Source organism: Salmo trutta, chromosome 13 (assembly GCF_901001165.1).
Source record: "Salmo trutta chromosome 13, fSalTru1.1, whole genome shotgun sequence".
In the NCBI taxonomy this organism is placed as follows: domain Eukaryota; kingdom Metazoa; phylum Chordata; class Actinopteri; order Salmoniformes; family Salmonidae; genus Salmo; species Salmo trutta.
Genome location: NC_042969.1, coordinates 10004708 through 10076796, shown reverse-complemented (window position 1 = coordinate 10076796; position 72089 = coordinate 10004708). Strand labels below are relative to the sequence as shown.

Sequence of the window (72089 nt, the reverse complement as noted above, 5' to 3'; positions counted from 1 at the left end):
TTGCGTATTTTTAGGTTTGGTCAAGTTGTTTACATTAAGAGTAAAATAATTTAGACTCTAATTTTAACTAGTAACACCAACTCGAATGGTACAATATAGACCTGGCGGGATTTTCCATGCACCGGCAGAGCAGAGATGCTACCTCTGGTAAGACGATGGGTGGGGATATGTTATTCTGTCAATAACAGCTGGTCTAATATTAAAGAAGTCTTGAGGTCTTGCTCGCCTGAGGTAGAGTACCTTATGATAAGCTGTTGACCACACTATCTACCAAGAGAGTTCTCATCTGTATTATTCGTAGCCGTCTATTTACCGCCACAAAGCGAAGCTGGCACTAAGACCGCTCTCAACCAACTCTATAAGGCCATAAGCAAAGAAGAAAATGCTCACCCAGAAGCGGCTCTCCTAGTGGCCGGGGACTTTAATGCAGGCAAACTTAAATCAGTTTTAACAAATTTTTACCAGCATGTCACATGTGAAACCAGGGGAAAAAATCCTAGACCACCTTTACTCCACGCACAGAGATGCATATAAAGCTCTCCCCCGCCCTCGATTTGGCAAATCTGACCATAATTCTATCCTCCTGATTCGTGGGAAGTAGGAAATATCAGTGACTCACTCAATACGGAAGTGGTCAGATGATGTGGATGCTACACTACAGGACTGTTTTGCTATCACAGACTGAAATATGTTCTGGGATTCATCCAATGGCATTGAGGAATACACCACCTCAGTCATCGGCTTCATCAATAAGTGCATCGATGACGTTGTCCCCACAGTGACTGTACGTACATATCCCAACCAGAAGCCATGGATTACAGGCAACATCCGCATCAAGCTAAATGCTAGAGCTGCCACTTTCAAGGAGGGAGAGACTAATCCGGACGCTTATTAGAAATCCCGCTATGCCCTTAGACGAACCATCAAACAAGCAAAGCATCAATACAGCATTAAGATTGAATCCTACTACACCGGCTCTGATGCTCATCGGATGTGGCAGGGCTTGAAAACTATTACAGACTACAAAGACGCGAGCTGCCCAGTGACGCGAGCCTACCAGATGAGCTAAATGCCTTTTATGCTTGCTTCGAGGCAAGCAACACTCAAGCATGCACGAGAGCACCAGCTGTTCTGGATGACTGTGTTATAACACTCTCGGTAGCCGATGTGAACAAAACCTTTAAATAGGTCAATATTCACAAAGCCGCTGGGCCAGACAGATTACCAGGATGTGTACTCAAAGCATGCGCGGACCAACTGTCAAGTGTCTTCACTGACATTTTCAACCTCTCCCTGACCGAGTCTGAAATACCTGCATGTTTCAAGAAGACCACCGTAGTCCCTGTGCCCAAGAAAGCGAAGGTAACCTGCCTAAATGATTACCACCCCGTGGCACTCACGTTAGTAGCGATGAAGTGCTTTGAAAGGCGGGTCATGGCTCACATCAACAGCATCCTCCCAGAAACCCTAGACCCACTCCAATTCGCATACCGCCCCAACAGATCCACAGATGACGCAATCTCAATCGCACTACACTGCCCTTTCTCACCTGGACAAAAGGAACACCTATGTGAGAATGCTATTCATTGACTACAGCTCAGCGATCAACACCATAGTGCCCACGAAGCTCATCACTAAACTAAGGACTCTGGGACTAAACACCTCCCTCTGAAACTGGATCCTGGACTTACTGACGGGCCGCCCCCAGTTGTTAAGAAAGAGTAGGCAACAACACATCTGCCATGCTGATCCTTAACACTGGGGCCCCACAGGGGTGTGTACTTAGTCCTCTCCTGTATTCCCTGTTCACCCATGACTGAGTGGCCAAACACGACTCCAACACCATCATTAAGTTTGCTGACAACACAACAGTGGTAGGCCTGATCACCGACAGCGATGAGACGGCCTATAGGGAGGAGGTCAGAGAACTGGCAGTGTGATGCCAGGACAACAACCTCTCCTTCAATGTGAGCAAGACAAAGGAGCTGATCGTGGACTTCAGGAAAAGGCGGGCCGAACAGGCACCCATCAACATCGGTGGGGCTGTAGTGGAGCGGGTTGAGAGTTTCAAGTTCCTTGGTGTCCACATCACCAACGAACTATCATGGTCCAAACATACCAAGACAGTTGTGAAGAGGACACGACAAAACCTTTTCCCCCCCCAGGAGACTGAAAAGATTTGTCATGGGTCCCCAGATCCTCAAAAGGTTCTATAGCTGCACCATGGAGAGCATCCTACCCGGTTGCATCACCGCCTGGTATGGCAACAGCTCACTGTAAGGCGCTACAGAGGGTAGTGCGAACAGCCCAGTACATCACTGGGGCCAAGCCTCCTGTCATCCGGGACGTATATAATAGGCGGTGTAAGAGGAAAGCCCATAAAATTGTCAGAGACTCCAGTCACCGAATTTATAGATTGTTTTCTCTGCTACCACAAGGCAAGCGGTACTGGAGTGCCAAGTCTAGGACCAAAAGGTTCCTCAACAGCTTCTACCCCCAAGCCATTAGACTGCTGAACAATTCATAAAAATCAATTTACATTGACCCCCACCCCCAATTTACATTGACCCCCACCCTTGTACACTGCTGCTACTCGCTGTTTGTTTGTTACCTATGCATAGTCACTTTGCCCCCACCTACATGTACAGATTACCTCAACTAGCCTGTACCCCAGCACATTGACTCGGTACCGGTGCCCCCTGTATATAGCCTCATTATTGTTACTTTTATTGTGTTACTTTTTATTATTACTTTTTATTTTAGCCTACTTGGTAAATATTTTCTTCTCGAACTGCACTGTTGGTTAAGGGCTTGTAAGTAAGCATTTCACGGTAAAGTCTACACGGCGCATGAGGCAAATAAAGTTTGATTTGATTTGCAACACAATAGGGGAAGGGAAAGTGGCAAGAGAAAGTTAGCTAACTTTAGATAGGTAAACAGACTGCATGTGTAACAGTGTAGGTTCCGTCCCTCTCTTCGCCCGGGCTCGAACCAGGGACCCTTGCACACATCAACGACTGACACCCCACGAAGCATTGTTACCCATCGCGCCACAAAAGCCGCGGCCCTTGCAACGCAAGGGGAAACCCTACTTCAAGTCTCAGAGCGAGTGATGTCACTGATTGAAATGCTATTAGCGCGCACCACCACTAACTAACTAGCCATTTCACATCGGTTACACATGCAGCTAGTAAAACACACTGCATGCAGCTAGTAAAACAGACTCATCAACAGAATGCACAAATAATAACTTGGCTAGTAAGCCTCGACTGAACAGAACACAGCTGCCTGCATTTCCTAAGCTTTTCATCAGATGTTGTTTAAATGTCACCTAAAAAATGAGTGTGGTAGGACTGTTTTCTCCCACCAAGCCAATGCAATGGAGTGAAAGGCGATCAGGTGCCGACTTTAGTCCCTGAAAACAAATGGGGGAAAAACTATTTGCCATATGTCTTTAGCTGGCTAGCAAGTCCACTGATTCATGATTTAAAAACTGTCCGTGTCTTGACAATTGACACATTGCAGAAACTCTGATTAGTTAGTTTAGTTGTTGATCTGTAAAATGCCAATTTTCACGATGATATTGACTTAGCTAGCTAGCTAGCTAGCTAGCTATCTTGGGAACGGGCTGATTAACACCAGTTGCTCAACATTTGAATTCAAAATTCATACGAAAGTAATTTGAACATAATTTGTTGAATAAATACGCATTCTACTTACATTTCACAAAGTTATTCCTTATTCTTCTGGAAAATAGTTTTGCATTTTTGCTGCGCCGCCAGGTGTTACGGGATAGCCTAATCGGCAAAGGATACATGGCCAATTATGACGTCCTGCCTAGAAATTTGAGAAGTGTGCAATTGCCGCCAGCAATTTCGGGCTTTCCTGCATGTGGGCATTCCTGCATCTGCAGGAGCCCCTCTTTATACTTCTATTGGTCCATTTTTAAGCTAGGACTCTGGTACACAGGCGAGAGGCAAGGATGCTCAAGTACAGTAGGTGACGGTAATGCACCATAACGTTAGATACCAACCACAATAAACCCCACACAAGAAGAGGCGGGGTGAGCTAGCTAGGACAACGGTAGACAGTTTTCTTCGCTCCTGTTGTTGACGAGGGCGAGGGCAGTAGTTTGGCAGGCTTTTAGGACTCCAGTACACAGTAGGTGGGATAGGTAGCTAGCGAGCTTAAAAACCTCTTAAGGATCCGCCCCTTCTTTTAAAATTTTCGCCTAAAATAACATACCCAAATCAAACTGGCTGTAGCTCAGAACCTGAAGCAAGAATATACATATTCTTGATACCATTTGAAAGAAAACACTTTGAAGTTTGTGAAAATGTGAAATGAATGTAGAAGAATATAACATATTAGATCTGGTAAAAGATAAACTCAGCAAAAAAAAGAAACGTCCTCTCACTGTCAACTGCGTTCATTTTCAGCAAACTTAACATCGGTAAATATTTGTATGAACATAATAAGATTCAACAACTGAGACATAAACTGAACAAGTTCCACAGATATGTGACTAACAGAAATTGAATAATGTGTTCCTGAACAGGGGGGTGGGGGTCAAAATCAAAAGTAACAGTCAGTATCTGGTGTGACCACCAGCTACATTAAGTACTGCAGTGCATCTCCTCCTCATGGACTGCACCAAATTTGTCAGTTCTTGCTGTGAGATGTTATCCCACTCTTCCACCAAGGCACCTGCAAGTTCCCGGACATTTCTGGGGGGAATGGCCCTAGCCCTCACCTTCCGATCCAACAGGTCCTAGACATGCTGAATGGGATTGAGATATGGGCTCTTCACTGGCCATGGCAGGACACTGACATTCCTGACTTGCAGGAAATCACATACAGAATGAGCAGTATGGCTGGTGGCATTGTCGCTTGGATTGCGTCCTACCTGACAGGTCGCTCCTACCAGGTGGCATGGCGAGAATCTGTCTCCGCACCACGTGCTCTCACCACTGGTGTCCCCCAAGGCTCAGTTCTAGGCCCTCTCCTATTCTCGCTATACACCAAGTCACTTGGCTCTGTCATATCCTCACATGGTTTCTCCTATCATTGCTATGCAGACGACACTCAATTAATCTTCTCCTTTCCCACTTCTGATAACCAGGTGGCGAATCGCATCTCTGCATGTCTGGCAGACATATCAGTGTGGATGACCAATCACCACCTCAAGCTGAACCCCGGCAAGACGGAGCTGCTCTTCCTCCCGGGGAAGGACTGCCCGTTCCATGATCTCGCCATCACGGTTGACAACTCCATTGTGTCCTCCTCCCAGAGTGCTAAGAACCTTGGCGTGACCCTGGACAACACCCTGTCGTTCTCCACTAACATCAAGGCGGTGACCCGATCCTGTAGGTTCATGCTCTACAACATTCGCAGAGTACGACCCTGCCTCACACAGGAAGCGGCGCAGGTCCTAATCCAGGCACTTGTCATCTCCCGTCTGGATTACTGCAACTCGCTGTTGGCTGGGCTCCCTGCCTGTGCCATTAAACCCCTACAACTCATCCAGAACGCCGCAGCCCGTCTGGTGTTCAACCTTCCCAAGTTCTCTCACGTCACCCCGCTCCTCCGCTCTCTCCACTGGCTTCCAGTTGAAGCTCGCATCCGCTACAAGACCATGGTGCTTGCCTACGGAGCCGTGAGGGGAACGGCACCGCCGTACCTTCAGGCTCTGATCAGTCCCTACACCCAAACGAGGGCACTGCGCTCATCCACCGCTGGCCTGCTGGCCCCCCTACCTCTGAGGAAGCACAGTTCCAGCTCAGCCCAGTCAAAACTGTTCGCTGCTCTGGCACCCCTATGGTGGAACAAGCTCCCTCACGACGCCAGGACAGCGGAGTCAATCACCACCTTCCGGAGACACCTGAAACCTAACCTCTTTAAGGAATAAAGGACAAAGTAATCCAAAATAGGACAAAGTAATCCTTCTAACCCCCCCCCTAAAAGATTTAGATGTACTATTGTAAAGTGGTTGTTCCATGGGATATCATAAGGTGAATGCACCAATTTGTAAGTCGCTCTGGATAAGAGCGTCTGCTAAATGACTTAAATGTAAATGTCATGCTGGAGGGTCATGTCAGGATGAGCCTGCAGGAAGGGTACCACATGAGAGAGGAGGATTTCTTCCCTGTAACGCACAGCGTTGAGATTGCCTGCAATGACAACAAGCTCAGTCCGATGATGCTGTGAGGTGACACACCTCCCCAGACCATGACGGACCCTCCACCTCCAAATCGATCCCTCTCCAGATTACAGGCCTCGGTGTAATGCTCATTCCTTCGACAATAAACGCGAATCCGACAATCACCCCTGGTGAGACAAAACCGTGAAACGTCAGTGAAGAGCACTTTTTGCCAGTCCTGTCTGGTCCAGCGACGATGAGTTTGTGCCCATAGGCGATGCTGTTGCCGGTAATGTCTGGTGAGGACCTGCCTTACAACAGGCCTACAAGCCCTCAGTCCAGCCTCTCTCAGCCTATTGCGGACAGTCTGAGCACTGATGGAGGGATTGTGCACTGGTGTAACTCGGGCAGTTGTTGCAATCCTGTACCTGTCCCGCAGGTGTGATGTTCGGATGTACCGATCCTGTGCAGGTGTTGTTACACATGGTCTGCCACTGCAAGGACAATCAGCTGTCCATCCTGTCTCCCTGTAGCGCTGTCTTAGGCGTCTCACGGTACGGACATTGCAATTTATTGCCCTGGCCACATCTGCAGTCCTCATGCCTCCTTACAGCATGCCTAAGGCACCTTCACGCAGATGAGCAGGGACCCTGAGCATTTTTTTTTTAGTTTTTTTGAGAGTCACTAGAAAGGCCTCTTTAGTGTCCTAAGTTTTCATAACTGTGACCTTAATTGTCTTCCGTCTGTAAGCTGTTAGTGTCTTAACGACCGTTCCACAGGTACATGTTCATTAATTGTTTATGGTTCATTGAACAAGCATGGGAAACAGTGTTTAAACCCTTTACAATGAAGATCTGTGAAGTTGTTTGGATTTTTACGAATTATCTTTGAATGACAGGGTCCTGAAAAAGGTATGTTATTTTTTTGATGAGTTTAGAAAGAAAAAAACAACAGCTTTCTGTATTTGAAATCTTTGAAATGCAAGAGAAACGCCATAATGTATTATTCCAGCCCAGGCACAATTTCGAATTTGGCCACTAGAGGGCAGCAGTGTATGTGCAACGTTTTAGACTCATCCAATGAACCACTGCATTTCTGTTCAAAATTTTGTATCAAGAATGCTCAAATGTGTAAGGTTTCTGCCAAAATCAGATATGTCTGTCCTGGGAAATGTTCTTGTTACTTACAACCTCATGCTAATCGCATTAGCCTACATAAGCTCAACCGTCCCACGGGGGACCCACCGATCCTGTACAGGTTTTAATTAAATGCAAGCTGGTCCATTACTTTCTGGTGTGCTGCCCATATGTTGTATTATGTTATCTATGTGATGCTTTGCCCTTACCATGTAAAAATAGTATGTTCAACAAAAATTTGCGTCTAACGTTAAGAGACATGTTTTTTTTCCTCTCTGAACAACCTCAATGAGGAGGCAGCTTCGGCGTTTCTCATGGGCACTATCAGTACATCTGAATCAGTTAACCCCTGTTTACAGCCAAGTCCTTCTGATCGAGAACGTGTCAGCTGGCGGACCTCTACTGCTCTCCATTTCCCAGCACCGTGCTTATCTCTACTAGGAAGTTTTGTTTGACACTCACTGCAGCCAGGCTAGTTTGACACAAACTAACTTCTGACAGCAGATGTTTATGAACTTCTGGAACCGATTAGACTTGCAAGAATTAGAGTGGACAAGAACATATAGAGTAAGGCTTTGTGCTGGTGTTGCAGGAAGAGAAATGCCAAGATGGATTTGCTTCCTTACAGGCCTAGTGTGTTTTGCTATGACTCTAGCTTACAGTACTGGCCTAGAAAATACACTTGGAGATACATCATTTCAGATTTTGGACCAAACCAAAAACGTTACTTCGGCCTGTAAACCAGACCAGTGTTTTTCCAGAAATGTCCTTAGAAAAATGTTTTGCTTCCTGTTGCCCTACTTCTGTCTACTGTCCGTAATAGTGAAATGACAGAACACAGAGAATGCCCTTAATGGCTATGAACTTAGCGCGCGCACGCACACACACATACACACACAAACACACCACCCTTTGCCTGACAGGATGGAGTTTGATTCAGAGCTGGATGGAGAGAGGCAAACTCCTGTCCTCCAGTATACTGGGGATTCAGTGGAAACATAATAGCTTTTCTCTGTGGGAGATGGACGCCTTTGGCTCATCAGCAGAGCAGCAGACGAGATTTAGGGCCTTCGACAGTGCTGGGCGGTACTGCTGCAAGGCAGGTTGGGAAGGACGTCTGCAGACGGCCACTGACAGGGCTCTGCTCTCATTATACAGCCATCCATGATCCCCCTATTAGTGAGCCAATGACATGCTTCATTGCTGCCTACCGTTGACGGGCATGTATCCAGAGGCCACCAGAAGACTACTTTTATACCTGCATACTGAAGTATTTTATAAATACTGTATGTAGGAAATATAGGGACACATATTGTAAAGTGGGACGCAGATAAACTACATGACCAAAAGTATGTGGACATGCTTGTCAAATATCTCATTCCAAAATCATGGGCATTAATATGGAGTTGGTACCCCCTTTGCTGCTATCATAGCCTCCACTCTTCTGGTTTTCCACTAGATGTTGAAACATTGCTGAGGGGACTTACTTCGTTTCAGCCACAAGAGCATTAGTGTGGCCAGGCACTGATGTTGGGCGATTAGGCCTGGCTCGCAGTCTGCATTCCAATTCATCCCAAAGGTGTTCGATGGGGTTGATGTCAGGGCTCTGTGCAGGCCAGTCAAGTTCTTCCATACCAATCTCGACAAACCATTTCTGTATGGACCTCGCTTTGTGCACTGAGGCATTGTCATGCTGAAACAGAAAAGTGCCTTCCCCAAACTATTGCCACAAAGTTGGAAGCACAGAATTGTCTAGAATGTCATTGTATGCTGTCACGTTAAGATTTCCCTTCACTGGAATTAAGGGGCCTAGCTCGAACCATGAAATACAGCCCCAGACAATTATTCTTCCTCCACCAAACTTTACAGATGGCCCTATTGTCACGGTTGTTGGGATAGACGGACCAAGGCGCAGCGTGATTCGAGTTCCACAGCTTTTATTAATGAAACTTAAACAAAACAATAAACAAACAACGACCGTGAAGTAACAGCGCACACATCAGCACTCAACAAAACAATATCCCACAAAGCATGTGGGAGAAAGGGCTTCCTAAATATGATCCCCAATTAGAGGCAACATTACCAGCTGCCTCTAATTGGGAACCATACAAACCACCAACATAGAAATACAATGACTAGAACACCCCCCTGGTCACGCTCTGACAACTATGCATAGGGGCAAGTAGGGTTTTCCTGGCATCCGCAAACTCAGAATCCTCCGTCGGACTGCCAGATGGTGAAGTGTGATTCATCACTCCAGAGAACATGTTTCCACTGCTCCAGAATGGCGGCGAGCTTTACACCACTTGAGCTGACGCTTGGCATTGCGTATGGGGATCATAGGCTTGTGTGCGGCTGCTCGGCTATGGAAACACATTTCATGAAGCTCCTGACAAACAGTTCTTGTGCTGACGTTGCTCCCAGAGGCAGTTTAGAACTTGGTAGTGAGTGTTGCAACCGAGGACAGACAATTTTTACGCACTACGCGCTTCAGCACTCGGCAGTTCCATTCTGTGAGCTTGTGTGGCCTACCACTTTGCGGCTGAGCCGTTGTGTGCAAAGCTGTCATCAAGGCAAAGGGTGGCTACTTTGAAGAATCTCAAATATAAAATATATTTTCATTTGTTTAACACTTTTTTGGTTACTACATCCATATGTGTTGTTTCATAATTTACTGGTTAGAAAATAGTAAAACATTTGAATGAGTAGGTGTGTCCAAACTTTTGACTGGTACTGTATAGTGTAACATTATTGGGCTGTAGCCTGCAAAACATTTTAGAAAAATCTATATATGTGCATTATGGTGATTCAGTACTCTCGCCACGCTTTGTAACACAGGGGACAGTCTCAGGTGAAGCCTGACCTATTGCACTACCAGTGGGCGAGTGTGTTTGTTTTGACAGTGACGGCCTGTGTGCGTCAGGGTTGGGCTCAATTCATAATTGAACTGTGAATGCCTCATAAATTCAAATTCAATTCTATAAATAACGCATTTTCTTCAAACGTGGTTTTGACATAAATATGAGATGACCTTTTTATTTGACAACTGTCACATTTCTGATGTAGAGTGCTAGATACTCTTCTTAGCATCCAGGATTTTTTTCTCATATCAGTATGCATACTGTAAAGTAAACAAAAAAGTGACAACAGACTAAATAAGTGTGAAGGCTAAAAGTTTCTAACCTTGACCGGCGCTGACAAGGACAGCTCACAGGCAACCCTGAGGCTACTATCAAACATTTGTTGGATCTATTGTATATCTGTCTCAATTCCAGTATTTATTTCTATACTCAACAACAACAAAAATAACAGACTCAATCAAATTTCACAACTGTTACAAAGTTGGAAAACTACTTTTTGATGTTAGTAACAGCATGATATAACACCGAATTATATAACAAGCAGATAAACAAAAACACATTAACATAATTGGCAATGCTGAAAGGTCATGCTATTCCAAACTGTCCTCTGGCTACTCAGTCAAACAAACATCCTCTGACTCCATCATCCACACTTGGGCTGTAGTTAAACAATACACACTTGTGAGCTCGACGTCCACTTACGGTTCCCTACTTCGTCATGCATAGTTCACATGCCTCCGAGATGTGACGGATAGCTGGTGAAACTTGGCTTCTTTTGTATTGTGTCAATATTCAGCGCTGGCGCTAACGCACTCCTCCAGTCGAGGTGACCTCTCGCTCCACATTCATGTGACACAATGTCGCCAACTAGTAATGACGTGTGGCCACCGGAAAACGTCTAGGCTTGCTTAAGATACAATGACGTTATTGAATGGTCATTGTGTGGCAAAACAGGAAAATGATCTTCAGTTGAAGCATTTGACATAGATTCGGCCACACTAACTCTTTTCCGGGAATTTTGTTGGCTTGTAGCTAGAAAAAGCCTGGAAATCAAATGATCCATGAACACGATTTGCATTTGTTAACTCTTCACAACACCACAGAAAACAAAATGACGGTGAGAAATCCTTCATTTAACCATCTTTCCATTTCTTCTCTCTTTTAACGAGCAGGAGAACACGTTTGAATAGGCTTGAAAGCCTGACATCACAGCATTCATAGACCCCTATTGGTGAGGTTCACAAGCCATATGTTCTCTTTCTTCCACCTATGCAGCACAGCACCACCATACGACTGGCTTCCATATATCTCCAGATGGTCCAGAGAACAACATGGATCTAGGATCTCACTTCCTCTGCCAATACCAAGCCTGGTTTCCACGTAGTCATGTTATGTTCCACAGCTTTGAGGCCCCCCTATTCCTTGTCGTCCTCTCCCACTCAGAATGGACGGTTCATATAAATGAGGGTGATCGGTTCTGCAATAAGTCTAAATGAATAATAAAAAAAACATGTTTGAATTAAAATGACTCTTTCTGGTTTACGTGATGAACACTGTTTTGTTGAGTACACAACATTTTCTAAGTAAAAATGTTCCCGCACATAGAAAATGACTGAAACCACCCTTCTTTCACTCTCAACGGAGACTGTTCAACGACATGGCATGGCCATCTGGACATGAAGCGAGCTTTTCTGTAGCCAACATGCTTTTGCCCCTTTTGAGGGGGAGGTAAATAAGTCACGGAAGAGCTCCAGTAGACCTGGTCCATTTGTCAACAGGCCATTCTTAACGCCACTGTACAGTGAAGTATTGTGCCAGGGCCAGATGGGTAGCTTACACTGTGAATGCAGTTTGGATCCACTGAGATAAAATGGCATGGATTCATGGCCACATTCATGACGATATACAGTATGTTCAGCCATGGCCTAACAGTGCATTTAAAATATTCAATATGACCCTTTTTCAATGGCTTCAGCTGTGTTTCGTAACCTTAATCAATTACAGAGATCCATAAAAGGCCTACAAGGGAGATGATAATGTTGGTATTCCCTGAACGGATGGCATTCTTGCCAAACACACAATTTCCAACAGCACCTGGTAAGGCTTCAGACAGAGCCCAGTTTAGGCAGTAATTGCATAGTGAGGAAGGGAAATCAAATGCCACCCTGAGAATGGTTACCTTAAGAGGGCCTGACAGTGTAATCTCCTCAGCAATAGCGAAACCACAGTGAAGGTAGGTTGAAACATGGTTAACTAGAGAGAAGCGATGTAGGCATCATGTATATTTCTGAAAACACCGACAACACTAGTGCGGAGCCTTGGAATCGTACAGGGTAGAATTATGCTATCCATTAAGGTAGTGATAAATAAACACTTCATACCCTAACAGTATGAGGGTAAGTCTACATTGTTGAGGTGTAATTGAATTGTTATATACATAACATTGCAAATCAACAACTGAATCTAAACATTTTCCATTGCTTTTGTGTCTATCATATATGTTTTATTGCACAGGCATTTGGCATGTTGTAGTTTGACTCCCAGTGGAAGGCAAGGCAATGGTTGTTAAACCATCAAATTAGTCATAGGTTAAACATAGTCTGTTAAACATATTAAGACTTCTGCAAGTGTGGCAACCTTTGACCTCTTGGTGTGAGTGTGTGTGTGTCTGCGCGTGCGTGTGTGTGCGTGCGTGAGTGCGTGTGGTTAATTAGAGAATGCATGACGCCTGGTACAACCTCGGCCTCTCCGGTACCATTTGTTGAGAGGGTCACCATGGTGCAGATATCCCTGATGGTCTCTCTCCAGTCATCACTAACCTTGATAGTCAGACTAAGCTAATAAGACAAATGCAAGAGACATTAAAACCTTCGTCGCCTGTCTTCTCACACATTTTTTAATATTCTCTCTTATAGTGAAGATCCTTCCCAGCATCCTTCTCCTTTTTAAAAGGCACCAGATTCACATTGTCCCAGGAAATCTATAAAAATAGGCAGCTCGCGACCTCAGACTTTATGGCCTGCACAAACACAACGTGCTGGGAGCTGAACCAGTCGTTAAACTGGACAGCAGTGTGGCATCACATCAGATAGCCATGTCACCTCCAGGTCAGTTGGAGGTCACTGCAAGGGGAATGAAGTGGGACTGTCTGGAGAAGCAGCTAAGGTATCCATCCGCCCCTAATCACTTCTGCAGTTCTAAGAGTTCTAATCAAATGACTTATTATGCCTCATTTCTCCCTGGTTTGATTTATTTATATCACCAGCAGGCCAGAAAGTCTAATCTGCTGGTGCCATATGTCTGAATCAACCCCTGATTAGTGGGGAAGGATGCAAACCAGCAGTGCTGGAGACCTTGTGGCCCAAAAGATTAATGTTACATGAACGCTCATAATGCATTTCTAATTACTAGTAATAAATGAGTAATTACTGTATGTTTTTTTGTCCAACAAAGGTCTCAACCCGCAACCTGTTGGCCTCCATTCAGATCCCTTTTGCAACTAGAATGTCTTACATATTCTAACCACTACTTAAATGAGTTCAAGTCCTTTGTGCAATGTGAGGAATCCTAATGGTGTCAATTACCATGCAAACAACGGTGTAGTGAAGCACCAAGAGTTTATTCTCTCTGTATGATGTCATCACCCTGCACCCAGAAAGATTGCACGAGGGCATCACTCCGCACCCAGAGAGAATGCAGTGCTCTTTCATTGTGAACATCCTTTTTTTTCCTTCTATGGGTTTGTCTCAAGGGACATGCTAGTGCACTATGATGAAAAAGAGTCATTGCACAATATATCTTTCCTCCACAGGCGCTCCTATCTCATAGATCTAATAAGGGGAAAGTAAGGAAGTAAAGAGAGGTGTGAAACTTGTAGCCCTTGGATGAGCCGGTTAGGTAAGCAAAATGCATAGGGACAAAGCAGTTATTTTTTCAAAGGAGTCAGAGAGACATAGAAACAGACAACTAATACTCTATTATGAGTATCCACCGCAGTCTGGGGGTCTGTCACTAGGCTTTCGATTCCACCAAGTCTTTATAAATTATTCAAATCTGCATTGTTTTACAATTCTCACGATCCAATTTCCACGTCCTAGATATCTGAAGATGACATGTTATTGTTTGATGTCTTCTTCTGTTATTTTAGAATTAATAATTCAGCACTCAAGGGGTTATGAATTTACAATGAGAATTTGGGAACGTAATTTGGGAGTGGAGCTGTGATAGAATCCATGTAAACTATTTGGTTTTGTTTGATATGAGGGTACCTTTACATGAGTGTTGACTCGTACAACCCTCGCTCTAATTTCAATGACATAGCCGGATCAGTGATTACTCCAAGAAAGGGACGAAGAGCGGAGATATTTTGTACACAGTAAACAGGGCCTTTGTGGGACAAATAGTAGCTCTGGGAAGTCACAGGATATTTAGCATCGATAGTGGGAGATGTAGCCTAGAGGCACAGAGAGAGACAGAAGACTTCCCCCTCTAGTAATGCATCACACATGTTTGCCTGAATGTTGTGCCAGTTTTCCACTGACGGCCACGACACACTCGCACTCCATGGATATTAATATTTCAGAGAATAGTTGTTGTTAGTTCCAGTCTGCTAGACAACCTTGTACAAAGAGTCAACTTGGTCCAAGAGCGGGGGTGAATCAGTCTTATAAAGTGATAGACCCCACGGGGCACAGACGTCAATTCAACTTCTATTCCACATCGGTTCAATTTCATTGAAATGACGTGGAAACAACGTTGAGACAACCAGTGTGTGCCAAGTGGGACAGCATTATTCTCCAATTCCAGATTTCTTTGGAGCAGCGATGGTTATTTATTTTCAGAGACAAAATGACGGCAAGGAACAAAAGCTTATTTTCCATGAGAAAACTAAATTCATTATAGGTAGACGGATGAAAGTGAACCAAATAGGTTTACGCTATTAAATGTTGTATTAATTGCCTGACTTGGCCTTGGTGTGATTTCTGACATCCTGTCTAATGAAATAATGCCAGTTGAGGTGAATTCACACCGTAGAACAACAAAAAGTAGGCCTATTGCATTTTAATTCCCTGTCCTGATGGCAGCTAATTCATCATGGTCCTCGAAACACAATGATATTTAACCTCAAACATAGTGGAGCTCGCCTTGAAAATGCCAACTGCCTTCGTTGTTTGAGGGGTCGTAGGACTCTGTTGAATCATGCCGCTTGAGTTTCCCTCTCAACTGGTTTCTGTAGCCCTGAGGACTTTGCTCTTCCAAGGATTTTTGTAACTGACAGTGAGAGGAAAGCGTAACACATGAAACATGTTTAGCTCCAATAATGGTCCAACAGCAAGGAAGTAGTGTCAACATATCATCAACATATCAACATATCATCAACATATCAACATATCATCAACGTATCAACATCAACATATCAACATATCAACATATCAACAGCAACATATCAACATATCAACATATCAACAACATATCAACATCAACATATCATCAACATATCAACATATCATCAACATATCATCAACATATCAACATCAACATATCATCATCATATCAACATCAACATATCATCATCATATCAACATATCATCATATCATCAACATATCATCAACATATCAACATATCATCATATCAACATATCAACATATCAACAACATATCATCAACACATCAACATATCATCAACATATCAACATCAACATATCAACAACATATCAACATCAACATATCATCAACATATCAACATATCATCAACATATCATCATCATATCAACATATCAACATATCATCAACATATCATCATATCATCAACATATCATCAACATATCAACATATCATCATCATATCAACATATCAACATATCAACATATCATCAACACATCAACATATCATCAACATATCAACATCAACATATCAACATATCATCATCATATCAACATATCAACATCAACATATCAACATATCAACATATCATCAACATATCAACATCAACATATCAACATATCAACATATCATCAACATATCAACATCAACATATCAAGCCTTTAGAAGATAAAATATTAGTTAAAATACATGCTTGTATCTAAGTGTTTTTCATATTTACAATTAGAGAAGATGGGAGAAGGTCATGTCAATAGGCAGGTTTCCATTGACCCAGGTATATTAAACAAAAGCAATGTTGCAAAAAAGATGTGTAATGGAAATGTCAGCTATAGGAGAAATGTTTTAAAGATCGACACAACTTTTATCAATTCGACAGGGTAATTTTTAAGGTGCGCGGTGTCATCACGTAACTATAAAGCTCCACTCCACAGATTATTCTAAATGCCTACTGCTTGCGAAATCTGTTTTTCAACTATAACAAATTATGTTTCTTTGCAGGACAAGCCAAGGATTGTCTTGACTTTCAAGAATGCCTGAATTGCTTCACCATACTTTTTTGGTTGGCAGATTCATGTTTTAACCATTCAATTATTTCAGCTCTAGGCTGCAGGAGTGCAAGTTCCACCATGGCACAGACTATCAACTATTTATTAATGCACAATTTGCCTAAATGGATAATGGAAACACTGCATTTTTTGTCCTTTTTTTTGTTGTCATTACGTCCAGCTGTTATTATTGACATGAGACAGTTCAATGGAAACGCACTATAGCAGGTCATTTTTGCGTCTATTTTCTATGCAAACGTTCTAAATGTCGCTAGCGTCAACCCAAATGTCATTAGTCTCTAAATGTGTCCCTTTAATGGGATATTCTCATTTGGTAAATATGGTAATAAATACACACACACACACACACACACACACACCTTAAAAAGAATACTTGTTCTTGGACCATGCTCAAATCAAGGAGCCACATCGAGTGATTGCAAATTATTATTCACACGCTGAGCTGCTGCTGGGATTCGTGATTGCCAATTGCATTTTACTCAGAGACTGTTCAGAGAGTGCGAGCGATATTTCATGTAAAAAAAAATCCCTCAATGCCCTTACTGTTCATCATTGTTACATTGTCTTCACTGTGAAATACATTGATTTGCATGCATGATCGTGCAAAAAAACATATATTTTGGAAAGCATGCTGTAGTATTTGAGTGGAATAAGCTTGAAGTGTATTCACTCAAATGTAGGATGCAAATTGGAGTCCACTGGGCTTTGTTTGTTATCTTTAGTGTTTAGATACATTATATTACAAATGTTAGATCTGCATTCTGCATCAGCAAATGGCCAATATCTTTTTGTTTTCATTGCCATTTTAAAGGTCCCATTATTTATGCCTTACATTGCAAGGCAAGGCGGCGCAATATGAAAAGCCAGCAGTAACCCATTAACCTACCCTCTCAGGCCCTGAAGGGCTCAGTGTGTGTTTAAGATACCTATATACCCACAACCTTTTTACAGGGCAGTAGAGCATCCGCTAACATTTCAGTAAGAAATACAAAATGGCAAAGACATGGACGCTCTCGCTCTACATCAGTTTCCCTAAACAAATAACCCGCTGCCAACCAGTATACACAAAGTGGGTTACGCTGTTGACGCCACATTTAATCTGAATATATTTGACATATTTACAAAGGATAATCATTATTATGGCACACAATGACTGCCAAAGCCTGTGTTTTGGGCAAAAAATTTACCCGTTGGTATTTAACTGGCACAGAGAGGGGAAATCGCTGCAATTGCTCAAATTTCGCAGATTGGCTTGGCTGCATTGTTGGATACCCCCGCTGAGCAGTTTGTGCATGGTATGAACAGCAACCTGCAGCTTTACCACACCTTAAGGGAATGAACTCGCAACACACAAGCTCTAGCCGACATTGGAATGGAGTGCAGTGCACCCCTCTTCTCTCACAACAGCGCCATGCAGATGTTGATTCTATGGAGCGAATGGTGTTGTTGGATTTGATGGTGTTTGTCATTTTTTGTGTGAACAGCCAGACGATACGCAGATCCCTACTTCTCTGCAGAGAAACTGCACGGCATACTGTTTTAATGGGAGGTTAACAGCACTGGAGGAATAGACAGAGGAGAGATTAGTGTGTATGTGTGTTATTGTGGTAGAAAGGCTGGGTTCAATATATAGATTTGCTCATCTCCCGCGGTCGTGTCCACTGGGTGCATCTCTATAAACATACCTTCTCCAGATGGTGAGAGTCAGGCAACGCTTTTACAAGAAGGAAAGGTATTTACTAGGAAATTAAAACACTAATTTAGACTCTGTGTGATCTGCAAGAGAGAATGTACCAGGCACAAGCAACACTGTTTTCATCACAATGTGCAAGCATGTGTTGGAACTGCAAAGTCCTTATTTTTTGCCTTTAGTTCAATGGTCAACCTTCATCGGTGATTATAAGGTGTGTGGAAATGTCTGAAACACTTTTTACTCTATGCAACATTGTTGTAATAACATTATTTTAGCATTGTTAAACATCTATGTAAATAAAGAGAAAAACTGCTGCGATGGTTTCAACTCCAAACTTTACACTCGTTATTAATGTCCTATAACGCAGAAAGTCAATGTGTTTATTATTTTAAGGCCCTTATAATGGCGGCTTAGGTACCTATAAAACTCTAATTCCCATCAGACTTTGCGTCCATCCTGCGTGTGTGCTCTGAATGCAAGGAGATAGAATATTAGAATGTTTGGAGGCTGAGAGACTGGTTAAGTATAGTAGGCTGCAGCGCTGTGTTGGATAGCAGGAGGAGCCGCGGCTCCTGAAAGAAAGAGAAATGCAAAGACGCTGATGGAAAAAAAATCGAAGATTGGGTTTAGAAATAGATTAAGCCAATCAAACATTGCTTTTAAAGCATAGCATTTGGTTAGAGAGACAAATGGTTTAACCACGGACACAGCAACCAAATGAAAAGGGGGATTCAGCAAGAGGTGAGAAGCCGTAGGCTATACGGTATTTGAAATTGTAACATTGAAAAATGGGCAAACGTTCCACATTTGCTTGAAGTTAAAAAACACTTTTTACATTGTATTTTACAAGATTGAGGACCGCATTCAGGTCATTGACCTATTCTTTGTTTGTAGGAATGCCATTATTTTTTTATATAGTGTAGGTTTTTAGACTGACTAAAGGTCTTAAATTCTATTTCATTTGAAATGGGTGAGGTTTTTTTGTCATACAAAAGACGGCGTAGCCCGACCAGTCGTTTGGCCCACTTTTCATCGATACCTATGACAGTTTACCCCTAATACATATTTGTAGGCTTTTGCTTGCGGTTGCATTTCTTTTATGAGTTTAAAACTGCCTCTTTGTCATGTATTTCCAAAATGAGAGCGCTGTAGCAGGCTATTGGTTACGCGATGAGGTGGGCGCCTAGAAAACATGAGAAAGGTGAATAACATTTACCAGACACAATACACGTGTTTTAAATTGATATACATATTACACTCACTGTATTGCCGATCTGACAAGAAACTACACTTATAAGCTATTTATTTATGTCATTATTGCATCGTGGGATAGGGAGAATTAATGTCGCTGTATGCAGATAAAGGGGGTCCTCTCATTTGGAGTTTTTCCCCGGATGTGAAATGTTTGCGATTTAAAGCCACCTAGGAAGGACGGGAGATCAGTGAGTAGGTTAGAGATACTGAATGAAACCTTGACAAGAATCCAAGAGTGTGGACCATCGACAATGTCTTGTTAGTTACTGTGTTATAAACACGCTCCCCCATTCTGCAAAGCTATGCATTTTTCCAATGAGAGTGAACTGTGTAATTGTATAGGCTAGATAACAGTTGAATCTGTAATCTGATTTTTTTTTTACAGCAAGGTTCTGTTTATTCCAGGAAAGTGACCAGGCAATCAATGTTATTGGAGAGACCAACACAACTCTGGCACTCTCAAATGTTAATGTAATGGAAACTATATACCCGCTCCAGTTTCCCTATGAAATGTATTAAGGGAAACAAATCACTGACTCTCAGGGCTAATTTTATCAAGCATTGGTTGAGTTTGAAGAGTGGATGCACTCAAAGCACTGTGCCCTGTCATGCACAACACCATGTTAAAGCAACAAACCTGGAATAACACTGAGCATTCAGTCCAGCCAATGAGAAAGCCATGGAAGAAGTTAGTGGAAAATGTACAGTACAAGCCTCAATTGTGACTCTTTTTTTGCCCCAGATATTCAGCGACGTCCCAAACACTGCTTTTCTTGCCCACAGCCATTCTGTTTTCTCAGAAGGGAGCTTCAGTTGTACACTGGCTTTATCACAACACTAAGGACAGCTGCGATCAACTTGGAAAGGCACATGTGGAGGCAAAAAAATGGATACTCAAATTTACAGCTGGCCTACTCTGGGTTGAAAATGTGAGGGCAAGGAAAGCCCTATGAGGAAAAGCCAGAACAGCAGTATCTCAAAATGGCCCAAACCAGTTTGCTGCAGGGGAAGCGCTTTTACTGCAGGGAGTGGGTCTTCCACAAGATCCAGCACTGTCTCCAGGAAAAGACTAATGGCCTGAGTGGTTTGACCAGCACTCCCAGCAAGCAGGCCGGTGCCTCTGGCACGGGCGCATCTAACCCCTGCGGCAGCTCCGCAGCAGGCTCTGGGAAGGCCACCGCCTGGGGGGTGTTGCTGGTGGGGGGGCCTGGGAGTGGGAAGACGGCCCTGTGCACGGAGCTCCTGTGGCCCTCTTCAACCCAGGGCACTCATCGGGGGCTGCAGCAGCAGAGTCTGGCCTTCCATTTCTGCCGGGCGGACGACTCGGACACACTCTGCCTGGGCGGCTTCATCCGAGGTCTGGTGGCCCAGATTTGCCGGAGCGGCCTGTTGCCGGGTTACGAGGAGAAGGTGCGCGATCCAGCGGTGCAGAGCGTCCTGCAGCCCGGGGAGTGTGAGAGAAACCCCACTGAGGCTTTCAAGAGGTAGGTGAAGCCTGCTGCCCCACCCCCTTCCCTCCACCCCCCTGTCCTTACCCCACCCCTCCCACTTTTACTGCTCACACACTTCCCTTAACCCTATCCCAGCAGTCCTCTGTCCCCCTACCCATTGACATAGTGTTTGTGTTGTTGTTTTCCCGTTCTGTGGCATGCTGTGGGACTGTCCCCGCCAGCCCTTAGTTGAGAAAAAGGTCAGTTATTTTAAGTGGCACCCAGGCTCAGTTGGCCGGAGGGAAGAACGTACTGCTTGGAAGTGTGTGACTGACTGCCCTATATGAAGATGTGGGCTGCACATGTGAAACAAAGTACCGTACAGGATCAAGCTCGGTCATATAATGTGATCCACACAGTCTTTTCTCTCTGTAAGACTGGGGCTTTAAAAGGGGTTTGAACCTATATTTTTAAAGGAACTGCCTTGTGTGTGTGCTACTTGCACGACTTGTCAGCACGATGGGTCAACCAGTCTATACTATACACACATGGGATGGAATGCAGTGTTGAACACACATGCCTCTTGTCTGGCCATCTGGTGATGCTTATTGCACCATCTCTACATCACACACTGGGAAAGTGGGTCAAACGTTCAGCAAGGTAAATCATTTTTAAATGGCCAATGGACTCATTGATTTCCCTGGTCTTTTTTTTCCCAAAAGAAGCTGAGGAAGTAGCCCTGTGTCAGTTATTATAGTAATAAGGCCACTATTGATGCCTGGGACTTGACTGTGAAATTTGAGATAAAGGCAGGTTAACATGGGGACATAAACAACCAGCGGACAGACAGAGGTCCAGTTCTGGTCAGTGTCAAGGGAATGGAAAGCTTCTCACAGACAGCATCAACATCCCAGCCTGGCCTAAACAAGTGCATTTCTTTACCGCTTGAGGTTTGGTTCAGACTCTGTGGACAACAGACAGAATTCTTATCCAACGAAGATTACAGCCTTTTGTTTGTGGAGTAAATATGCACTCTGGAGAATGTCTTATCACCATCTCTGGTGTAAAAGAATCTTGGGCTCTGTTGTACACAAATACTAGATCCTATCAGGTTGCAGAAAGTTGGGAAGTGTATCACAGCCAATATCCACCGCTCTATCTTTGCGTTCTGACATGCTCAATAGGCAAAGCAAGCAACGGAGGATTATAAAAGTGTATTCTTTTTCCAAACATAGGGTTCCCCTAATTTACTTAAGAAATGGAATCTAATCTCAGGTGAACATGTTCCAAAAACTAGGCTATATTGTTGCTCAAGAATGAATAATAGTGTGTTCATTTGTAAAGGTTAGGCTCCTGGTAAACAAGACTGGCGGAGCCTTGACCTCAAGACTCGGTTTTAAAACCTTACCAGCATGTGAATGCCAGAGGGGTCGGTCAAATTCCTTGACCAAACAAGCATGTTTGTTGATCGTAATCACTGGTTGTGTCAATACATTAAACCTGGTTCAACCTGGTTTCCATCCTATGCTCTGCCATCCTCTCCATTCACCATTGTGTGCTATTGTTATATACCTTTAATCTTAATCTTGATAGAAACAACAACAAAGTGTGAAAACCTGGGAGGAAGGTGGGTGGTGGGGAATTCAAGCACCGTATAGGACTGTTGATAACCAACAAAACTGCACAAACTTGATAATATACAAAGGAATCTCACAAATGTACTCATGCCATCTAATTGCAAAATACTTTCCCTCTAACAATGGCCTCTAACATGTTTTGAGTAGAGGACTAACAGTGGAATTAATTTGACCTTGTCGTTTAAAACTATCAAATAGTCTCCCTGCGGTATGTCTAGCTTTTTTCCTCAGGACAAAAGAGCACAAATAAATAGGTGGAATAAACGCAGTCATGTGGGCACTCTAAAAGCTCAAGGCACTAGGAAATGTGCTGAAAGGGCAGGTTCTTTTTTTGTTTAGGTGAGAGCTTTTGGGGTTTGTTTGTAAGGGGGATTTTTAAATGAGCGTGCAGTAGTTTGAATAACTGCCAGGCAAATCTGTATGTGGGAGCAAAGGAACCTTGGAAAGTGATCATGGCTTGAATCTGATAACCAGGTTTGAGTTTCTTGGCAGTATTTTGTTCACTCAGTGGGTCAATGTTTTTTCCTTTATGATCCTTTTGCTAAGAAAGTTGAAGGAAGTTTTTCCAAACATTACATTTCTATTTTCCTCCAAATGAACATTAGCCACTTAATTGAATTGACTCATTCGTCAAAATATATACACTACCGTTAAAATTTTGGGGTCACTTAGAAATGTCCTGGTTTTTGAAAGAAAAGCAATTTTTTTGTCCATTAAAATAACATCAAATTGATCAGAAATACAGTGTAGACATTGTTAATGTTGTAAATGACAATTTTAACTGGAAACAGCTGATATTTAATGGAATATCTACATAGGCGATTAGAGGCCCATTATCAGCAACCATCACTCCTGTGTTCCAATGGCACGATATGTTAGCTAATCCAAGTTTATCATTTAAAAAAGGCTAATTGATCATTAGAAAACCCTGAAGATCTCATCCAACTCTGTGTAGGGCTGGGCGATATGACGATATATATCGTGTGACGATAGAAAAACGTCTATCGTTTCATATTATGCTCTATAGTTTATTTCGTTGTGTCGCAAATCACACTCTTTGCGGGCAATATTTTTTGTCAATTGGACGACGCTTTGCATTCTTCTACACATGCCGTGTGGAAGGAAATTTGCAGCACAAACAAACATGGAGGAGAGTGAACGTGACACAGAGCATAAGAGACAGGGAGCTCGTACCTAAAAGAGGGGCTACTTCGGTCGCATGGGCGTGGTTTGCGTATGAAAAGTCTGACATGGACCAGAAAACCGTCCTATGCAAAATATGCCGCAGGCCGGTCCCGACAACAGGCTCAAACACCACTAACCTCTTTTACCACCTACAGTTGAAGTCGGAAGTTTATATACACTTAGGTTGGAGTCATTAAAACTCGTTTTTCAACCACTCCACAAATTTCTTGTTAACAAACTATAGTTTTGGCAAGTCGGTTAGGACATCTACTTTGTGCATGACACAAGTAATTTTTCCAACAATTGTTTACAGACTTATAATTCACTGTATCACAATTCCAGTGGGTCAGAAGTTTACATACACTAAGTTGTCTGTGCCTTTAACTTATTATGGCTGAAATCCCGTTAACGGGATCAATATGACAACAGCCAGTGAAAGTGCAGAGCTCCAAATTCAAACAACAGAAATCTCATAATTAAAATTCCTCAACCATACAAGTATTTTACACCATTTTAAATATAAACCTCTCGTTAAACCTGTGCAATAATCTGAGTACGGCGCTCAGACACAAAAACAAGCCAAAAATATATCCGCCATGTTGGAGTCAACAGAAGTCAGAAATAGCATTACAAATATTCACTTACCTTTGATGATCTTCATCAGAATGCACTCCCAGGAATCCCAGTTCCACAATAAATGTTTGTTTTGTTCGATAAAGTCCATCCTTTATGTCCAAATACCTTCTTTTTGTTCGCGCCTTCAGTTCACAAATTCAAATTCACGACGCGCAGGCAAGACGAAAACTCAAAGAACTCCATTACAGTTTGTAGAAACATGTCAAACAATGTATAGAATCAATCTTTAGGATGTTTTTATCATAAATCTTCAATAAGATTTCAACCGGAGAATTCCTTTGTCTTTAGAAATGCAATGGAACTCAGCTACCTCTCACAGGCGTGCGCATGGCTGAAGCTCATGCCCATCTGGCAGACACCTGATACAATCAGCTCTTATTCCCCTCCACTTCACAATAGAAGCCTCAAACAAGGTTCTAAAGACTCTTGACATCTAGTGGAAGCCTTAAGAAGTGCAATATGACCCCACAGACACTGTATATTGGATAGGCCAAGACTTGAAAAACGACAAACCTCAGATTTCCCACTTCCTGGTTGGATTTTTTCTCAGTTTTTTGCCAGCCATATGAGTTCTGTTTTACTCACAGACATCATTCAAACCGTTTAGAAACCTCAGAGTGTTTTTTATCCAAATCTACTAATAATATGCATATCTTAGCTTCTGGGCCTGAGTAGCAGGCAGTTTACTCTGGGCACTGCCACCCAGCCATAAGAAGTTAAACAGCTTGGAAGATCCCAGAAAATTATATCATGGCTTTAGAAGCTTCTGATAGGCTAATCAACCTCATTTGAGTCAATTGGAGGTGTACCTGTGGATGTATTTCAAGGCCTACCTTCAAACTCAGTGCCTTTTTGCTTGACATCATGGGAAAATCAAAAGAAATCAGCCAAGATCTCCACAATTCTGGTTCATCCTTGGGAGCAATTTCCAAACGCCTGAAGGTACCACGTTCATCTGTACAAACAATAGTACGCAAGTATAAACACCATGGAACCACTCAGCCGTCATACCGCTCAGGAAGGAGACGTGTTCTGTCTCCTAGAGATGAACATACTTTGGTGCGAAAAGTGCAAATCAATCCCAGAACAACAGCAAAGTACCTTGTGAAGATGCTGGAGGAAACGGGTACAAAAGTATCTATATCCACAGTAAAACGAGTCCTATATTGACATAACCTGAAAGGCTGCTCAGCAAGGAAGAAGCCAGTGCTCCAAAACCGATATAAAAAAAGCCAGACTACGGTTTGCAACTGCACATGGGGACAAAGATCGTACTTTTTGGAGAAATGTCCCTTTGTCTGATACAACAAAAATGGAACTTTTTGGCCATAATGACCATCGTTATGTTTGGAGGAAAAAGGGGGAGGGCAAAGCCGAAGAACACCATCCCAACCCGTGAAGCACGGGGGTGGCAGCATCATGTTGTGGGGGTGCTTTGCTGCAGGAGGGACTGGTGCACTTCACAAAATAGATGGCATCATGAGGATGGAAAATTATGTGGAAATATTGAAGCAACATCTCAAGACATCAGTCAGGAAGTTAAAGCTTGGGTCTTCCAAATGGACAATGACCCCAAGCATACGTCCAAAGTTGTGGCAAAATGGCATAAGGACAAGAAAGTCAAGGTATTGGAGTGGCCATCACAAAGCCCTGATCTCAATTCCATAAAAAATGTGTGGGCAGAACTAAAAAAGTGTGTGCGAGCAAGGAGGCCTAAAAAACCTTACTGAGTTACACCAGCTCTGTCAGGAAGAATGGGCCTACACGAAATGCTTTACCCAAGTTAAACAATTTAAAGGCGATGCTACCAAATACTAATTGAGTGTTTGTAAACTTCTGACCCACTGGGAATGTGATGAAAGAAATAAAACCTGAAATAAATGATTCTCTCTACTATTATTCTGACATTTCACATTCTTAAAATAAAGTGGTGATCCTAACTGACCTAAGACAGGGAATTTTTACTAGGATTAAATGTCAGGAATTGTGAGAAACTGAGTTTAAATGTATTTGGCTAAGGTGTATGTAAACTTCCGACTTCAACTGTACGCAAGAATCATGAGACCCAAAAAAGTACAGTTGAGTGCTCAAAACAAACCCTCGACTCAGACGTTGCAAGAGGCTTTTGTCCACGGCACACCATATGGCAAAGAATCACGAAGATGTGAAGGAGATAACAGCTGCCGTTACAACTTACATCTGCAAAGACATGGCCCCAATTTACACGGTCGAGAAACGGGGGTTTCGTGAGTTGATGCTAACACTCGACCTAAGGTACCAAATGCAAATTGATATGTGACACGTATTAATGTCAAAATAACATGCAAAACAGGCAAGCCCCCCAAAATATATATATATTTTAGGCCTATATTTATTTGGTTTGCAACTATAGTTGAAGTGTTTTCTATTTACCTTTTATTAGATTTTATACATTCATATTTTAGATTTTGTTACATGCTTAATTGAAAATTTGCACAACGGTTCTAAATAAAAGGAGAAATAATGAAATATGAGTAAGTACCTTTTATTTGTTGAGTATAATTCAAAATGTAATGAGAAATAGGCCTTTACACGTGGTCATTTTATATAAACTATTTATTCATTGAATTGACAGAAAATGTGCTATATCGTGATATGTATTGTTTCAGGATATGAAATGACCTAAATCGGGATATGAGATTTTGGCCATATCGCATCTTCATTATATAGTACCCGCAAAACACCAGTCTCAACGTCAAATCAAATCAAATCAAATCAAATTTATTTATATAGCCCTTCGTACATCAGCTGAAATCTCAAAGTGCTGTACAGAAACCCAGCCTAAAACCCCAAACAGCAAGCAATGCATGTGAAAGAAGCACGGTGGCTGGGAAAAACTCCCTAGGAAAAACTCCTGAGAAAGGCCAAAAACCTAGGAAGAAACCTAGAGAGGAACCAGGCTATGAGGGGTGGCCAGTCCTCTTCTGGCTGTGCCGGGTGGATATTATAACAGAACATGGTCAAGATGTTAAAATGTTCGTAAATGACCAGCATGGTCAAATAATAATAATCATAGTAATTGTCGAGGGTGCAACAAGCACGTCCGGTGAACAGGTCAGGGTTCCGTAGCTGCAGGCAGAACAGTTGAAACTGTAGCAGCAGCATGGCCAGGTGGACTGGGGACAGCAAGGAGTCATCATGCCAGGTAGTCCTAGGGCTCAGGTCCTCCGAGAGAAAGAAAGAAAGAGAGAATTAGAGAGAGCATATTTACATTCACACAGGACACCGGATAAGACAAGAGAATACTCCAGATGTAACAGACTGACCCTAGCCCCCCGACACATAAACTACTGCAGCATAAATACTGGAGGCTGAGACAGGAGGGATCAGAAGACACTGTGGCCCCATCCGATGATACCCCCGGACAGGGCCAAACGTCAACAGTGAAGTGGTGACTCCGGGATGCTGGTCTTCTATTGGCCAGTCTGAGATATGGATTTTTCTTTGCAACTCTGCCTAGAAGACCAGAGATTTTCAGTTTCTTGGCAATTTCTTGCATGGAATAACCTTCATTTCTCAGAATAAGAATAGACTGACGAGTTTCAGAAGAAAGTAATTTGTTTCTGGCCATTTTGAGCCTGTAATTGAACCCACAAATGCTGATGCTCCAGATACTCAACTAGTTTAAAGAAGGCCAGTTTTCTTTCTTCTTTAATCAGACCAACAGTTTTCAGCTGTGCTAACATAATCTCAAAATGGTTTTCTAATGATCATTTAGCCATTTAAAATTATTAACTTGGATTAGCTAACACAACGTGCCATTGGAACACAGGAGTGATGGTTGCTGATAATGGGCCTCTAATCGCCTATGTAGATATTCAATAAAAAATCTGCCGTTTCCAGCTACAACAGTCATTTACAATATTAACAATGTCTACACTGTATTTCTGATCAATTTTATGTTATTTTAATGGACAAAAAAATTGCTTTTCTTTCAAAAACAAGGACATTTCTAAGTGACCCCAAACTTTTGAATGGTAGTGTATATATTTTTTTTAAATACATAAGCCTACAGCTAGCAGAACAAGGTAATGTTCTATCTTTATACATGCAATGGCTGTAGGCAATGACTAGCTTGTTGCTAACATTTACAAATCAAGTTTGACAGCAAAATGCAGCTTTTCGTCTTCTGTAATTCGGCACTTCCGATGTTGTTAGTAACATAAGGAGAAACTTTCAGAAACTTTGTAAATGATGGATGCGATCTGGATGTAGGGCTGGGCGATATATCCAATTCATTTGATTAATTCAAATGTATGTTCTAGCGCAGTGTTCCAAATGCCTGTATAGCAAGAATCCATTTTTGTTTTTTTTTGTTCCTTCTGTGCTATGTGTACTGTGCACCTTCCCACTTCCACACAGACTCAAAGCCCCTCCCCCTGCCACTCACAACAACAAAGACAAAAGTTCACTTCTTCCTTACTGACAACAAGCAGTTTCAACTCGCTATTTGAATTTCAGGTTTGGTCCAACAGAATCGGTCATATGGACAACAAAACACATCGAGGCATTATTTAACTGTATTAGAGGATAACTTAACCTTCTAACGATACGCTTGTTTTGTCTCAACTCCCAACAACTCACATACGTGAGTATCAATGATCATGATGGAAAAATAATGCTCAGTTTCTGTCAAGCACTGTATTGTAAAGTACTTATGTAAAAATTGTTTAAAGTACTACTTAAGTCGTTTTTTGGGGTATCTGTTTACTTTGCTAGTTAAATATTTGACAACTTTTATTCCATACATTCCTGAAGAAAATGATGTACTTTTTACTCTGTACATTTTCCCTGACACCCAAAAGTACTCATTACATTTCAAATGCTTACAAGGACAGGACAATTTTCAAATTCACACACTTATCAGAAGAATATCCCTGGTCATCCCTACTTCCTCAGATCTGGCAGACTCACTAAATACAAATGTATTGTTTGTAAATTATGTCTGAGTGTTGGAGTGTGCACTGGCTATTGGTAAAACAAAAATCTATTGTGCCAAATGATTTATACTTTGACTTTTGATACTTAAGTATATTTAACACCAAATACTTTTACTCAAGTAGTATTTTAATGGGTGACTTTTACTTGAGTCATTTCTATTAAGGTATCTTTACTTTTACTCAAGTTGTCACGGTTGTCGTAAGGATTGGACCAAGGTGCAGCGGGAACGTGTATACTCATCTTCTTTATTTTTATTAAAAGAAGGAAAAACAAAAGAAACATGTATACAAAACAACAAACGACACTAAACAGTCCTGTCAGGTGCACAGACACAAAACAGGAGACAACTACCCACAAACCCCCATAGCACAAACACCCCTATACATAGGACCTTCAATCAGAGGCAACGAGGAACAGCTGCCTCCAATTGAAGGTCAATCAACAAACCCTAAACATAGAAGTAGAAAACTAGACTGAACATAGAAAAACACTAACCTAGAACATAGACCAAAAACCCCGGCACACTCTAAACAAACACCCCTCTTACATAATAACATAGCCCAACAAACCCCGAAACACTCTAAACAAACACCCCCTGCCACGTCCTGACCAAACTACAATAACAAATAACCCCCTTTACTGGTCAGGATGTGACACAAGTATGACAATTGGGTACTTTCCCACCACTGGTGACTAGAGGTCGACCGATTATGATTTTTCAACGTCGATACCGATTATAGTTATTATAGGAATAATAGGACTATTTCTCTCTATACGATTTGTATTTCATATACCTTTGACTATTGGATGTTCTTATAGGCACTTTAGTATTGCCAGTGTAACAGTATAGCTTCCGTCCCTCTCCTCGCTCCTACCTGGGCTCGAACCAGGAACACATCGACAACAGCCACCCTCGAAACAGCTTTACCCATGCAGAGCAAGGGGAACAACTACTCCAAATCTCAGAGCGAGTGACGTTTGAAACGCTATTAGCGCGCAACCCGCTAACTAGCTAGCCATTTCACATCGGTTACACCAGCCTAATCTCGGGAGTTGATAGGCTTGAAGTCATAAACAGCGCAATGCTTGAAGCATTGCGAAGAGCTGCTGGCAAAACGCAGGAAAGTGCTGTTTGAATGAATGCTTACGAGCCTGCTGGTGCCTACCACCGCTCAGTCAGACTGCTCTATCAAATCATAGACTTAATTATAATATAATAAACACACAGAAATACGAGCCTTGGTCGAATCCGGAAACTATGATCTCGAAAACAAAACGTTTTTTCTTTCAGTGAAATACGGAACCGTTACGTATTTTATCTAACGGGTGGCATCCCTAAGTCTAAATATTCCTGTTACATTGCACAACCTTCAATGTTATGTCATAATTACGTACAATTCTGGCAAATTAGTTCGCAACGAGCCAGGCGGCCCAAACTGTTGCATATACCCTGACTCTGCGTGCAATGACATAATTTCACCTGGTTAATATTGCCTGCTAACCTGGATTTCTTTTAGCTAAATATGCACGTTTAAAAATATATACTTGTGTATTGATTTTAAGAAAGACATTGATGTTTATGGTTAGGTACACGTTGGAGCAATGACAGTCCTTTTTCGCGAATGCGCACCGCATCGATTATATGCAATGCAGGACAGGCTAGATAAACTAGTAATATCATCAACCATGTGTAGTTAACTAGTGATTATGATTGATTGATTGATTGTTTATTATAAGATAAGTTTAATGCTAGATAGCAACTTACCATGGCTTCTTACTGCATTCGCGTAACAGGCAGGCTCCTCGTGGAGTGCAATGTAAAGCAGGTGGTTAGAGCGTTGGACTAGTTAACTGTAAGGTTGCAAGATTGAATCCCCGAGCTGACAAGGTAAAAATCTGTCGCTCTGCCCCTGAACAAGGCAGTTAACCCACCGTTCCTAGGCCGTCATTGAAAATAAGAATGTGTTCTTAAACTGACTTGCCTAGTTAAATAAAGGTAAAATAAAATAAAAATGTGCCTTAATAACAACCTTGTATGCCATCTGTAAATACAAATAAAATTGTTAAATTACCAGCCTTGGTGGTTAAGCCACAGAAAAAGACAGCAACTTCCCCCTAGCCATGATTGGCTGAGATAATGAGTGGGCTGGACATGCCGAGAGAGTTCGATTTGGTCTACCATGTAGAATGCATCTGTTTATTTGAGCTGGTCAGTCTGTGTTGGCAATCATGTCGAACTCGTCTTTTTTTAAATGTATTGTGTTATTTGTCACATGCGCGGAATACAACAGGTGTAGACCTTACTGTGAAATGCTTACTTACAAGCCCTTAACTAGCTAACGTTAGCTGGCTGGCTCGTTAGTGAACGTTACGTGATGTGTGTGATCTTACACTTTGTTTACCCAGCTAGGTTCATTGTTTACCTGGCTAGCTAGCTGTTTTCATGTTCTTACATCTATATCCAATATCCAATGATAGGGCGTGGCGCGAATTACAAACTCCTCAAAAATCCCAAAACTTCAATTTTTCAAACATATGACTATTTTACACCATTTTAAAGACAAGACTCTCCTTTATCTAACCACATTGTCCGATTTCAAAAAGGCTTTACAACGAAAGCAAAACATTAGATTATGTCAGGAGAGTACCCAGCCAGAAATAATCAGACACCCATTTTTCAAGCTAGCATATAATGTCACAAAAACCAAAACCACAGCTAAATGCAGCACTAACCTTTGATGATCTTCATCAGATGACACTCCTAGGACATTATGTTATACAATACATGCATGTTTTGTTCAATCAAGTTCACATTTATATCAAAAAACAGCTTTTTACATTATCATGTGATGTTCAGAACTAGCATACCCACCGAAACTTCCGGTGAATTTAGCAAATTACTCACGATAAACGTTCACAAAAAACATAACAATTATTTTAAGAATTATAGATACAGAACTCCTTTATGCAATCGCTTTGTCCGATTTTAAAATAGCTTTTCGGTGAAAGCACATTTTGCAATATTCTGAGTAGATAGCCCGGCCATCATGGCTAGCTATTTTGACACCCACCAAGTTTGGCACTCACCAAACTCAGATTTACTATAAGAAAAATTGGATTACCTTTGCTGTTCTTCGTCAGAATGCACTCCCAGGACTTCTACTTCAACAACAAATGTTGGTTTGGTTCCAAATAATCCATAGATATATCCAAATAGCTGCGTTTGTTCTTGCGTTCAAGACACTATCCGAAGGGTGACGCGCCGGCGCGTATCGTGACAAAAAATTTCAAAATATTCCATTACCGTACTTCGAAGCATGTCAAGCGCTGTTTAAAATCCATTTTTATGCAATTTTTCTCGTAAAATAGCGATAATATTCCGACCGGGCGACGTTGTTTTTGTTCAAAGACTGAAAATGTAAAATGGACTCTTCACGTGCACGCGCACGCCCGTTTCATTGTTCTCAGATCGACCACTATCCAAATGCGCTACTGTTTTTCAGCCAGGGACTGCAGAGTCATCATTCCCCGTTCTGGCGCCTTCTGAGAGCCTATGGGAGCCTTAGAAAATGTCACGTTACTGCAGAGATCCTCTATTTTCCATAAAGAGGCTATAGAAAGCCAAGAAATGGTCAGAGAGGGCACTTCCTGTATGCAATCTTCTCAGGTTTTGGCCTGCCATATGAGTTCTGTTATACTCACAGACACCATTCAAACAGTTTTAGAAACTTTAGGGTGTTTTCTATCCAAATCAAACAATTATATGCATATTCTAGTTTCTGGGCAGGAGTAATAACCAGATTAAATCGGGTACGTTTTTTATCCGGCCGTGAAAATACTGCCCCCTATCCTAAACAGGTTAACAAATCATTGGCTTGAGCGCCAAGTGTGCGCTCTGAACGCTCCGAGAGTGAAACGAGATGGGTGGGGCTAAAGCTTAAGAGGGTGTAAACGATGCTGAATAGTTGTAGATAAAGAAGAGCTCTTCACTAGATACCAAAACATTCAAAGGCCATTTTCTCAAAAGTGAGTTTACAAGTTTATCAACTTTCAAAGCAGAATTACTTTCCCATTGTTCCTCAAAAATGCAGTGTATGATACACCATTTTGTAGCTCTGAGTCTCTACTTTTATCCAATGTAAACACAATTTCTAAATTTGCTATATAAGACCGAATCCAGGTGGTGAGTCACACATGGTTGTCCTAACCTCACAAACCTGTGTCATGATCATATATCCTAAAAATGCATCTCAACTCTGAGTTTATTGGCAAATTCTTGAATTTGTGCATTCCACAGGTGCAACAGTGGTAAGTACCATGAAACAATGTTTACCTTCACTAGGATAACATTGTACCTGCACACCATGGAAATACATTATTATAAGGGACACTTATTGTAAAGTTGTACCAGTACATTTACTCTTATTGTAGTCATTTCAATTAGTAATTGCGAGTGGCGTTGGGTATTGCAGAGCGGCAGTTGGAGCGAAAAAAGAGGATGCTAATTGAAGATGAAAGGCTGCGCACCCCTCGTGCGTTGCTCGGCGGCAGAAAGACTCAATGCAGATTAGGCCACTTTTTAAAGGATGCCGCGATGACTCAGCATTCTGGAGCCAGCCTCTCTGTCCACGTCGCTTTGACTTGGCATACAGGGGCAGTGGGTATGGGAGGGGGTGTTATCGCACTGAAAAGCCCAAACATGTGCATCAGATCCCCTTTGCGCGTTTGCATGACGAACGGGTTAAATGTTAACTGAGCTGTTGCCTGTGCACGTTAGGAGGTCGCTAAGTGATGTGAAATGAAAGCCCCAGCTGCGGTTGATCTTCTGTGCTCTCAGAGGACGTCAATCCTGCAATGCCGTGCAGGATATCAGCCTTCTTCTTCTGTCTCGTTCTGACCAGAGTGAATGGGCTTTATAGGCTTTGTCTGGCTCACTATGTTTTCTTGTGTTTCATCATCAGGGTGAAATACAGGAGACCATCTCATTTTCCCGACAGTCTGCGTCATCAGACTTCGTCAGACATCTAGCATGTGGGTACTGTGTAACGTGTCCCAGAGTCAAATTTAACAGGGGTATAGAAGAAGGCGTAGGGGGTAGTGGAGTTGGAAGGGATGAAATTTCAGATCCCACTGACAGTGTTGAATAACTGTCCGTCTGACCCGGGGAATGCACACCTTGTCTGGGCGTTCAGGGGTTAGTGTAGGGCTTAAACCTGTTTTTGTTCATTCCACTATCTTAAATTGTGTACTTTTTCTGCTTTTAAGCCATTTAAATTAATTTTCGGTTTATGCCAAATTGAACTCGTGTTTTGTTTTCTTGGTCCAAAGTACAAAATAAGTTGCTTTTGTGCAGGTTATTTAATTGTATATGCTAGCCACTTCTGTCTCTATTTAGCATTAACTGAGCTGTCTATTGAGCACTGTTTATTAGACAGCTCTAGACTACATTTTCTAGGAAGCCTGAACATTTTTGTTTTATTTTGCAACATCCATTACCAGATGCCGCTTTTTGTCCGTAAGCCAACTAATTTGCTGTTTGCACCTTGAATCAAGTTACTGCGAAAGGCTAAAATACACTGCACCATTTTTGCCGGTTCTACTGGGCCTACCGATTGGAGAACCTCTCACATTTACATTGACACCATTCAGTCACTCAAAACTTGTATAGTTCTGAGTGACTGAATGGCTGACGATGGGACATGCCTCACACCTGCTCTGAGCACTGCTCACACTTGGTGATAATGGCCGATTTGAGGCCGAATATACAGTATTCAATATGTTTGAAAATTATCAGAATGCCGTAAGTGACTGTTGAGTGCCCGGGAGCCCATGACACCCATCATTCGCAAATTGGGTATGTGCTCACACTTTACTGGCTGCTGTGTTACTTTGTATGCTGGGTTTGCTCTGATTTCCTACGATTTGCAAAAATGCGCCGGAATGTGATCGGGAGCCCGTAGATCGGGCTAAAAACAAGTACCGTAATTTCCGGACTATTAAGCGCACCTGAATATAAGCCGCACCCACTGAATTTTAAAAAAGTATTATTTTGAACATAAATAAGCCGCACATGTCTATAAGCTGCAGGTGCCTACCGGTACATTGAAACAAATGAACTTTACACAGGCTTTAACGAAACACGGCTTGTAACAAAAATAAATAGCTTTAACGAAACACTGCTTGTAACAAAAATAAATAGGCTTTAACGAAACATGGCTTGTAACAAAAATAAATAGGCTTTAACGAAACACTGCTTGTAACAAAAATAAATAGGCTTTAACGGAAAAATAAAAAATTTGCAGTAAACAGTAGCCTACCAAGAAAGTCATTGGTCACTATCTTCCTCCTCCTGTGCACTGAAACCACTGAAGTCATCTCCTTTGGTGTCGGAGTTGAATAGCCTCAGAATTGCTTCATCCGATATTGGATTGTTTTCATTGTCGCTCTCGTCACTTTCATCCGGAGGCAAATCCCCCGCTGAGCCCTCTTCAACACGCAGCAGTCCAGCCTTTCAAAACCCGTTGATGATAGTGGATTTCTTGACAATGCTCCACGCTGTCAGGACCCACAAATTTGAAAGTGGGAAAAATCCATATATTAGCCGCGTCATTGTTTAAGCCGCGAGGTTCAAAGCGTGGGAATAAAGTTGCGGCTTATAGTCCGGAATTTATGGTAGTGTCCGCCCAGCTTTAGATGTAAAGTCAGCAAAAAAGAAATGTCCTCTCACTGTCAAATGCATTTATTTTCAGCAAACTTAACATATTTGTATGAACTTAACAAGATTCAACAACTGAGACATAAACTGAACAAGTTCCACAGACATGTGACTAACAGAAATGGAATAATGTGTCCCTGAACAAAGGGGGGGTCAAAATCAAAAGTAACAGTCAGTATCTGGTGTGGCCACCAGCTGCATAAAGTACTGCAGTGCATCTCCTGCTCATGGACTGCACCAGATTTGCCATGCACAGAATGAGCAGTATGGCTGGTGGCATTGTCATGGTGGAGGGTCATGTCAGGATGAGCCTGCAGGAAGGGTACCACATGAGAGGGGAGGATGTCTTACCTTAACGCACAGCGTTGAAATTGCCTGCAATGACAACAAGCTCAGTCCAATGATGCTGTGACACACCGCCCCAGACCATGACGGACCCTCCACCTCCAAATCGATCCCGCTCCAGAGTACAGGCCTCGGTGTAATGCTCATTCCTTCGACGATAAACGCGAATCCGACCATCACCCCCGGTGAGACAAAACTGTGAATTGTCAGTGAAGAGCACTTTTTACCAGTTCTGTCTGGTCCAGCAATGGTGGGTTTGTGCCCATAGGCGATATTGTTGCCGGTAATGTCTGATGAGGACCTGCCTTACAACAGGCCTACAAGCCCTCAGTCCAGCCTCTCTCAGCCTATTGTGGACAGTCTGAGCACTGATGGAGGGATTGTGCGTTCCTGGTGTAACTTGGGCAGTTGTTGTTGCCATCCTGTACCTTGCCCGCAGGTGTGATGTTCGGATGTACCGATCCTGTGCAGGTGTTGTTACACGTGGTCTGCCACTGCGAGGACAATCAGCTGTCCGTCCTGTCTCCCTGTAGCGCTGTCTTAGGCGTCTCACAGTACGGACATTGCAATTTATAGCCCTGGCTACATCTGCAGTCCTCATGCCTCCTTGTAGCATGCCTAAGGCACCTTCACGCAGATGAGCAGGGACCCTGGGCATCTTTCTTTTGGTGTTTTTCAGAGTCAGTAGAAAGGCCTCTTTAGTGTCCTAAGTTTTCATAACTGTGACCTTAATTGATAACTGTGACCTTAATGTCTTAACGACCGTTCCACAGGCGCATGTTCATTAATTGTTTTTGGTTCATTGAAAAAGCATGGGAAACAGTGTTTAAACCCTTTACAATTAAGATCTGTGAAGTTATTTAGATTTTTATGAATTGTCTTTGAAAGACAGGGTCCTGAAAAAGGGACGTTTTCTTTTTTTGCTGAATTTAGTAGCATTTACACCGTTTATACATACTTTTTTCCCCTGAGAAAAACAGTACGCTGCAATTCAGAAAATGCTTTGTTCAAAAGCACACATTCAGTAAATCCAGTCAACCAATCCATTACTCCTCGCTACTGCAGGGAGGAGGGGGGGGGGGGGGGGGAGCCCATGGAGATATGAAATGTGGTGCCGAATAGCTTTATGCCAGTTTATCAGAAAATGTAAAAAGAAAAAAAAAAATTATTGCAGAGGCTTGTGGGTTGTGGAGATGCAGTTGTTTGAGCTTTTAGACATGGCTTTACTTTGTTCTGCAGCACCAGTTCACATTGTGTTATGCTGACATGTCTGAGAGCCCCATCACTATATAAACGCTTTGCTGTACTTTCTTTACTCCTCTTTGACAAAATGCTAGCATTTTTCATTCCAGCGTAGTTGGCATGTTACCAATTCACCTCTGCATAAATGCGGCATATGTTCGGTGTGAAAAGTGCTTAGTTTTTCATGAAGCACTCTGAAGTCTCTTTGTAACCGCTTACATACATTTTTGTTGCGCAACTTCTTGTTGGTTTTGTTTTTGCTGTCCTTGACCAATGACAAGCTGAGAAACACGTACCGTCAATGTAAGTCTGTGAAATCACTCAATCCAAGAAGGAGTAAAATGAGTTCCTTTCTGATTTTGGAGGAAGTTAGAGAATTGCTAATGCAATGGGGTAACAGCGCTTGCTGTGTCATGGCTGCCATTTTGCTAAATTCTCAGAATCCACATTGCTCCCAGCAGAACTCCTCACATTGTCTCTATCAGGTTGATTCGTTAGGAGAATATGATTGGAATTACACCATGCTTTATGTATAAATTAGTAATATGCATTTTCCAGATTGTTAGCTGGTTGCTTTTTCTTTCCCCACCCCCTGATTGGGCCATGAGTCAGCTGTTGTCATGCAGTCTTTTTCTGCTAAGCTCTCCTGACTAAGGCAAAGAAGCTGAGCAGGCTTTTCTCTCTAAATGGAATCTTTAAATGAAGAAATCTTCATTTTCTTAATTAAAAGAGTCTCGTTCAGGTATCCAGTGGGCCCTGTGCTAGTCGCTATTGCTTTTCAATGGGGTCTCTGCAGTGAGTAGTTGACCCACCTGCTGTTCTTTTCCATTAATAGAATGGTGTCATGGCCGGACGTGCACAGTATATTGGACCTGAGCCACAGTCTCCCTGCGCCATTGCATGATGAAGGAAATTTCAGGCTCAGCCCCCACTCCATAAAAGCGTCGCAGTAAATGTGTAAGACGTGAGCAAGGTGCCCAGTGCTGCCTGTCGGGCCTAAACATCTTCACTGAAACTTCAAAGCGAAGCCCACGTTGCACAATGTGGCCGGGCCGTGGAAGATGGGGACTGCAGCACAACAGATGGCGGGCGCATTAGGGACATTTCACATTCTCTTTCTTTCTCTAAATGATAATTGGTCTCTCGCTATTTACGTATGTCGAGGACGGAATAAGAACAACCAAAATAGTAAGTGTTAACGTACGAGGCAAAGGGTGCGTCACAAACACACTCATCATTGGCTGAGGTTGTTCGGACGTTAGTCTGGCACCCAGCCCGTTGTTGTGCTCATTTCAAGCCCCTGTCTTCTTCCTGCAGGAAAGTCAGTTATCAACAGTTATAAAAGCAGTTGATTGTAAGGAAAAGAATAGCTCTTTGTCTCATAACAAGGCCCGCATTGCTGTCTCTGTGAATTTGTTTGTCTGCAGGCGGCATTGCTGTAGTTGTTTGCAGTACACAAACTCGGCAGATTGGCATTCCTCTTGGCTGGTTTTCCTGTCTGTGCTACAGATTCGATGTGGGGCTGCAGCCGTCAGAAAGAGCAATCGGCCATGTTTCTCTGAGATGGAGCGATGTAATGATGGAGCTCGCAGGTTGATGACTGCGCACTACCCTCCTTTTCTTGCACTTGAGAAATTGAGCTGTTGGAAAATAGAGGTTTGGAGGGGAGGTTTGGCTGGAAAGTGTTTGCTGAGCCCTTGCATTGGAATTGCAGTCTGACTAAAAGTAATGTTTAAAAGGCTCCAATTTGATCAGCGAGGGCATGCATAACTAAGCGCTGTTTTAGCGGTGGTGGTAATTTACAAGAGCAAAAGAAAATGTCTCAAGACTGGAATCAGGCTGGGGGTAGCAGCTCTGTACTATACACAGGCACAGACGTTTTGCCAGCAGAAGCATGCAGGTTGGGAAAATAAAACGGGACAGATACAATGCTGGCTTCATGGCATTTATGCACGTAGTCATAATACACATTATCATTCGAGCAAATGGGGTCTTCACTTTTCCCTTTGGCTTGCACGCTCATGTTATTTCAAGGTTAATGCAGCATTTAAACCCTTGGGTTTGTGAGTATAGACCAGGATTGATGTGGTTTAATACTATACATTATTTACAGTGTATTGAGGCTGTTTTTTGGGGGTGTGTAGGCTCAAACACAGACAGCGATTTTTTTATGACTTTCAAAAGATTTTCCTGGCTATTCCAGACAGTCGTCAGCCTTGTAAGCTGTCACGTCTTCATTTGATTAATATGGACCTGCTCTGTCTGTTTTCAATTGAAATTCAGTTGAAATTCAGTTATTTCATCTCCCGGCTAAGAACAAATATTTAGGATACAGTCTATATGCAGTACATACAGTCCAGTGTTTTCCCCAGGATTTTCTTCAGAAGCGTTGGGGGGGGGGGGCATGTCACCTGTTATCTATAACTGCAGGTTTCAATTCCCTAAAGATTTGCATTTGCACTGTGAAGGCCTGTCAAGGGCCTGAAAGCTGAACTGTGGATAGAGAGACAGTTTCTAAGATACAGTCAAACTTGTGACTTAGACCGACATTAAATCTATTTTTGTTGATGTACGTCGGCAATGATCCTCACCTCTCTTCAACAGCATCAGCTTGGGGTGGAAAGCGTTAGGTGCACAGAGAGAGTTCTAAGTCTCTCTCCTCTTCTCTCTTGCTCTAAAGGTGTGTTCTCCTCCCACTCTTGAGTGCCAAGCCACCTCAGCAGGCCCTCTTCCTCCTGGTTGACTCCATCGACGAAGGCTGTCAGCTGGGTGAGGGAGAACAGAGGTCTTCAGGCACCCCCAGGACCATCGCTGAGCTCCTGGCCTGCCACCACGAGTACCTCCCGCCCTGGCTCCTCCTCATCTGCTCGGCACGCCGCCAGAACAAGGCCATCACCAAACTGTTCACAGGTAAAAAAAAGAAGAATGTGTGAGTTCATACAGGCACCCAAATTAAGAGGGTGATGGGGTCCATATCTGGGATCCATATGGTGATGCTTTTGTACAGTATTTGGTATTACTGTAAAATGTGGTTGTTCTATCACCGAAAGGAGGACAATGTATTGCAAAATAATTGTTGTTTCCTTTAGACAGAACACATGACCACACAAACAATTAACGGGGATTTGGCATTTTGTATTGACACGGGTCTGTCTCCTTGAAGAAGAAAACAGAATTCTAACTGCTTTTATTTGCATACATTAATCTGATGTTTTTCAAGAGATATATGGATTTCCACTTTACTAGGCGATCCTACTCTTTTCACTTTTATTTCAACTCTTACCGAGCAGGTTATGCCATGTTCTTCCGCAATACAAACTTTTCTATTGCGTATTGTGATAAATGTCAGCCCTTTCTGCAGCTATTAAACAAAGCACACGTCATGTTGTGCTTCCAGCCGAGTCGGCTCAGAAAAGGCTAATTCCGAAGGCATTTTAACATCATCAAATGCTAGAAAGATTAGGGCCTGCCACAGAACGTCTAAATATCACGATGCCTTACGAAAACGACTACTGCTCTGTATGCCATGGCAAGTCGAACTAGCAGCCATTATCTAGTTGTCAGAATACCAGCCCACTATTAGGTGATGAGCAGAGAGGCTGGCGTAGCATTAATCAAACCAGAAGAGAGAGTGTGGGTGTAATACCCGCAGCAGAACCTGTCGGTTGTGTGTCCCCTTTACCTCTCCAAACACAACATGTGGGGGATTCAGATGCCCTCCTGTTGCTGCTTGAAACATTATGTAAAACCCCATTTAAACAGCTCTGCTCATTCTGTGCTCTGTTCAGAAAGTGGTTGGCAATAACAATTTGTTTTCTGAATAGAATTCCTATGCAATGCTAGTTTAGGTGTGTGTTTCTGGCATTGGGCGAAGGGTTAACGCAGGGAAGCTGGCACTTTTTGAACAAGAAGATGTGCTGTAACGTCCGTTGTTGGAATGAGACCAAGGCGCAGCGTGGGTTGGGGTCATCATATTTTAATATAAACGGTGAACCAGCAAAAACCAAAACAAGAAGCAACACAACGAACAAACAGTTTCACAGGCTTCTCACAGCAATGCAAAAACAACTTCCCACACCAGACAGGTGGAAAAAGGGCTAGCTAAGTATGGCTCCCAATCAGCGACAACGAAGTACAGCTGTCCCTGATTGAGAGCCATACCAGGCCAAAACACAGAAATACAAAACATAGATAATGAACATAGAAATAGAAAATATAGAACACACATCAAAACCCCGAAACACACAAAACAAACACCCCCCTGCCACGCCCTGACCAAACTACTATAACAAATAACCCCTTTTACTGGTCAGGACGTGACATGTGCTGACATATTCTGCCAAATAACTGCAAATATGAATGTAGCTGGGCAAACACATCACAAGAAATGTCTAGAGAGATTCTAATATATTTACATGCGCTATGTAAAAATACTAACTCGGATCTCAGTTAAAGACTTGGGATCGAATAGGGATCAAAAGCAAACGTTGGGCTTTGGAAACCTGCCTGAAGCTCTTCTATGGCAGTGTTATCTTTTGTACGTCGATAACATGAGCAGGAATTTGCTAGAGGATTTTTTTTCTCTAATCGATATTTTGAACCTATTGTGGACCAGGCATGTTAATTCCGATGGACATAAAATAGATATGAAATTAAAATGGAAGCATTGCATCGGGACAATTAAATATAACAGTTGCTGGAAGGGCTGCAGTGGCATTCATTTCTTATTAAACCAGTTTATACCGGTGACCTGGACCTTACTGCCTAACAGTCTTAATCTAACATAACATAGCAGCTGATGAATCATAGCTCTGTCATGTCTCCTTTCCATACCATCATCAACCTACAGAACACGCAGATACATTGTTGAAATGGATCTGAGAGGAAGCTAGGGATGTAATGATTCACCGATACACATCCGCCCCGATTCAAATGACGAAGACACAAGTGCAGTCCCGGGACCCCAAACCTAACCAAATGTAGCATGAGTCTGTCAGAAAATTGATTCAAACGTTACAAATAGCTAGTTCACATTTTTGTTGTTGCTCATATTACATTCTGTCTAACCTTCCGAAAATGCCTCTCATCTTCTGCGACAACTGTTGACAGTCATTGATCAACAAGTCATTTTGCATGCCGGACAACCCCAGGCAATATCAGTAGCCTAGTCAAAATGTGCACTGTGCCCAGCTTCGCGCGCTGACCAACGCGTGGCAGGCAGTTTGTTCAATGATCTTGCTCATCTGCACGGCACCTTCAGCATTCTAATGCTACATGGATTTTGTGATAATAGGCTTTATTAGTTGAGTGACAACCTATGTAATTTGCTAGGTTATTGTTATCTATGTTGAAAATGTGTTTTGCCGGATTGAAAGTACGCTACAGGAGACAACACTCATCTGGCTATACCTGCTGAACAGAGCTTACAGATAGATATCATTTTGATTATTCGAGGTTACCATCAGCAATAGTTTTGGTAATTTTGCTTTAAACAATCCGTGTATATGGTAATTTTGTGGTAATTTTGCTTTAAACAATCAGTGAAAATGGTAATGTTGTGGTAATTTTGCTTTAAACAATCAGTGTATATGGTAATTTTGTGGTAATTTTGCTTTAAACAATTAGTGTATATGGTAATGTTGTGGTAATTTTGCTTTAAACAATCAGTGTATATGGTAATTTTGTGGTAATTTTGCTTTAAACAATTAGTGTATATGGTAATTTTGTGGTAATTTTGCTTTTAACAATCATTGTATATGGTAATTTTGTGGTAATTTTGCTTTAAACAATTAGTATATATGGTAATATTTCGACATACAAGGTAAAGTTGATAATTTCATAACGAAGACCACAATCACTTTTGCGAGGCGCACTGCATGGCCGAAGTGATAGACGAGAAGATCACTATGTGAAAACTTCCAAATGGACAAAACCCTTCGATTTTGGAACGGGGGTGAAATGTCATAGTTCATTTGTAAACAGTAAATATTGATACCTTACTAGCTCAAACACTTCATCTGCAAAAATGGCAAGTTAATTAGTGGGTGATGGTGTTTTCAGAACTCAAAGTGGGGGGGGGGCAAAAACATCTGGTAGTGAGGGTGGTAGATGCCTAGTCTCCCTTATGGCTCAGCCCAGGTGCCTACATAGTATACACCACATACATAATTTACACACACGCACACACACACACACACACACACACACACACACACACACACACACACATACATACACACAGTAGTGATGGGAAGTTCAGCTGTTTTTACTGATTCAGATCTCTTCAACTCGTTCAGTCAAAAGAATGAATGTTTCAACAAATTTCGTTCATTTCAGTCAATAACGCCCAGAGCACGCAGGACCCCTGTCGGCGAACGATGAACTGAAAACTCGAAAGAGTCATGATTATACAAGCTTCTCGTTCACATGTCATTCACTACAAGGGGCTTATTAGAGCTGTCATTTGTGACTGAGAGTTGTTCAAGTGTGCTTTCAACAATGTCCATTTGTTGATTGCTAGGCGTACAAACTAAATTATTTATGATACATTTCAAACAAGGTCTAGTTGTGACCGCAATTGGACTAGATTATGAAAGACTTGGCGTAAAACATTGCATGAGGGTAATAACACAATATCGTTCGCGAACTGCAGCACCGCAAATGATTAGTTCTCGAGTTCCAGTTTGTTGAGGAGGTGCTGTGTTTTGGTTCTACAAAGCTGTGTCCATCATAACATTCAATAATCAATTAATTGCATTCAGTCTTGCACCATGCAATAAAACATTTACTTTTATTCCCTATGCTGCCCCGTTCAACTGTAAGGGCTTTTATTATGAAGTGAAATCGTCTTGGAGCAACAACGGCACAGCCGCAAAGTGGTAGGCCACACAAGCTCACAGAACGGGACCGCCGAGTGCTGAAGCGCGTAACAATCATCTGTCCCTGGTTGCAACACTCACTACCGAGTTCCAAACTGCCTCTGGAAGCAATGTCAGCACAATAACTGTTTGTCGGGAGCTTCATGAAATGGGTTTCCATTGCAATGCCAAGCATTGGCTGGAGTGGTGTAAAGCTCACTGCCATTGGACTCTGGAGCAGTGGAAACACGTTTTCTGGAGTATTGAATTATGCTTCACCATCTGGCAGTCCAATAGAGGATATCTGGGTTTGGCGGATGTCAGGAGAACAAAACCTGCCCGAATGCATAGTGCCAACTGTAAAGTTTGGTGGAGGAGGAATAATGGTCTGGGACTGTTTTTTCATGGTTTGGGCTAGGTCCCTTGGTTCCAGTGAAGGGAAATCTTAACGTGACAGCATACAATGACATTCTAGACAATTCTGTGCTTCCAACTTTGTGGCAACAGTTTGGGGAAGGCCCTTTCCTGTTTCAGCATGACAATGCCCCTGTGTACAAAGCAAGGTCCATACAGAGATGGTTTGTCGACATTGGTGTGGAAGAACTTGACTGGCCTGCACAGAGCCCTGACCTCAACCCCATCGAACACCTTTGGGATGAATTGGAACGGCGACTGCGAGCCAGGCCTAATCACCCAACCTCAGTGCCCGGCCACACTAATGCTCTTGTGGCTGAATGGAATTAAGTCCCCGCAGCAATGTTCCAACATCTAGTGGAATGCCTTCCCAGAAGAGTGGAGGCTGTTATTGCAGCAAAGGGGGTACCTAATCCATATTAATGCCCATGATTTTGGAATGAGATATTCGGCGAGCAGATGTCCACATACTTTTGGTCATGTAGTGTACGTATAGAATCGTCTTCAAAGGGAAAGATGCACATCCCTAGTGGAAGGCTTTGTCCAATTTGCATACGATTGACACTTTTCAGTTATTCCATTCATCCTGAGCGGAAATGTATCAGAATGTTGTGTTTGCCTCCAACCATAGATCGGCAGATTTAATTTGAGACAACACCAAAGGTTGGTGATGGAATTACCGCTGGTACATGCCACCAATCTAAATCCCACATGATAATCCTTATCAGGAAGTTGCTTCCTGATATAATAGTGATTTTAATTATTACTGGGATATTTCTTACAAGCTTCTCGCTGCTTAAACAGACAGCCCTGTCTTTTGGTTGTTTTGATATGGTTTTATTGAGGGGATTATTCTCCGTGGAACAATCTGATAAACAACAGTTATCTCTTGTGTTTTCGCTTTGACTCCCCTCCTCTTTCCCTTTTGTTGTCTGTTTGATAAGGGACAAACCCATGTCTACTGTCACTGTAAATACCACACAGAATTAAAAAGGGAGGTACGTTTTACCTGTCTGTTACATGTTTTTAACGCTTCCAGCTATTGTACCATTAGTCACAGAATCAAAGTCTACACATTCGATAAAGTGGCTTGCGCTTCTGAATTGCGACTCTGTGATCGGTGTAACATTCACAGAATGCAAACTCCAATCTCTTGATTCGTTTTTGTTCTGTCTGTATTCAGTGCCTTGTGTTTTACACGCCATCAGCTACCATTCAGCTCTGCAGCCCCTCTACACACATACACACTTACTTTATCTTCCATTAGTCACACTGGTTTACTATAACCGCTGTGAGAATACTTACAAATCCTGTAGCGCATGACCAAAATAGACCAAAAGACTTGTTGAGGCCAAGCATACACAAAAAATACTCCTCCATATTGTTTACAAGGCCCGTTTGTTGGCAGAGTCATGCGTTACACTATCTGCAAAGCAACCGAATGTGACTATTAGAAATAACCCTTTTGTCCTGAGTGGAGGAGGTGTTTGAAGACCAGTACACAGTGTTTTGTGGTCGCATGAATATAGTAAAGATTGCCTTTGGAGAACAACTTCTGACGGAAGGGTAATTTCGAAGCTAAAGCATTGGGTGGGCCACCATCCAGCTCAAGTGATCCTTATAAATAATCCTACATTTGTCATCTCAGTATGGGAAACACAGTTTTGCATGGCTTTGAACTCAAAGGGAATTCCGTTATTAAGGATGACTTTTACTTTTCTACCTGAGGAGCAAACTTGGAATTCCTGAGTACTTGCTCAACTGTTATTCCATGTCTCTTTCTCTCTCTCTTTATCTCTATCTCTCTCTCTCCGAGAGGAATGTGCTTTGGGAAGTCTCAACACTTCAGAGACCATGCAGGAAGAGTGAGCCACCGACTAGCCAGCAGCATCACGTCCGCTCTGCTAATGCTACACAAACAAACGAATGTGCCATCTGTGAAGAGGCTTAAAGATTTTTTTTTAAGAATCCTTTTAGGCTGAGTCAGATTGTAGAGTCCATTTCACAAACCCTCTGTGATCGCTGTGTACTGTACGCTATGTGAACGTCTGCCAGAAGAAGGCACATAAGGTTGTACATGTGTTGCAAGGCTGCTCTTTTACATTGTGTGTCAGGCGGCCTATTGTAGCATGGTTGACTTTCCCCTCTGTGTTTTCTGTGCTACTGTAAGTAGCATCTAGCCATCGTTGGGCAAGTGAGGTGGAAACACTTAGGCAGCGATTCTGGTTGTGAGCTGGGTGGAATCTGTGCCAATTTAACTGGGCCTTCGGCAAAAGGAGAGCAGGGAGAAGGGGGCCTGGTGGGACATGGAAAAGCCTTTTAAACAGAAACAGACCATTTTTTTTCAACTGCAGATATCTTCATCGCTTTAACAACTCGAGTTAATACATGTGGAATATCTCAGACTTTGCAATAAATTTGGCCTGATGGTTAACAAGATCAGGGTTAAAGATGGTAGCTTAGCACAACACTTCTGAAAAAAAGTCTGTTCAACCACTAATGTAACAGCTATCTTCAGTCTCTCCAAAGAAGAAAGCTCCTACTTTTTGAAGTAATGTTCTGTTTTCTTTCGGGATTGATATACACTAGTCTATTGAAGATTTAAGCTAAAACAGCCTCTTCGCGGACCGTTCGATTGTTCCTACTATCTTTTTCCCCCGCGCTCTTTGTTAGCGGTGTGCATCCTGTTGATGCTGAAACATTGAGGTCGTCATTGAAAATGACTGACTAATCACTTGAAAACTCATTCAAAATGCATGATGCATTCCTGTGTGATCTCCATATCAAGGAAGTGTCACTGAACGGTAATGGGTACCATCTGTCAAAATAAAGTTTGGCTGACACACACACACACACACACACACACACACACACACACACACATTATGGTATTTTCCTTTTGGCTATGTATAGCAACTGGATTTTAAGACGGGCATATTTCAGTTACTCACCCAGGAATGGTGGTTGAAAGCCTAAACCCATCCAGGGGACATTATTCTGCCCTGCATAGGAACAAAATATTTTCCACTTCATATATTTTATTAAGATTTATCCATTGGACTCTTGAGCACAAATCTTTCCCATAGCTAATGTCTACAACACACATACCTTTATCTCAACTCCCCCCACGCTTGTGTATCAGTATTTATGCCACATCCGTTCTCTTAAACCATCCTCCACCCTAAAAAACATCTAATTAGACAGTGCCATTTCCCTCATTCGTTTGAGATTGAGACCTGCAGTCATCTTGATTTAAGACCGTCTTTTGAGATATTGACAAACTTCAACTGTTCCTGACTCTGGATAGTGGATTAAAAAGACCATCAATCTCCAATGATATTATTGTACAGTTCTGAACATTGCTGATATACTGAGTGGCAAGTCACGATATCTGCTGTATTTTATACGGCCCGGTTTCGGGTAGGTGTGTGTTTTTGTTTCCTTCTCTCACATATCTTCAGAGAGAGGCTCGAGCCCACCCTAGTGAGGAGCTGTGCCTCCTTCTCCTCCTCCTCCGCAGCTCCAGCCATGAATGGACCTTTCTCTGCACCAAGGCCAGGTGACAGGCCTGATTTACCACCACTGACCAGAAATTAAAATAGCGGGCCTGTTTGAAGTGGGCTTGCCCCACTCTCCAGCCCCCACCACGGCTCTCAGACCAGATCTTGTCCGCAGACCGAAGTGTGGCTACGAGGGGCTGCAGAGCATAGGGCCCCTCAGCAAGAAGGTCACAGCACTCTTAACATCTTTATCCTGGGAATTGTTTTTCTTACTATTTGGGCAAATGGAGAGGCCTCACTTGAGGGACCTCAATATACTGTATTCTGGCCTGCTGACAACACAAATACAGCTATAAAGCATCTAGGACTGTTTATTTATTCTGTGCCATGAGTGGAATGCTCCCCGAAGAGGGACGAAGGCGGTGTTTGGACTGCCTATCATTGTCATTGATGCAGGAAGCTTGGATGTAGTATGGGTAAAATCATTAGAAGTGGAAGTGACTTTTCAAATAACTTACTGCTAGATATGTGGACCACTTATTTTCTAAGAACGTATTGCTTACAGGATGCATAGCCTCAACTGACTAAAATATACTTAAAATGGTAGTATTTGGTTGGACTAGTCACTATTTAGATATGTTTGTTTTGATTGCAAAGTCTCTAATACAATTGAGGCCATCTAATTGTGAACCATATTTAGATATAGGTTATAATTAGCTAATATCTTAAGAGGCCAGTTGCTGTTAACACCTGAGTTGGTGTTTAGACATGCAGATTGTGCATCCGGTCTGTATTCCTGTATGCTGGTTAGCCTCTGGGTCTGCGTGTTGAGTTGATACTTTGGCTGCACTGAAGACAACCATAATACCCCTGAATGCTGTATTTACCACGAGCAGTCTGACAGCCAAGCAAATTACAGGTCTATAACATCTTTGTTGCTGCACTGCAGAAATGTGACTCGAGATATGGTTGAATAATTGGGTCTCTTTGCCTCCTAGGTGAGGGCCTTTCGTATGCAGCATGGCTCTACCAACGATCCCGGTTTCACATACAAGATTAGTATTCTTATTTGGTTTCTGTGTAGAGGCATGTCGGTTCTCGTTTCGATAGAGAAGATCTTTAATTAGGTGTTAATTTGATTTCAGGAAAATAAATGCCTTGTAATTGCTGGTTCGCCAATGGTTCGCCTTGCAACGGGCGGTGAAGTTTGCTAAAGACCGGGTGGTATCCCAAACTGCCGCCGACTTGCATGCCAAGAATACATTTGCAAGTACCTGATTTTACAGCGAGCTCTGTGAAAATTCCATGGGCTGAGCTTTAAATCTGTTGTGTGGACATGCTGACCAAAATGGTTCCAGACTGCGCACCAGTAACAGATACAGGTTTATTTGAAGTGGCTAATAAAACATGATTGGTATCCAGGACTGAACACATTACTGTGCAGGAGAACAGGAAATCATGGAGAGTGGGCTAAATGAGGTCACTAAGAGTTCAGTCATGGCAAGACCGTAACCAAAACAAGACTGTTCTTTCTGGTAACTAGGCATGTGGTCAGGAAAAATGACTGGCCCTTAGTTGTAAAACATGGTGGTATTTTTATCTCCATAAGTTTAATGAAGGTAGTCATTGGTGCAGCTGCATGCAATAAGGAGGTTTCATGTCACAGTGAAACCCAGCTGTAGATATAGTGACCCATTGTGGGTCAAAGAGTGAGTTGAGCATAGGCACTCGGATGTGCTGCCTTATTCATCTCATACCACTATGCTCTGGCCCTCGCTCTGTTCAAAGTATATCTGGAGTACAATCCAGTGTTTCATTGGCTGGAAATCTCCGCTCATCTGTCTCCAGGCTCTGCAGTGTATTCCTGCAGCTCATGATGCGTTTTCATGAAGGTGGCTTGATAGGACTATTGGATTGTAGACTGTAATGCTAGGCCGTGCTGAGTCTTTGTTTGCTCTCAGCTCTCATTCAGTAACCACAACAGGTCTAACTGGAAGGTCTCCTCTCCCATGTTTGAAATTCAGGTGAGGACAAGTTCAGGCAAAAACTGTTCATGCTTGTGCTGCCAGGATAAACACTGTGCAAATGAATTGTTTTGAATGTTTATGTAATTGTTTTCCAGTTGCGCGTTTGATGCCGCTTCTCATGTCAGTGTGCCTGCTGTGCACGGACAAAAAATGGCATAGAAATTGGAGGGAGAAATTCTGTATCAATTACATAATTACGTTTCTCCCAACAAATAAACCTGACTCCGGGTAGGCTACAGTTCGTTTCGTACTGCCTTAATAAATACCAACTACCATCTGCGTTTCCTCAATAACAAATGGACTAAAACATCTTTCCACTGTTTACTAACATTTACCTAATGTAATCAATATTGGAGCGGGCAGCAAACATTTTTCAAAATGAAAAGGCAACTGGAGCTTTGAAAAAAACATATTTTTCTACAGATGGTTTAAGCAGTCTCTCGTTCCACATACTTGTGTTTGGAAGGCTGCAGTTTTCGCTTTTGGAGCCAAGACCTCGGCAGCTGTTGTACAGGCGTTTGTCGAGTGGGGGTTTACAGCAGGCTAGAGGAGATGAGCTTGGCTTTCTGTTTATCTTTTGGATCTTATGAATTAAAGATGGTGGATCGCTAAGAACTTGATACATTTGAGATGCTGACGCTCAGAACCAGGTCCATGGGCCAGAACCTGTAACCACCCCCCCACTCCAAACACACGTACACACACCCTGCCTCATTTGTCATCTGAAAACAGTTCCTCATTGTACATAGGGCTGTGTCTCTCCTGGCTACTATCCAGTTTCGTAACGAGCAGCAGCTGGCTCCGAGGCCTGTACTCGGAGCTGCATCCCTGGCCCTGATGAATGCATCAGTTGTTGGTTGTTTAGCAGTCCCTCTCTGTTCAGACCCCTGCCGTCCATGCTCGTACTGTTGCAGCCCCCACCCCCAGTTAGAATTTACTGTGGTTCCAGTTGACCTGGAAAAGTGTCAAGGCCAGGCATCATGTCCTTGCCTGCAGTTAAAAGACAACAATCTTCTTGGAAGGTGTGCGCAACGTTAGTCATGCTGACTTATGTTAGCAGTTCATTGTGTAGCTAGTGACCTGAAGTTGTTGGCTCCAGTTCCTCTCATTGCGCCTGTGTTTATCTGTGCTACATGAGGAGAACAATGGTAATGCCATGACTGCACAGCAGAGTTTCAGGCCATATGAAGTGATGTCTGTGATGACTCAAGTGGAAATTGTAGGTCAGCTTCCTCCATTTATAGTAATTGAATGAAAAGGCCTCTTCGGCATGTTCAGACTGGAGGCCCCTGCTTGTTCATTTCTTTCTTTCCCTTTCTATGGGCCTCTGGAAATATTTTTAAAGGGTTTTCAAGGCTAATGCTCTATTTCAAGATGGCCGCGGTTAACTCGCTGTCTCTCTTTTCCTCCTCTTGGGTTTTTATGATGAATTTTGTGGGAACTGTGGGAGGCCACTAATCTCAAAACTGTAGGAGAGAAGGAGAGTATTTGTTGTTAATCATTGTCTGAAGAAAAATAATAATAATCTACGATTTGCTGGACAGTGTTGTCTGATTCACTGATACTCTCTTGGTGGGTAACGCACGTCTAAATTACACATTGAGACAACCTTTGAAAACAACATGCTGAGGCAAAGGCACCCGGCTGGCTAAAATTGACTTTTAGGTCAACTGTCCTAGATATCGTTCAGCCCCCCCCCCCCCCCCCCCCCCCCCCCCTAATGGCCTCTTCCTCTCGACCAGTGGGTTTCCTGTCTCAGCTGAAGGCATCCAGAATGCTTAGTGGAGAATCAGTCTGAGGTGGAGCAGGAGGTCACAGGGCCTGGGAGAGGCAGTGGAAAATGCTCTGTTGCTAAAAACATTGACTGACACTGAGGCTTTGGGTCACTGGGTTATTATAATCCTACTGTACTCTGTTAGTAGTGACTGCATTAGATAGGACAGATTAGATGCATTGTTTTTCGTCGTTTCCGTTATAGCTTGGAATGGTAACGTTCCACAGATAGCCACCACGAATGTTTTTGTTAATTAGGACTGACATTTTAGAATATAATTAGTCATAAAAAAAACATTGATTCTTTATATTCCTCAAGGATAGGTTTCTCGCACGTGTTTGAGTACTGCCAGGTTCATGTATCGAAATGCTACAATGGCGATGATTAGAGGGGTACCTACTAGTGGTGTGAACACTTTAAACGTTTAAACGAAGTAGGGATCCTTAACGTAAGAAAACTCCCTAATCACAGAAACAATGTTTCCCCCATATAATTAAAATCACAGTGAAGTTATCACAAAACATATTATTTTTGGTGTTATAGCCTAACTAGACTGGGGACAGTTGTGTAAATTTAAATAAAACCAGAGTGAAAAAGGCTAACTTTAGGCTACTTTGGTGAATTTGCGAGGCATGCACGACAAGACATTGCGATATGTATTACCAAGACATATGCACGTGGTTCTGCCTGCTCCTCCTCTCTCTCCCTCACACTGGGCTACCTGCTCGTTCTCTTTGCTAATGACACAAGTATGTGTTCAGTCTTCGGTCTGTTGCCTGTAGGATATCTGGGACCGACGTCGCCGAGATACAGAGGTATCTTCAGGACAGTCTTGCGAGCACGGGGTACTCTTCGTTACTGAGTGGGTGGCAGGGCTGGCCTGCTCATTAGGAAGGATTAGGCGGCCGGCTATGGCGGCAGATTGACGAGGTCGGCATTTTCTGAGCTAAACTGACCTCCAACAACACGTAAAGCCTCACGTAACGTTTTTGTTCTCAACCAGTGGCATATGGGCTTTTTAGGTGAGCGCTGATGCCACCCTGTGATAAGCAGTGCCCACTTTCTCAAAGGCAGGGCCACAAAATATTTCGCTTGTCCATTCCCAGTGTGCCTCTGTTGGAGACACGCATCGCTGCGGCACTCCACCAGCGTTTCGCCATAAAAATGATCTAACATAAATCACGTAGCAGATATAGGGTATTGTAGAGTATGTGGCCTTTTCTGTAGTCTACAGGATGGAGATTTAAATGTATGATAATGTAATGAGATGGACACTTTTTACAGCATGCAGATTTCTCAGATCAAGGAACCGAAACTAAATGGCGCCCAATCAAATATGAAAATGCACTGAAGTTGTAACAAACAACATATCTTGAAAACAGGACAGGTCAAAGGAAAATGGACAATCAGGCTACTCACAACTGCTGTCCAGGAGTTTCCTCCTGTGGGCTAAATTGTCATAATCATGGGTTTCAAGTTTGTATCCGTACATTTTTGACGAGCTGATCATAAGCGAAAAGGAAAATACTTCTGCATTTCTCGCTGTGTAAACACTTTGCAAATAGGCTCAGGATAACTCCTGATAAAGTTGGGTAGCTGATATTCAGAGCTTAAATAGCCTAATGGATTAGTCACAGGAATCAGGACTAATAAAGCCAATGCAACAGCCTGTTTTACAAACGGTGGGCCTACCACGTGGATGGGCATTCATAAAATTCCATTGCAGGCCGACACCGTAGGCTACACCAGATTATGCACGGGCCGACGTCTTTTGGACGTCTTTTTTTGGTCCTGTCTGTACCGGCCGACATTTTTTGTTTGTTGGTGTTTTACAAACGTTAGGCCTACCACATGGATGGGAATTCGTAAAATAAAATACAAAATAAATTTGCTTCTGAATTAAAGTTGAAAATACGTACTTTCAACGTCCATAAAAGACACATTTTCAACCTCCCGGAAAATATGCATTCTAAATGTCCGGAAAATACATATTTTATTTTATTTATTTTCAACGTCATTTTTCTTATAGGGACTATTGTAATTTTGCAGGGGGTGGTAATTTGTTTGTCCCGCCGAGGGCGGCAGAACGGCCAGGACCGGCCCTGGTGGGTTGGGGTTGTTTTTGTTTCATAATATGAAATTGCAGCTACATGTAGCCGGTATCGATTACCCTTTTCAGATATAATGGATTGTGGTCCGTCAAAAGCGCCTCAGGTACAACATGTTTGTTTGTCTGTTAGGGTAGGCAACACTATGGCTTTTTAAATGCTGACACGAAACCTTCTCTGGAGATATGAACAGCATTTGTAAAGTAATGCTGCTTCTGAAGCGGGACTAACTTCCATCACTAGGCGACCATAACTGTCAATCAAATTATCTCAAGCTGCTGCACGCAGCCTGCCTGCTGCCTGTCGGCATACCACGCTCTCCTAAAAAAGTACTTAAAAGTTATTTAAATACCTCGACTTACCAATACATTTAGTAGAAAGAGAGCACATCTTGCTACACTACCATTAAAAACAGCATACAAAACACAGCAGGACATCAATCAGCAACATTTATTGTTGTCAGGGAAACAGTAGAACATTATATGCCGGAGCAGAATTCTACTGTCTGAAAAGATACAGACTCTTCTGATGTGGCACATTTTTTAATTATCTGAAAAGTTATCAATTGTCGCTATTGACATGTTACTGTAGCTGTGTTCTATGTCGCCAAATGGCCGTGGTAGATATAACTTCATTGCCCGGCCCTAGTGGTCATACATACACTACCGTTGAAAAGTTTGGGGTCAATTAGAAATGTCCTTGTTTTCTTTTAAGAAAAGCACATTTTTTTGTCCATTAAAATAACATAAAATGTATCGAAAATACAGTGTAGACATTGTTAATGTTGTAAATGACTATTGTAGCTGGAAACGGCAGATTTGTTTTAATGGAATATCTATGTAGGCGTACAGAGGACCATTATCAGCAACCATCACTCCTGTGTTCCAATGGCACGGTGTGTTAGCTAATCCAAGTTTATCATTTTAAAAGGCTAATTGATCATTAGAAAACCCTTTTGCAATTATGTTAGCAGAGCTAAAAACTGTGCTGATTAAAGAAGCAATAAAACTGGCCTTCTTTAGACTAGTTGAGTATCTGGAGCATCAGCATTTGTGGGTTCGATTACAGGCTCAAAATGGCCAGAAACAAATAACTTTCTTCTGAAACTCATCGGTCTATTCTTGTTCTGAGAAATGAAGACTACTCAATGCTAGAAATTGCTGTGCACTACTCCCTTCACAGAACAGCCAAATTGGCTCTAACCAGAACAGAAAGAGGAGTGGGAGGCCCCGGAACACAACTGAGCAAGAGGACATTAGAGTGTCTAGTTTGAGAAACAGACGCCTCACAAGTCCTCAACTGGCAGCTTCATTAAAAAGTACCCGCAAAACACCAGTCTCAACGCCAACAGTGAAGAGGCGACTCCGGGATGCTGGCCTTCTAGGCAGAGTTGCAAAGAAAAAGCAGTTTCCAGCTACAATAGTCATTTACAACATTAACAATGTCTACACTGTATTTCTGATCAATTTATTTTATTTTAAGTGCTTTTCTTTCAAAAACAAGAACATTTCTAAGTGACCCCAAACGTTTGAACGGTAGTGTACATAATAGGACCATTATTGTACAAGATAAGATTATTTCTTATTGCTTAAATTTGAATTTCTTTTGCAGTTTAAACTTTAAGCAAAATTGTCCATTTGTAACATCCCTAGACCCTACCACCCCATTTTGCTACTGGTGTGGCTCCATTGCCCCTGTGTGGGGTAAGATTTCATAGTCTTCCTTCTGTACAAAACCATTCATGGAGGGAACGACGCCTCAAGCTTTGCGACAGTTTGAGACATGTACACAGAGAAACTTTGATTATGTAATCCAAGCAATCCAGTTTATAGTACTTACTGCACTGATTGATTATAGGCATGTTAATTGTGTCTAAATGTTGTCATTAGTCTCTGTCAAGAACCCTCTCAGATCCCCATTTTGTAGTGTTTGTTTTATTTATCATTGAGGGTGTTTAAGGTAGCTTAATTTAAGATGCACATTTTAATTATCCGGTTATCCTAACCCAGACAGCAGTAAATGAGCCCATTTCTTCAGGAAATATTTAGAAGCAGCTTGTTTTTCCATGATATAGGTAATTAGATAAAACAAAAGAATGTATTACTCGTTTCCCACAGCAGGAGGCAAGTTTAGAATTGAGAAAAATTACAACAACATTGAACAATACTCTGCTGAGTCCCTTTTTCCCCCTGTCCCCCATCAGGCCTGAGACCATAGAAACAGTAAATAAAACTATCACCTGCCCTTGAGTGTGTAGCCTGAGCTGACTGCTCTAACCTGGAGAAAGTTACCCCTTTATGTCTGGGAAAGGATTGCTACTGCACATTAGTGGTAATTAATTAAGACCCCATGGTGATTTCTTTCTAAAAGTCTGTGCTGGTCGCGTGTAGTCTGTTAATGTGTGAAACAACAGAGTTGTCTTATGGCCATTTGTATGCTCTAAAATGGAAATAGCTCTTCCAGGGGTCTACTTTGTGTTTTTCTCTCAAATATGTGAGGAGAGGCCTTTTAAATAATTAGTTGGGCCTTGAGCTTTAAAGAGACAATCTGCAGTTGTTACATCCATTTTTGAACTTATAAGTTAATGATATGTACCCATTGATTCTTGAAGAATATAGCTACTAATGCCTGATGAGCTTAGTTCGTACCCCACCAGAACCCAAAATATAAGCTTATTTTACTCCAATGTTTGTTAACAAAGTATATGTAAACAAACACTATATAGACTCAAAACATGTTTTAAACTATATTGTTGATATCATGGACAGTCCTTGCATCCATAGCTCTGTCCATGAATTTGAGAGTGGTTACTTTTCTCCAGCCCCACCCCTCAGCTTTTTACCGAAAAACGGGCAGGGAGTGTGCTTAGTCATTGTTTCAACTGCTGATTGCCCCTTTAAATATATTGATATATTGGGGCGGCAGTGTAGCCTAGTGGTTAGCGCGTTGGGCTAGTAACCGAAAGGTTGCATAGTTCAAATCCCCCGATCTGACAAGGTACAAATCTGTCGTTCTGCCCCTGAACAAGGCAGTTTACTCACTGTTCCTAGGCCGTCATTGTAAATAAGAATTTGTTCTTAACTGACTTTCCTAGTTAAATAAAGGTAAAATATGTAGATGGAAGTCTTTCTTGTATACTTTTGCAATCGTATTGATATTTCTTTAGTTAAATGTATGGCTGGGATGATAATGTACTGCGCTTTCTTAGGAGAATCAAAGGTCTTCTGCATCAAATACCCCTCTAGAGCATCAATTACGCCAGCTTTGTTTTCCATAGTCCTACACAAAAGATCTGTCATACTGATGCTGAACTGATTACTGATTACTCTGCCAGAGACCAGGGTCATGCTCTCAATTCCTTTGAATGGTTTTATTTTAACAACATGGCTTCACCACTAATTAGTCTGTGCCTTAGGAAATTAAAGGTTGGCGTAATAGAATTCTTCAAAGGTAAAAGATCAATGGGAAAATGGAGTGACTATATTCTGAAGGTCAGATATCTATTTGAGAATATAAGGGAATCATGTAAAAAAGGAATTAGTCAACTTCGTATGATCACTATGAGCACTGAAACTCAGTGGAAAGACTAATTATACCCTCTCTGTATTACTTTGATAAACTCTAATACAGCCATATTAATCTTGGAAATGTGTTGAAAGAAGTTGGGGTGGACATTGATGTTTAATTTATTGCTTTTGATGTGGTAAACTAATAGTTATTTTTCTCTCTTTTCTAGGATTCCGTAAAATTAGCCTGGATGACCTTCGCAAGGCCTACATCGTCAAGGACGTGCAGCAGTACATCCTCCACCGGCTCGACCAGGAGGAGGCCCTTCGCCAGCACCTCACCAAGGAGACGGCCGAGATGCTCAACCAGCTGCACATCAAAAGCAGCGGCTGCTTCCTGTACCTGGAGCGCGTGCTGGACGGAGTGGTGGAGAACTTCATTATGTTGCGAGAGATCCGTGACATTCCCGGCACGCTCAATGGCCTCTACTTATGGCTCTGCCAAAGGCTGTTTGTCCGGAAGCAGTTTGCCAGAGTCCAGCCTATTCTCAACGTGATCCTTGCAACCTGCAGGCCGCTTACTTTCAAGGAGCTTTACCATGCTGTCTGGACCAAAAACATGACTCTCACCATGGAGGACTTTCAGAAGAAGATGGACATCCTCTCCAAGTTGTTGGTTGATGGCCTCGGAGGTACTAAGATCCTCTTTCACTACAGTTTTGCCGAGTGGCTCCTGGATGTTAAGCATTGTACACAAAAGTACTTGTGTAATGCGGCGGAGGGACATAGGATGGTGGCGATGAGTTACACTTGCAGGGCCAAGCAGCTCAAACCGCTGGAGGTGCAGGAGTTTGCCCTGCATCTGATCAACTCCAACCTGCAGATAGAGCCTTTCAACCTGGCTCTTTGGATGGTGTGGAATGGTACACCCGCTAAAGACTCTCTTTCCACCTCCATACCTAAAGAGCAGGAGGTGCTGCAGCTTCTGGTCAAAGCTGGAGCTCACGTCAACAACGACGACGACCATGCCTCTTGCATAGTACAGCAGGCACTGGAGAGAGAGGATTCGATTCGGACGTTGCTAGACAATGGAGCCTCTGTAAACCAATGTGACTCTAGCGGGAGAACTTTGCTGGCCAATGCAGCATACAGTGGAAACCTGGATGTGGTGAACTTTCTCATATCCAGAAGAGCAAACATGGAGATGGAGGACAACCATGGACAAACGTCACTTACTCTTGCGGCAAGACAAGGGCACACTAAGGTCGTAAATTGCCTCATCGGCTGTGACGCAAACATCAATCACACAGACCATGATGGGTGGACCGCCCTTAGGTCTGCAGCCTGGGGTGGGCATTCGGAGGTGGTGTCTGCTCTCCTCTACGCTGGTGCCAAAGTTGACTGTGCTGATGCCGACAGCAGAACGGCCTTAAGAGCCGCAGCTTGGGGAGGTCATGAAGACATCGTGCTGAACCTCCTCCAACACGGGGCAGAAGTCAACAAAGCAGACAATGAAGGAAGGACAGCTCTCATTGCAGCGGCATACATGGGGCACAGAGAAATCGTAGAGCACCTCTTGGAGCACGGGGCAGAGGTGAACCATGGAGATGCGGACGGAAGGACAGCCCTCTCAGTTGCTGCTCTCTGTGTGCCTGCCAGTAAAGGCCATGCCTCTGTCGTAAGCCTCCTCATTGACAGGGGTGCAGAGGTCGACCACTGCGACAAAGACTGCATGACCCCCCTCCTTGTGGCTGCCTATGAAGGACATGTGGACGTAGTTGATCTGCTGCTGGAAGGTGGAGCTGACGTGGATCACACTGACAACAATGGCCGAACGCCTCTTCTTGCTGCAGCATCCATGGGCCATGCCTCTGTTGTCAATACCCTGCTTTTCTGGGGTGCAGCTGTAGACAGCATCGACAGTGAAGGAAGGACTGTTCTGAGCATAGCATCCGCTCAAGGGAACGTAGAGGTGGTCCGAACTCTGCTGGACAGAGGGCTGGACGAGAATCACAGAGATGACGCAGGCTGGACCCCACTGCACATGGCCTCATTTGAGGGTCACCGGCAAGTATGCGATGCCCTCATTGAGCAAGGTGCCCGATGCACAGAGGTGGATAACGATGGTCGAATACCCCTGATATTGTCTGCGCAAGAGGGCCACTACGACTGTGTCCATATTCTTCTGGAAAACAAGTCTTGCATCGACCAAAGAGGATATGATGGGAGGAATTCTCTCAGGGTGGCTGCACTGGAAGGCCACAGGGATATTGTTGAACTGTTGCTGAGTCATGGCGCTGATATAGACTATAAAGACGCAGACGGACGCCCGACATTATACATATTGGCACTTGAGAATCAACTAGCAATGGCAGAGTACTTCCTGGAAAATGGGGCCAATGTGGAAGTCAGCGACACAGAGGGAAGGACGGCCCTCCATGTGTCCTGCTGGCAAGGGCATGTAGAAATGGTCAGGATGCTGATCAACTATCATGCCGACGTGAACTCTTGTGACAACGAGAAGCGATCCGCCCTCCAGTCGGCGGCTTGGCAAGGCCACACAAAGGTTGTGCGGTTCTTGATTGACAATGGCACTCACGTGGATCATACATGTAATCAGGGGGCAACAGCGCTTGGCATTGCTGCCCAAGAGGGGCACAGAGATGTAGTGCAGATCCTTCTGGAGCACGGCGCTGACCCCAACCACGCAGACCAGTTCGGACGCACAGCCATGCGAGTGGCTGCAAAAGGGGGGCATTCAATGATCATCAAACTTCTTGAGAAGTATGGGGCCTCAAGTCTTAATGGCTGTAGTCCTTCGCCAGTACACACTATGGAGCAAAAAACCCCACTCTCTGTAGCTGGGAAAATGCAGTCTCTCACAATCAAATCCAACAGCTCTGGCAGCACAGGAGCTGGAGACATGCAGTCATCTGGACGTGGTCTACAGAACGGTCCGGTCCACGCCTTCAGCTCCCCTTCAGAATCTCCTGACTCTACCGTGGACAGACAGAAATCCTCTCTCTCAAATAATTCCCTCAAAAGTTCTGAGAACTCACTGAGAACCACCTCGTCCACCGCGACTGCACAGACTGTGCCGATAGATAGTTTCCACGGAATGACCTTCACCGAGCAAATCCAGCAACACTCTCTGCCTCGCAGTCGGAGCCGACAGTCCATCGTCTCACCTTCCTCCACCACCAAGTCCATTGGACATCATCAGGGGTCTCCATCAAGTGAATTTGACTGGGCTCAGGTTAAGCCAGGTCTCAAGTCGACCAAAGGGAACAAGACCGGAAATGACACATCCAACGGCAAAGGGGGGTCAGGAGACAAGAAAAGGCTCAAGAGCATTGGCTCAACCCAGGGTCAGGAATATGAGATGACCCAGTTTGATAAGAGGATTGCGCTCAACAAGTCTGTAGCAAACATTGCAGTGAAGGATCCTCATTGTAAGATCATGGTTGGCGGCTCCACCCAGCCAGATGGGGGACTGACCCAAGAGCAGTTATTCATCCAACAGCAGAGCATTGCAGAAAAGAAGCGAAATGGCATTATGACCAACCCCAACTACCATCTTCAGGGCAATCAGGTTTTTCTCGGGAGGGTTTCTGTCCCAAGGACTGTACAGAATAGAGGGCACCAGGATGTGCTGGAGAACTACCCCATAGGAGAGACTGAATTAAGCCTTAAACAAGCACTGAAACTGCAGATAGAAGGATCAGACCCTGGGTTTAACTACAAAAAGGAGACACCATTATAGCTGGTAAGTTTTCATTCTCCAACAAATCTGTTGTAATTAGAATGTAAAAAAAAATTCTAAGCATTAACCACCAACTATAGAGTTATTCTAATGTTCAACATAATTGTTTTAGTCATTATATTAGAAGTAGATCAGGTCAGACATGCTTTATTTTCATTCCGATTTTAAACGGGTTCATCGTGAAGATAGTAGAAGTATATGTTAAGCATCCAGGGATGGTATGTAGGCTGAAAAATCAGAATCCCTGTATACTATTATGAATGTCTTTATATTACTTCTAGGATTCATGGCCACATTGTTGATACAGTATGCTGTTATTAAAGTACAATTGAATGACTCGCTCACCACTACTGAAAACACTGTCTTGTCAATATTGACCTATCATTAGTAGAACTTAAACTTACATGAATGATGCATTTCAAAGAATGCACTTTTCTGGCCTAAAAGATGACAATGGTTTCCAACTCACCACTAACACAAATCATTTCCATTACCTTTTCAGATGTCTTGAATGCCATTCGTCATGGAGACATCGGAGGGAATGTGCCAAAGCAACTTTTTTTTTCATCTGCATAAGAAATGATTTCAAAAAAAAAATGTCCACTCTCTCAAGTGGAACACCTCAGAAAACCTAGGGAAGAATGTTGATCGCTGCACAAGGCCTAGATGAACTGATACTTCAATGTGCCTACATCTGTTACAGCCTTCTCAGTGTAATCATGCACACTATCGTTTTAATGTATTGATATTTAATATGCAGCGTATGCACTTTTTAAATAGAGAAAATGACAAACATTTATTTGTTCAGCCTCCCCTTTATGCTCCTGTGTTTCAAAGTAATTGTTCCAAAAAAAAAAATCACCCATTGTTTTTGTGTTATACTGTATGTTCGTTTTTGTTGCCCTGCCTGCAATCACACACACCGACAGCAATGTACAGCTGAGTGCATCATCACATCTCACCAGAGGACATCAAGATAATCAATGACATGGGATAATGTTATGCGCATTGGTACTCTGCCTTTCCGAAGACCCAAAATAATCTGCGTTAACCTCGTTCAGTGTACTAAACATATGCTGTGTGTAATATGTTAATAGCTAAGGCAATTTACTATACAAGTATAATCAACCATATTTATTTAGGAAAAAGCCACTTTAAGTTGTATTGTATGCTCTATCATGGTGCTCTGTTCAAAAAGTTGCCTGCAGTTATTTTGGACTCCATTTTGGTCGTCTTGATACTATTTTCTTTGCTATGTGTATTGTAGTATTACAGATACCTAAGGGAGAGAGTTAATTGAAAACGTTAAACCCATGTGACTTCATTTTGTCCCTGTGGGACTTTTCATGTGTTTTTGTGTGCATTTGAAATGGATTAAAATAACCATTGCCTATACTGTCAACTACAGAGGTTGGTGCTTAAATGCAAAGGTCTGAAGTGAAAGCGGTGATGAATGCATTCGTTTGGTGGAACGCTTATTATAACCTGCAATTCAAGAAACAAAATTCAAACTTTGTTTCCCCTATTACTGCAGTGTCGCTTATATTTTGATAATTACCGTATATTTTTGGAGCAAGACACAAAAAAAACGGCTTAAGGTTCACTCATCACGGCTTCACCGAGTAGTAGACTTCAATAATATTATGGTTTTAAAGGATGGTTTGAAATGTATACTTGTCAAGCCAAAGTTGGAACAAAGCATTTTTTCTTCTTCTCTGAGCGGCTGCATGTCAGTTAACCCAGCGACAGCTCCACCGTAGAAGGGAGGGGCTTGAAGATGGTGCTCTCGGATTGGAAACATCTGTTTTTCATGGACTATGTGGAGCTGTGTGTCATATTTTTTTGCAGGCTTTTCACAATGTTAAAAGTGAGAAGGGAAAAAAAATGGAAAGCCGTCGCATACATACTGTATAAACCCAAGTCAAAGCCCTCCGCTCTCCAGTACAGCTTGAAGGTATGCTATGAAGGTATAAAGGAAGAAGGACTCATTTTTAGGATCAATTCTGGACAGTATTCAAACTTCTTTCGCCATCGCTCAAACCTCATATTGTTTTGAATTGACCCTAAACAATTTGATTGTAAATAACTTACCATGTACATTGAACTTTTCATTTCAAAAATGTATTTCCTGTACTATATTAAGCAGAATTGTCTGATGTATATTAAAGTGCTTAATAAACATATTTGCTTTACTGCTGGAAAATTACAGATTCTCTATTGTTACGTCATTGTAATTGAATTATTATCATTTTCTCAATGTATCCTTTAAATCACTGTAAACTGACCAGACACTTAACAGAGATCCATACTATGCAATGTCTATGCCCTATTGGCTAACCTTACACCGAAGGCCATTACATGCATCCCTAAGCATTAAGCAACCATTAACCCAACATTTTGATCGTCAAATAATTGCCTGTTTTGGCAGTGTTGCCTGCCTTAATGCCTTGACTCTCAAAAAGCCTACATATACACACATAGATTGACCAGATAATTGTATTCACCCGAGAAGAATGTCACCTTCTGGGATAGTAATTCCCCAATTAACCTTGTGTCAATTGTGTTATCTATGACTAATACCTGGCTGTCTACTGTTTACTTCGGCAATGACACGTAGGTCAAGGTCGTATCGCAACTGTAATTATTTCTAGCTGACTCATCTGAGCAGACAGATATATCAAGTCAAATAAAGGCCTTATTCAGTAGCCTCCAGTGGGTGGACATGTTGTTGGAAATCCAGAAGGTAGATGTAGAAAAGGGTCAGATTTTCCTGTTATTAAAGCTACATAACCACAGGGTACACTGGATAGTTTCCCCACCGTGCAGTTGATGGTGGAGGGCCAAACCAGGACACTGCATGCATCGCAGCATTTGGATCAAACTGAAGTGGAACAGAAGTTCTGTGCCAAGCTCCATCACAGCTCTGCTTCACTAAGTTCACCGCATAGGAAGAGATACACAAGCGGCCTAATCACAGGGGTGGTATTGTACGTTACAAAGGGCAATGAACTGTTTTATCTAATTCCAAACAAATTTAAAAAATAATCTTGCTCTTTGGATTACAGAGCTTCCAACTACAAACAAGGGGGACATGATCTTTGATACGCCTACCCTGCCATATAGGCCAGTAATAAATAAGCTCCATGTTGTCGGTCCTCAGCTATGGATTGTGTTAAGGTGTTTGGGGATTCAACCAGGGTGTTAATGAGCAAACCATCTGGTGATGACATCATCATGCGCTGTAAAAAGGAGTGTCCCCGGTCGTGTCTGTTTCTTGGACTCCACAGTGACCACATCTGTTTCTCCTCCTCCGCCCTTGTTTTGGATCCCAACAATCTCTCACAATACAACCTCTGAAAAGAGCACAATTGTTTTCCGTAGACTCATTTCAAGTAGTATTGCATTCTAATGGACACACATCTGGCATGTTTTGATGCCAGTCTGTTCACGTGAGTGATCTTTGGACATGTGATGGGACAATATGCTGCTGTGTTCTTTTTCCGAAACAAGTTCAAAGGGGATGAGCTGGATTGGAGTGAGGCAGTGCACCTCCTGTCAGCCCAGACATAATCTATTTGTAATGTTAATTACCATTAAAGGAAATGGTCATGCACAAACAGCTAAATACTCCAGTTAAACAGATCAATGTAGGAGCTGGTGTGGAAGTAATAGAGTAAGGGCATGGAGAAATCTCTCAATGGGAAACACTGTGTAAATCCACTCATCAATTCTTTTTATGACAAAAGTACCGGTCTGGGTTTCAAATGAAACCGTCAGAGGTTGCCATTGCCAGGCTTTTCTTAATAATTACAAATTGTGAAGAAAAAAAAATATTTTGAATTTTGCTGAACATCCTGCAATTATATGATAATTCACTGGAGGAAAAGGTAATGATTTGCGCATGCTGGACGGAGATTTATTATGTTGCAGATGGAGGCGACAAATTAACTTCAGAGCAGCGTTATATACGTGCCCTGCTGCATATCTCATTAGCTTGGGAGCTGGTGCTGCGATCGCCTGAATTGTAAATTGGTGAAAGGGATTGTTTATCTTCTTATGAGGCAACATATTAATTAAGGCAGACGACGTGACTGAACCGATACTAAACCAAGATGTTAAACGGTCATTTATTAAGATGCTGCAATCCATAAAAGCCATGGGGAAAGTCTGCTTGTGTTCTAAGATGAGCCTCTTCAAAGGAATGAATGAATGGGCCCTCATGAGTGACAGGGTACAAAATACATTATTTCAAAGAGATACCTGTCAGACTTAAGATACGTTTTTCACTTTTTGACCAAAGGGAGCATCAAACCAAATATTGATCTACAATGCTAAAAACATGCCTTCTTCAGTAAAGGTAGCTATATGGCTATATTTTAAAGGCAGGTGGCTCAAGACAGATAATACTAATATTTGATGTAAAATAATAATAGAATAATGGAATATGCATATTCCGTGTATACACTCAGCGGACAGTTTATTAGGTACACCCATCTAGTACAGTGTTGGACACCCCTTTGCCTCCAGAAGAGCCTGAATTCTTTGGGGCATGGATTCGACAAGGTTCAAACTTTGATCAATTGGTATCAAGGGACCTAACGTGTGCCAGGAAACCATTCCTCACACCATTATACCACAGCCACCAGCCTGTACCGTTGACACCAGGCAGGATGGGTCCATGGACTCATGCTGCTTACACCAAATCCTGACTCTGCCATCAGCATGACGCAACAGGAACCAGGATTCGTCAGACCAGGTGATGTTTTTCCCACTCCTCAGTTGTCCAGTGTTGGTGATCGAGTGCTCACTGGACCCGCTTCTTCTTGTTTTTAGCTGATAGGAGTGGAATCCGGTGTTGTTGTCTGCTGCAATAGCCCATCTGTGACAAGGACCGACGAGTTGTGTGTTGCGAGATGCCGTTCTGCACACCACTGTTGTACTGCACCGTTATTTGCCTGTTTGTGGTCCGCCTGTTAGCTTGCGCGATTTTTGCCATTTTCCTTCGAAGTCTCATCAACTATCTGTTTTCGCCCACAGGACTGCTGCTGACTGGATTTTTTTTGGGATGTTTTTTGTTTGTTGCATCGTTCTCGGTAAACCCTAGACACTGTCGTGTGTGAAGAGCCCAGGAGGCCGGCCGTTTCTGGGATATTGGAAGCGGCACACCTGGCACCGACGATTATACCACGCTCAAAGTCTCTTAGGTCACTCGTTTTGCCCGTTCTAACATTCAATTGACAGTAACTGACTGCCTCACTGCTTGTCTGCCTGCTTTATATAGCAAGCCACAGCCACGTGACAATGGGACCCATGTCATCCAAAAAGTTATACTTTTGACCTATCTGTCCATAGAACGTTCTTCCAGGAGTCTTGATGATCATCCAGGTGGTTCCAGATGCATGTTGGAAAACTGGAGTCAACTATTTGGGACGAGATGGGTCCCATTTCATCTGGCGAAAACCAAACACATTCCACAGTAAGAACCTCATACCAACGGTCAAGCATGGTGGTGGCAGTGTGATGGTTTTGGGGATGCTTTGCTGCCTCAAGACCTGGACGACTTGCCTTAATAGAAGGAACCATGAATTCTGCTCTGCATCAGGGAATTCTACAGGAGAAAGTCAGGCCATCTGGCTGTGGACTAAAACTGAAGCGCAGCTGGGTCATGCAGCAAGACAATGATCCAAAACACACAATCAAGTCTACATGTACATGGTTAAAAATAAATAAATTATAATTTTTGGAAAGGACTAGTCAAAGTCCAGACCTGATCCCAATTGAGATGTTGTGACAGGACTTGCAACGAGTAGTTCATGCTTGAAACTGTAAGGGCTGTCTGAAGAGAGAGTGGACCAAAACGCAGCGGAGTTAGTGTTCTTCATATTTAATTATAAAATGGAACACTATACAAATACAAAATAAGAAACTGACAGCCAACAGTCCTGTCAGGTGAAACACTGAACGGAAACAATTACCCACAAACCCCAAAGGAAAAACCTGCTCCTTATGTGTGACTCCCAATCAACAACAACGAACTTCAGCTGTGCCTGATTGGGAGTCACACACGGCCCAAAACAAAGAAATACAAAAAAAACTAGAAAAAGAACATAGAACGCCCACCCAATGTAACACCCTGGCCTAACCAAAATAAAGAACAAAAAAACCCTCTCTATGGCCAGGGCGTTACAGAAACCCACAAATGTCGCTGAGTTAAAGCAGTTCTGCATGCAAGAGTGGGACAAAATTACTCCACAGCGATGTGAGAGACTGATCAACAACTACAGGAAGCATTTGTTTGCAGTCATTGCAGCTAAAGGTGGCACAACCAGTTATTGAGTGTCAGGGGGAATTACTTTTTCACACAGAGGATTTTTTGTTGTTGTTATTTATAAACAGCTTCCCTTTATCTCATTTTAGGTTTTGGTTGAATATCTGATAACATTCAGCATCAAAAAATATGCAAAAATAGAGAAAATCAGGAAGGGGGCAAATACTTTTTCACGGCATCGTATATATTTGCCCCCCTTTCTGATTATACCCTCATGACTGAACATTCATATCTGTAATTTCTTCACAATACTTGTAAATGATGTGCAGTCTCTGAGGAGACAGTCGTTTTGAAAGGCTGGCCTTAAGTATGTGAATAGCCCATATTCAGTACCCTTGTACCATTGTACCACACAGACGTCATTACTCATTACAGATGAAGCCAAAGACAATAAACAGTACTGCATTACAGCCCAACCGTCCCAGTGGCCAAGACAGAGGGCTACATTTAACTGCTGTTTACAGTATTTGATACTGTAGCTTGTGATAGCTTCTCTTTTTCACATGTTTGGGACACAAGGGGCACTGGAATCTCACAGAGACAGCTGGGAATGATCATCAACGGATTTGCCTTCCCCCTTTCAGCTATAAACATTGTGCACAACGGAACGAGATAGAGACTCAATCGAACATATCATTCGCTATCCAACCACAAAATTGAGGAATACCTCAACGCACGCATTTATGCATATTGAATAGCTACATGCACAGCTTATTGTTTGAGCTATTACAGCGGGGAGCTGGGGGATTTTAGTAGCGCTGGCAGCGGAGACTCTTTCTCTCCCTGGTGTTCTGTCAGCAAACAGTCCTCGCCGACTGCTGCAGGGTTCAGCTCAGGACTCCGCTGCGCTGCTCTCCACGGCGTGTCAAGCGAATCAAAGTCCTGGGTGTAACGGGGCCCTGGGACAGATGGAGAATTCTGGAGAAGAAACTAAACGCAGTTGCCGTGCATGAGGGAATTGAGAATGAGTATGGAAGGTTCTGGGAAATCAACATAGTAAAGTAACCAGGGGAAGTGAATTCGTGGGTCTAGACAATCTTTTACATAGCCCAAACCTGTCTGAGGGTATTAGACACCATTAAGAGTTATTTTAACCAACCCACTATCCCCATGACTCCATGGCCGAAGAAACATATATTTGAATAGTCTCCCGATGACAAACTGGCGAGACAGAAAGGGCTAACTCATGGGCAGCCAAAGTGTGCAGACAGACATGTTGCCCTGCTCGCTGACCGCCCCGTCAAAACCTGCCACCCCCATCCAGCCGTGCATTAACCCCCTTCGAAATCATTGACTGACCCTCAAAGTTGACCGTCATTCAGCACAATCAGTGCATGACCTTCCGACTCAGCGCTCCACAAATGCACATTCTCACTGGCCCCGTGGCCCCTTACGTTCCCCTCTCTTTATTAGCAACCCCTATTCCAGGTCAGTACCTTTGGCTCCTTGTAAAGGGGCCCCCCTCTGCTGCCCCGGGCAGCCAAGCAGCACATAGAGTCTGAACTCATTAGCCACAGAGGCACGGCTGTGGAAGAGGTAAGGGCTCTCAAGTAGCCTGGGTTTATTTGACCTGCAGACTGTGTGTACACATACATGTGCCACAATTGCACTTTGGTAGTTTGTGGTAGTCAAATTGAATTGCGGTGGACATAAATACATGTACAACACATAACCTTGGGTTGTACTTTAACCTAGACTACACCACTCTGGGTAGTGCTGTGTACTTTTCTTGATAGATGTGTGAAACAATTAGTTTTTGTCCCTTTGATCGTGTCTGAAACTGGTTTCAAATGATAGTTCCACACTGTTTATTTGGAATGAGTAATTGAGACAAATATGTTGGGTTTGACTTTTCAAGCATCTGCGTATGTGGGCTACATGGAGCTTAGAAGGGATATCACACACACGTGGAAGGATTCATGTGTCATATGAGCTCAAATTCACAGTGTGTGTTGAAATTCCTTTATGTACAGTAGTGTTTGAGGGGGTGAAAAAGCGCAGGTCCAATGCTCCTTCACTTTGACAAAAGGTACAATCCATCATGCAAATGTTAAGACTCAATAGTGCTGGGTTTTAGTTAGTAGTTCATGAAGAATATCACTTCCCCTTTCTTCTTCACCTTCAGCGTGAGTTTGAAATAAATAGGAACGTACAGTATATCCTTCGCACTGGACAAAAGGCAAATTCATATGTTTGTCCTCAGGATACGATTATGATTAGCCATGGTTTCAAGGCTGATTTAAATTCAACAGTCATTTGGCTCTACACCAGTTATCTTCTAAATAAATGGGACAATTATAGAGGCTTGAACCCAATGCATCGCAGGACGTACACAGTGATGGATTGCCTCTGTGGTAAAAGCATGTATAGGCTCTACATGACCGGTAGAATATATCCAGCTGAATTCATTACCTTGCCTTAAACGAGAATCACTCAAGGGCCCAAGAACAAGGCTGCAACAGATTAACATATAAATGGAACTACAGGCAAGATCTTTTCCTATCTGTTTATTTTGACTTTCTGTGAGGTCAGTGGGGTTTAAAGGAGAGATAGGTGTCCTGTGAAATGGATGTCCCACACAAGAGGAGACGTGCGTGGAAATGTTTTCTTTGGTTTTGCATCCCACACATAATGCATCCTCTTTGTCAAGGTTTCTTTGACGTAAGTTCTCTGCTACATTTAAATTATATATATATATATATATTTTATTTTTTTTACCAAATATGTAAGCCTAGGCACATGGGACATTCAATTAATGGCCGAAACACTCCCCTCCAAATTTACTTGGACAGCGGAGCTAAAATGTTTACATTCGTCTATATACTCCAGCATTTTGGATTTGAGGTCAAATGTTTTCCTATGATTCATGAATGAATCGTCAACAATGATGAGTGAGAAAGTTACAGAGGCACAGAGATCATCCCCCCCCCCCAAAAATGCTAACTTCTCACCATTACCAATAACAGGGGAGGTTAGCATTCTTTGGGAGGTGTGATCTTTGGGCCTCTGTAACATTCTCAATCATCATCATTCACTATTCATTCAGGATTATTTCTAATCATGGTAGCATCCACATTCATGTAGAATGTAGACTTCTTATTTACAATAAAAGTGACTCCAAATTGACACAATACCGTTCACCGTTCAGTTCCTATTGAGCAAAACATAACCTGAATCACAACCAAAACAAACTGCTAATGCATCAAACAAGTTTGTAGAGTCACAAGCTGGATGTAGTCATTGCATGCTGGGAATATGGGACCAAATACTACACGTTTGCCTACTTTAATACATTATAAGAGAATGTCCTAATACTTGTGACATTCTCAAATGGGGGGGGATTAGATACATGAAGTGATTTCATTTCTAAACGGTAAAACAGATAGAGTATGTATGAAAATACCCTAAAATAAAAGGTGACATTCTGTACTGTTGCCAGATGTGAGATATTTGAACTCAATTCCAAAATGCTGGAGAATAGAGACACATTTTTACATTTTAGCTTCACTGTGCAAATAAATACAGAGAGGAGTGTATGTTTGATATGTTGACTGGATATTGAAAATTGCATAAGTGGCACTCGCTGCATAACAACACTTCAGTGGAGAATAATCATTAATTGAAAGCCACACTAATTATGGAGTGTTGCCTCAACAACAGCTTCTGAGCGTCACTAACAGGTTTTAGCCAACCTGAGATCGTTCCTAATTGGTTCTCTTCTGAGAGTTTTCTCCTATGTTTATTCCACCCCTCAAATATGCAGTAAATTAAACCAAATCAACACATGTAGCATTGTAATTGCATGTTGAAATGTATGCACTCACTACCGTAAGACGCTCTGGATAAGAGCGTCTGCTAAATGACTAAAAATGTAATGTTATGCTAGCTTTGGTATTGTGAGTGGTGCAGCTACAGCATGTGTAGTTTGTATGTATGTGTGTGGGTTGGCTGTGTTTACAGCACTTGAAAGAAAGGATATACAGGTAACTGCCAAAATAATGGAAACACTTGAGTAAATGAGGGATGCAAAGTATATTGAAAGCAGGTGCTTCCACACAGGTGTGGTTCCTGAGTTAATTAAGCAAATAACATCCCATCATGCATAGGGTC

General features: G+C 42.6%; 1 protein-coding gene across 3 annotated transcripts; it reads left to right on the top strand.

Moving 5' to 3' along the window:
* Nucleotides 1–18722: 18722 nt before the first annotated feature.
* LOC115205153 (ankyrin repeat domain-containing protein 50) lies at nt 18723–63857 on the top strand. Of its 3 annotated transcripts, none has more exons than XM_029770850.1 (5): nt 18723–19019; nt 20275–21016; nt 40383–40612; nt 58119–61654; nt 62154–63857. In XM_029770850.1, exons 2-4 carry the CDS (start codon nt 20514–20516, stop codon nt 61649–61651), a joined length of 4266 nt encoding a protein of 1421 aa, XP_029626710.1. In that variant the 5' UTR covers nt 18723–19019; nt 20275–20513; the 3' UTR covers nt 61652–61654; nt 62154–63857. The 3 variants fall into 3 exon arrangements, with proteins under 3 accessions (XP_029626710.1, XP_029626709.1, XP_029626708.1); XM_029770849.1 differs by having other exon boundaries at nt 19938–21016; XM_029770848.1 differs by having other exon boundaries at nt 19918–21016.
* Nucleotides 63858–72089: the final 8232 nt, after the last annotated feature.

Coding starts and splice junctions, on each gene's coding strand:
- LOC115205153 (XM_029770850.1), top strand. CDS start 20,514: ATGGCCCAAACCAGTTTGCTGCAGGGGAAGCGCTTTTACTGCAGGGAG. Junction 21,017..40,382: donor CCCACTGAGGCTTTCAAGAG/GTAGGTGAAGCC, acceptor CTTGCTCTAAAG/GTGTGTTCTCCTCCCACTCT. Junction 40,613..58,118: donor CATCACCAAACTGTTCACAG/GTAAAAAAAAGA, acceptor TCTCTTTTCTAG/GATTCCGTAAAATTAGCCTG.